This window comes from Nuphar pumila, chromosome 2 (genome assembly GCF_984573655.1).
Source record: "Nuphar pumila chromosome 2, dmNupPumi1.hap1.1, whole genome shotgun sequence".
Classification (NCBI taxonomy): Eukaryota; Viridiplantae; Streptophyta; class Magnoliopsida; order Nymphaeales; family Nymphaeaceae; genus Nuphar; species Nuphar pumila.
In genome coordinates this window covers 108957212-109029300 of record NC_143250.1, presented here as the reverse complement: position 1 = coordinate 109029300, position 72089 = coordinate 108957212, and the positions used below count along the sequence as shown (strand labels likewise).

General features: G+C 40.9%; 1 protein-coding gene and 1 pseudogene across 1 annotated transcript; both read left to right on the top strand.

The window, feature by feature from the left end:
• The first annotated feature begins 46240 nt into the window (after positions 1-46240).
• LOC149846667 (sugar carrier protein C-like) lies at positions 46241-55103 on the top strand. The gene is made up of 4 exons (XM_089992067.1): positions 46241-46376; positions 50523-50845; positions 54088-54717; positions 55050-55103. The coding sequence occupies exons 1-4, from the start codon at positions 46241-46243 to the stop codon at positions 55101-55103; spliced, it is 1143 nt and encodes a 380-aa protein (XP_089848193.1).
• A 3507-nt stretch (positions 55104-58610) lies between these two features.
• Positions 58611-59042, top strand: LOC149846666 (sugar transport protein 5 pseudogene; annotated as a pseudogene).
• Positions 59043-72089: the final 13047 nt, after the last annotated feature.

Genomic DNA, 72089 nt, shown 5'->3' with positions numbered 1-72089 from the left:
TTCCCTGATCCATCCTTACTCGCAATGGAACCTGCTGCTTTGACTTTACAATAAAGCGAACCCGCACATGTACACACACTACACGTATCAAATTTATGACATTCATCAACTTGAATGTTTTGAGCTGGCTCACTTAGTCAGGTGTGCAGAACCCATAAGGGTGATGAGTTGTGGAGGCTGATTCAATATTTTTACCCTTGCAGAAAATGGGTCTGGGGTCTCCCCTAGGCGCAGGTCCCAGAAGAGCAATAAAGTTTTTTTCTCTGGGCGGACGTGGTTTTTTACTCTTTCTCGAATTTGAGAGGAGGGTTTTCCACGTAAATCTCTGTGTCTTTGTTGTGTTTGGTTTGATCATTCTTGTTTATTATTTCTTGCTTGCAGTTTTCCTAACAACTGGTATCAGAGCGAGGATTTCATCGAAGCAAAAATGGAAGAGGGAAAGATAAAGATTCATCGGTTCGACGACAAGGATTTCGATTTCTGGAAGATGCAGATCAAGGATTCTGCTGTATCAACCCCTATATGGAAAGAAATAAAAAACGATGGGAGAAGGTGAATGGGAGTTGTTGGATCAGCAAGCCTCAGGTGTGATTTGCCTCACACGGTCTCATAATGTTGCATTTAACATTGCAAATTAGAGAACGGCGACAGATTTGATGGCAGCCCTATCAAACATTGGTGTAAGTTTTATGAAACCCTTTTCAAATTATATTTTTAATTAAAATTCAGTGAAAGCCAGACACCAAAAATATAAAACCGGCTCGCACTAGTGGTGGAGTCCGGGTCGATCTCAGGGAACGGAAAATACCTTGTATTCAAACACACAATCTAACTACTCTTTATTGCCAAAATGAAAAGAATTAATTAAATGATTAACTAAGAGAGTACGGCCCTACGCAGAGGGCTTAAACAAAATAAATAAATGGTTTTATTACAGACCCAATTAATAAAACAAAATAAAACCCTAATCTAAAAAAAGAAAAGAAAAGGCTTCAATGCTTCGAGTCTTCTTGTCCCTTCTTGAGGTAATGTATGTTTTCTTGAACTTTTGCTTTTCTGAGGGCTCCCTGAGGACCTCTATGAGAGGACCTCAGAAGGTACTTTTTAGGGCACGAAAAGGGCTTTACTGCACGTTCCACCGCTTCCCTGCAAAACACAAAAACAAAGCAGTACGACGAAACTAAACAAGAAATTAATACTAATGACTAAAAATATTCAGCACATACACGATTTGAATTAAGCAACTAAACTAAACATGAACAACTAATCTATCCTAACACTCAAAGACAAAATTTTAAAACTACCTAAACAACCAACTGCATAACAAACTATGATATTTTTTCAACAAATCCACTAATCAAATAAATTAGATCAGACTAACTAAACTCGAATCCAACTAAAATAACAATTTGATGGATGAATTAGAAAATGAACACAATCAATCAACAATCTAACTAAGACATGGCTATACAATTGACTAAAGCTTTAACGTAAATGACTAAAAACGTGAGATAAAACACAACAATATGATAGACTAATTAATTATAGCAACCTGAATTAAAATGGCTAAATTACCTAGCTAACAACTAAGCAAAACGTGAATTGACATAACTAAGATATATGTAATTAAGCTATTCAAATCAAACAAATAAACTAAAATTTTAAACAATATAACTAATAACAACTAATGACCTATTGAACCAAGTAGTCAACTATCATATTGACATTAATTAATCTAACCTATTGAAATTGGCTAACGTCACACACAAAGACAAATTACAAACTGACCTATTCACTAACAATTAAATTATTTTGCCTATGTAAACAAAGCAACATAAACAGCTAACTATCTTATTGTTAATGAATTAAAATTACTAATAGCATAAACAACTAATGAGTAAAGAGCATATGCAATGAAATACTTAATAAACAACTAAGGAAATTAACTAACGTATGTAATAAACAAGTGCTGAATAAAAACTATGACAGAATCATGACTGAAAAAAAAACTAACACAAATGTTGAACCTAACTATTACACAACGCTGAAATTAAATGACACCAAACAACTAATCCTAACCATATAAAAAATTTGTTGACTGAAGAACCGACTGATCCTAATTGCTGTAAGCTATTCCAAGTACACGGCTGCAATATAAAACATTCAAAATGCATGGCTGCAACTGGAGTATGCCCAACAACGTCATTTTTTTCTTTACAGCGTGAAACGCTGTGTAATTTTTTTCTTTTTATTATAAAGAGCAACTCAAGACTGTGTACATTAAGCTACCGAACATGCATACTACTTACTCAGTAAGATTAACTACCTAACACCACACAACGAAAATTGCAACACACGCAGATTAGTGGACGACCACTATTTGCTGGACATGACTACGATGAAAACGTGAATACGCCAGCCAACACGACAGACCTATCTATCACATACACGTTAACCCTACATAACACAATGCAAGAACACAATCTAACACAGAATTCAGGATACATTTTTTTTCTTTATTCTTTTTCAGCAAAAAATAAGAAACTAATCTGAAACACGTAAAAAGAAAAGGGGAGAAGAAGGATAAAACATTACCGAATATTTGGCTGGACTGGTTGCAAAAAGAGTGGTTGATCCCGGGCTGCAACTGCACTTCTCCGATGAAGATGAAGATATAACCGGCGATGAAGTGGTTAACAGTAGGAAGAAGAAGAAACAAGGGAGGGAAAAGAGAGGAAGAGAGGAGAGAAGAGAAACCGGTTTTTGAGAGAGGAAAGGAAAGAGAGAAAGGGGTGAGGCGTGAGTTGCTGGGAAAAAAATGTGTTCTCCTCTTCTCACCTCCTTTTTATAATATTATAATTAGGTTAAACCAATTTTTCAAAACCAGTCCAAGAATTTTCAATAATTTTCAACAAAGGCCTAGTTTTAGAAAACAGGTTTGTCAAAATTCAATCTTCCTCAACTAATTACATTAGCCAATTAAAACCTAATATGCTTAAAATATAACTAAGAAAACTCTTAACTAATCAAAACACTAAAGCAAATGCAGAGAAAGCTTCAAAATACATGATTTTTCAATAAATTCAATTTCGATGCGGTTTTTCTAACTAACGATAAAAATGAGTTTTTAAAGCGATTTTATCATGGATCATGCATAAAATAAAATGAATAAAAGTGCAAAATGTATGCATGATCAAATACCCCCATGCTTATCGTTTGCTAATCCTCGAGCAAACTAAAGCAAAACAAAAATAATAACTAATCAAAACAAAAACCTAACTCACTTTCGTAGGAATCACGGTTGCATTTAGCGTATGCAACAAGCCCTTTAAACCCCTAGGTTACTCCAGTGGACGAGTAAGGTCTCGTGAGGGTTTGCAGTGATGCTACCCACAAACATTTGTGTCAAGTATGCATAAAAATTTTAAAACACAAAGCAATATGCAGTTAAGGAGTTTGTTTTCACAAATATGACATTGCATCATCAAAACATGATTAGAGTCTTCTACTTGCCACCACAGAATAAAATATTTTCTTTCACTTTTCTAAATAGCATAATCATTTATGTTTCATCCTCAGAAATTCAAATACATACATATTATTATTTACTTCTCCTTACTCATATGTGTTCTGCACAGGTTTTCTCAATATTTGCTTTTAAGCAATGAACTTTTCTATTTTACGCTCTTTTCTTTTTCTTGATTTTCAATTTTCCTCATTTTTCAATTTTTTTTTCTGAGCACTATAGCCAATTTCCAGTTTTCGTGACCCGTTTAACGAGCTTTGGGTCAATGACTCCCAGGCCAGACGACCTTAGGGCACTAGATACAAAGTATCCCTCAGACTTAATTGCTCGAGTCACTAGACCTTCAATTTTTTTATAGTTTACGTATAGTCTACTTCTCTGTCATGTGCAATGTCAATATCTATTAGGCTCTCTATAAAGTCCATGTAACGGGCTTTCGGACCGATGGCTCCCAAACCAGATGGCTTTAGGGCACCAGGTGTAAACACCCCTCAGGCTCTACTTGCTCGAACAAAATAGGCCACAGATATCAACGTTGACAAAGAATTGACTTCCTTCGTTATCCTTTTCAACATGGAACTCAAACACTTCAACTTGTATCTAAACCCAGCTACTAGGGAGTACGAAGATATCAAACAACTAAACGTATGCTCGTTTTACTTTTTGAGCTCTTAAATGCAATATTGTTCATTTGCTTAGTTTTTCAAAATAAAATAAAATAAAATTGTGCATATCCATACTTGTGATTCAAAATAAACTCTAACATGCATCTATAATTATTTCTTTGAAATCCACATAAATAACCATGGTTTTCTAGATTCGTGTTAGAAAATTTTTTTTCGTGGGGCTTAAAAATTCTCTAACAACATTAGATGTTGAAAAGCAGTCATATAAGTTCAAACTCGTTCCCTAAAAGCCTAATTTTTATGGGTTGACATAAAAATGCAGGTACAAAGACATGAAAAAAAAAATGTGTGCAAACTACACCCTCCCCCATGCTTGAATGACACTGTCCTCAGTGGCACTCCCCCATGCTTGCATGAAACTAAGGGAATGCATATGAAAACAAAAATAAATGAGAGAAAAAGAAGTAGAAGTCACCTGATCCACACTATGAAACCTTACCTGATACGACATGCGAATGGCTCTGCATAGGTTCCACCTGTCTCACAGTTACAACCCATAGAGATATGCAAAAGAATGCAATGCATACATGATCTAGGCTTGACACTCATGAAGAAAAACTACCTAAAAACAAAAAATATTAAAGCTACTAATGGTACATAAAAAATATGGGTTGCCTCCCATAAAGCACTAAGTTTCACGTCCCCAGCCAGACGGATCCCTGAAAAAATCCTTCATCGTCCATGAGATCAATGGACATGAAGTATCGCTCAATGAGGCTCTATAAAGAAAAGAGTGTCATCTGTGACACTACGCACTGTGTTTCCATCCCGTCTACCTCTAAATGTGGGATCATGACTCTCTTGACATGAAGAACAGAGATTAGTCTCATCTGAGAGACTGGTCAAGAATCGAGAGTCTAGGACCGACCGAGTATCAATGAATGCAACTTCAGACAAGTGGTGAATATGACCAGGCTTGACTTGGTCAAGCACCTTCTGCATCTGCACTTCTTGCTTACTAAAAATAATCGGTGATCCTAAAGGCTGAGACAATGGGGCTTTATATGATGATAATGCATGCTGTGGGCCTAGCCCCTTCTGCTGAGGTATAACGGAAATCGACTCGTCAGTAGAAATGATATGGGGCTCATGAGTCGATTCCCGAGTGAAATGGCACGCCTTCCCATACTAAAGGGATGTAATATATTTGACTTGCTCATGATGTGAAGTAGTAGGTTGCAAGTCAAATGACATGGAATCCTCCCCCTTTGATGTGACAACAGACTGACTATGAAGATTCCTCTGACTTTGTCTACTCAAGGTCTGAGCTAACTGTCCCATTTGAGTCTCTAGCTTGGCTATTGACTGCGTATGGGAGCAAAGAGTGGCCTTGATATCAGAAAAAGCTTCTAACATCTTCTCCAGAAATGATAAACTTGGAATGGGCTCCTGAAGAGAAGGTATACTAGATTGGGGATGAACCTGTGAAAAAATGGGATGCGAGTAACCTTGTGAAGGGTTACTGGGTCTATACTGTGTCTGGGAGGGCTGATGGGATGGGGAATAGTTTCGCCAACCTGGGTTATATGATGGTGTAAATGAATCAAGCATGGGTCTAGCGAAACCTTGGGCAGCATTCACCTGCTCCTTAACGAATTCAGGATATAGTGGTGCTGCCAGACAAGCCGAAACACAGTGTGCAGGGCTAGCACATAGCTCACACACTCTTCCTATTGGACTTCTTGAAGAATTGGCTAGGAATTGATCTAACTTCCTAGTCAACTGGTCAACCTTGGTACGCAATTCTAACTCAGACCCAACTTCGGAAATCCCAACTTTTCTAGGACCACTAGACAGAGATGTAGTCCTATCGAGCCGTGAAGACAAGGTATGATGCATCGTGTTTTCACTCAAAGTCTCGAATAGAGACCATGCTTCGTCCTCACTCTTGAGCATAAAAGTGCCCCCACAAGACGAATCAACCATTTGACGATGCTTCTCAGTAAGCTCGTCATAGAAATACTGCACCAACTGCCAACGAGGCACCTGGTGATGGGGACACTTGCGGAGATCTTTCAATCTCTCCCAAGACTCGTGAAACTGTTCTCCCTCAATTTGAGAAAAACTGGTTATAGCTTTACGAAACTGATTCGTTTTACCAATTGGGAAGTACTTTTTGAGGAATTCGCGTTGCATTCCTTCCCAAGTAGTAATATGAACCGTCTCAAGAGATTTTAGCCAGTGCTTGGCTTTATCTTTGAGAGAGAACGAAAACAAAGTCAACCTCATAGCGTCGTCTCCAAAATTATTGATTCGCACAGTCGAGAAAATCTCAAGGAATTCGTCGAGATGACGATATGGGTCTTCATTGCTAAGGCCATAAAACGAGGGTAACATTTGAATCACACTGGCCTTAATCTCAAAATGGCTCGCTCCTACATCAGGTCTTGTGATGCAGGATGCAGGAGTATACGTATTTGGCATGAAGTACTCCCTCAAAGGACGGATCAAATGATGATCGTCAGCCATTGCGTACACCTTAGAGTAGACCGGTGTAGCACATGTCCTAACTTTGAGTTTTCTACCTAACTAACGCACTAAGCGGCCAAACCACGCAAACCACAAAGCGAGTAAACTAAAAACAACAAAAACTAAACAAACACCACGCAATTACACAACAGAGATTATGCAAAAGAAATATGAAATCTATGTGTACGGTACCAATCATACACAGTCACCTCTAAGAGAATCCTAGTGGGTGGGTTGTGCAGGAAAAGTAAGCTCGTCTCTACAATATGCACACACGTGGTTCTAAACCTAAATGCAAAACAAACACTAGGCAATAAAGTGAATACTCGTATTTCGCCGTTCCCCGGCAATGGCGCCAAAATTTGGTGTAAGTTTTATGAAACCCTTTTCAAATTATATTTTTAATTAAAATTCAGTGAAAGTCAGACACCAAAAATATAAAACCGGCTCTCACTAGTGGTGGAGTCCGGGTCGATCTCAGGGAACGGAAAATACCTTGTATTCAAACACACAATCTAACTACTCTTTATTGCCAAAATGAAAAGAATTAATTAAATGATTAACTAAGAGAGTACGGCCCTACGCAGAGGGCTTAAACAAAATAAATAAATGGTTTTATTACAGACCCAATTAATAAAACAAAATAAAACCCTAATCTAAAAAAAGAAAAGAAAATGCTTCAGTGCTTCGAGTCTTCTTGTCCCTTCTTGAGGTAATGTATGTTTTCTTGAACTTTTGCTTTTTTGAGGGCTCCCTGAGGACCTCTATGAGGGGACCTCAGAAGGTACTTTTTAGGGCACGAAAAGGGCTTTACTGCACGTTCCACCGCTTCCCTGCAAAACACAAAAACAAAGCAGTACAACAAAACTAAACAAGAAATTAATACTAATGACTAAAAATATTCAGCACATACACGATTTGAATTAAGCAACTAAACTAAACATGAACAGCTAATCTATCCTAACACTCAAAGACAAAATTTTAAAACTACCTAAACAACCAACTGCATAACAAACTATGATATTTTTTCAACAAATCCACTAATCAAATAAATTAGATCAGACTAACTAAACTCGAATCCAACTAAAATAACAATTTGATGGATGAATTAGAAAATGAACACAATCAATCAACAATCTTACTAAGACATGGCTATACAATTGACTAAAGCTTTAACGTAAATGACTAAAAACGTGAGATAAAACACAACAATATGATAGACTAATTAATTATAGCAACCTGAATTAAAATGGCTAAATTACCTAGCTAACAACTAAGCAAAACGTGAATTGACATAACTAAGATATATGTAATTAAGCTATTCAAATCAAACAAATAAACTAAAATTTTAAACAATATAACTAATAACAACTAATGACCTATTGAACCAAGTAGTCAACTATCATATTGACATTAATTAATCTAACCTATTGAAATTGGCTAACGTCACACACAAAGACAAATTACAAACTGACCTATTCACTAACAATTAAATTATTTTTCCTATGTAAACAAAGCAACATAAACAGCTAACTATCTTATTGTTAATGAATTAAAATTACTAATAGCATAAACCACTAATGAGTAAAGAGCATATGCAATGAAATACTTAATAAACAACTAAGGAAATTAACTAACGTATGTAATAAACAAGTGCTGAATAAAAACTATGACAGAATCATGACTGAAAAAAAAAACTAACACAAATGTTGAACCTAACTATTACACACCGCTGAAATTAAATGACACCAAACAACTAATCCTAACCATATAAAAAATTTGTTGACTGAAGAACCGACTGATCCTAATTGCTGTAAGCTATTCCAAGTACACGGCTGCAATATAAAACATTCAAAATGCATGGCTGCAACTGGAGTATGCCCAACAACGTCATTTTTTTCTTTACAGCGTGAAACACTGTGTATTTTTTTTCTTTTTATTATAAAGAGCAACTCAAGACTGTGTACATTAAGCTACCGAACATGCATACTACTTACTCAGTAAGATTAACTACCTAACACCGCACAACGAAAACTGCAACACACGCAGATTAGTGGACGACCACTATTTGCTGGACATGACTACGATGAAAACGTGAATACGCCAGCCAACACGACAGACCTATCTATCACATACACGTTAACCCTACATAACACAATGCAAGAACACAATCTAACACAGAATTCATGATACATTTTTTTTTCTTTATTCTTTTTCAGCAAAAAATAAGAAACTAATCTGAAACACGTAAAAAGAAAAGGGGAGAAGAAGGATAAAATGTTACCGAATATTTGGCTGGACTGGTTGCGAAAAGAGTGGTTGATCCCGGGCTGCAACTGCACTTCTCCGATGAAGATGAAGATATAACCGGCGATGAAGTGGTTAACAGTAGGAAGAAGAAGAAACAAGGGAGGGAAAGGAGAGGAAGAGAGGAGAGAAGAGAAACCGGTTTTTGAGAGAGGAAAGGAAAGAGAGAAAGGGGTGAGGCGTGAGCTGCTGGGAAAAAAACGTGTTCTCCTCTTCTCATCTTCTTTTTATAATATTATAATTAGGTCAAACCAATTTTTCAAAACCAGTCCAAGAATTTTCAATAATTTTCAACAAAGGCCTAGTTTTAGAAAACAGGTTTGTCAAAATTCAATCTTCCTCAACTAATTACATTAGCCAATTAAAACCTAATATGCTTAAAATATAACTAAGAAAACTCTTAACTAATAAAAACACTAAAGCAAATGCAGAGAAAGCTTCAAAATACATGATTTTTCAATAAATTCAATTTCGATGCGGTTTTTCTAACTAACGATAAAAATGAGTTTTTAAAGCGATTTTATCATGAATCATGCATAAAATAAAATGAATAAAAGTGCAAAATGTATGCATGATCAAACATGTACGAGAAGCCATCCGCCTCTAACAAAGTGTATCTGATGCGACGACTGTTCAATCTAAAGATGGTTGAGGGTGCTTCTATGACCGATCATATCAATGAGTTCAACACCATCATGAGCCAGTTGAATTCAGTGATCATCGATTTTGATGATGAAGTAAAATCCCTCATTCTACTCTCCCCTTTACCCGAGAGTTAGGGTGCAACGGTAACTGCGTTGAGCAGTTCGTCTAACCAGAAGAAGTTAAAACTTTTGAAAATCTAAGATATAATTCTCATTGAGGATATTCGAAGAAAGGAGTCAGGAGAATCCTCAGGCGCTGCTTTGAGTTTCGAAGGCATGGGGAGGAACTTTCAACGGGGCCAAAGTTCAAACTGTGGCAAGCCAAGGTCGAAGGGAAGGAGTAAGTCGAGACTTCATGGTGACCTTGTGTGTTGGAACTGCGATAAGAGAGTCATCTAAAGCGGGATTGCAAAGCTCCTAAGAAGAAGAGGAACTAGGACAATGATAAGTCCGTGAATGCGACAGTTAAAGAAACTACATGTTTTGAGGATGCTCTGATCTTGAGCGTGGACAGTCCGATTGAGTCACGGATTCTAGACTCCGACACCTCTTTCCACTCCACTCTGTACAAAGAGCTTATGCACAATTTTATGGTCAAAAAGCTTAGTAAGGTTTATCTAGCCGATGATGAGCAGTTAAATATCAAGGGGGGGGGGGGGGGAGGTGACTTGCATATTAGAACTGCTAGTGGGTCCAAATGGACGTTGCATAATGTTCATTATATACCTAGCCTAAAGAGAAATCTGATTTCAATAGGTCAGTTAGATAGTGTTGGGTATAAAATGGTATTTGGACATGATTTATAAAAAATTGTGAAAGGAATCTTGGTTGTTGCACAGGGAAGAAAATTGGGGACCCTGTACATGACTGATAACAACCAAAATATTGTTATTTCGGTGAGTTCAAAAGCAGATGCTAAGTTATGGCATTATAGACTCGAGCACATGAGATAGAAAGGGATGAAGGTGCTAGCATCAAAGAAACTATTGCCAGATTTGAAGTTTGTACACACTGGTTTTTATGAGGATTGCGTGTTAGGCAAACAAAAACAGGACAGTTTCTCAAAGATCGGAAGAGAACCGAGGGCAGAGAAATTAGAGTTGGTGCACACTGATGTTTGGGGACCAACCTCTGTTTGTTATCTTGGAGGCTCACGATACTATGTGACCTTCATTGATGATTCTGAAATTCCACTAGAGGGGGGTGAATAGTGAAATACAAAATAGATCGATAAAATAAAACAGAATGCAATAAGGCCCAACACATAAAACACAAAATTTATATTGGTTCGGTCAAAACCCTGACCTACATCCAGTCCCCAAGCAAACCACTTGAGCTTTTCACTATAACATCCGAGTTACCAGATAAATAGTACAACACCCTCTTTTTCAGAGGCCTTCTTCTCTCAATAGAGAAGGGGAACACCTTCTTTCACAGAGGTCTTCTTCTCTCAACAGAGAAGGGGAACACTCTCTTTCACAGAGGTCTTCTTCTCTCAACAGAGAAGGACAACACCCTCTTTCTCAGAGGTCTACTTCTTTCAACAAAGAAGGAATATAGTGAATAACAGAAAGTTACAATACTTCCTATAGAACCTTCAGAATGATATGAATGCACGAATGAAGGATTCTCAGAATGTTTTGTTCTTTTCACTCAGAAGATACTATTTGTCAAAGAGCTATTCTTGACTTTTTCTCTTTCTCTTTCTTTTTCTAGGCTCTCTTTCAAATATCGAATAGGAATTTTTCTCGTTGTAAGCTCACATGTCCATACTAGAATAAGTTATTTGATTGTGTTTATATAGCCTTAAAAAAATAGTCGTTGCCTTTTTGAAATGATAGTCTTTTTGGGATGTGAGATGTCAAGTCATTTCAAAAAACATCTTTATGGATTTTCGAAAAAGTCTTCTTTCCATAAAAGTAGTATTTGGGGTACACTAGTCGTTGTAATATTTTAGGTATGATATATTTTATGTAAAAAGTCTATTTCTTACAATAGTACATTGAACGTTGGATTGTAGACTATCATGTAGTTTTGTCTTCATTCTAATTAATGATTTGTAGTACTTAAGTAGTTCTTTACTTAAATGAGTGTAAGTACAATAAATGCGTTGAGATCTTTATTTGTAAATAGTCATATCAAGAATTGCTTTATGATGTGCTTTTCAATGTCTACAGAGAGGATGAAGACTTTAAGCAAGTCGACATTCTTGAGTGAGATTAAACTAGTTATTTGTAAAAAGATTTTTAGAGGAGGTATTTAATGTTTTACAAAGAGAATGATGACTTCAAGTAAGTCGACATTCTTGAGTTGTAAAAAAGGTAACTAAAGTGTTTTCAAAACATATTATATTTGTTTTTCTTTGTCTAGCCGATTTCTATGTTTTGTCTTTTTCTTACACATTTGAAATCATTTCTTTTATTTCTTTTTAAGTTGTCTTATACATGATAGAAGGTACAATTATTGCTTTTTGAAATCATGAGCTAATATATTATGTCAAAATACCTTTTTCATAAAGGTTTGTAAGAAGGTACAATTATTGGTTTTCAAAAAGGTGCTTTTTGAAACTATCGTATACTTTTATAAAATATAACTTTTATGAATGAGTATGTAATATGCAATATGCATGCTTCTGAAGGTTCTGTTACATATGACTCTAAAGAAAAAAGTCTTCATCTTGAGGTAGCCGATCTATTTAGATGATCTGTAGGAATGCATGGCTCATCAAGCTTTTTCTTCAAGGAGTATGATTGCACCACAGTTGTACTTGAACAGGAGGTCTCCATCCTTTTTGGGTGAGATATCCTTGCATCAAATACTCGTTAGATACATGGCAAAGCATATCCAGTCATAATATAACATTTTTCAAGAAGACATATTATCATATCATATAAAATCAAATATGACAATGGATCATATTATGTGTCATCAAAAGATAGTTTCTCAACAGATTCCACCAGAAAGGTATGGGTTTATTTTTAAAAAAATAAATCTGATATTTTTGCCACTTTTAAGAAGTGGAAAATAGAGATGGAAAATGAGACCGGGCTAAAAGTGAAGGGCCTACGGTTTGACAATGAAGGAGAGTATGACAGTGCAGAGTTTAAAGCATTTTGTGGGGAGAACGAAATTAAAATGAGTCAGACTATTCCAAACCAACCACAGCAAAATAGAGTTGCTGAGAGGATGAATAGAACTCTCAATAAGCGCGTGAAGAGCAAGAGACTGCATGTGGGTTTGCCCAAGGCATTATCGGCAGATGTTATCAACACTGCAACATATCTGATCAACCAAGGTCCCTCAGTCCCGTTGGATCTAAAACTGCGAGAAGAAGAATAGGCGGGAAAGAAGGTAAATGTATCTCATTTAAGAATTTTTGGTTGTGTTTCTTATGTACACATTGATTATGAAAATAGGGATAAGCTAGATGCTAAGGCCCATAACTGTTATTTCATTGGATATGGTTACTTTGCTTATCTTTTCTAGGATGAACAAAACCAGAAAGTAATAAGAACTAATGATGTAACATTTAATGAGAATGTGTTTTACAAAGATAGCTCCAGTGTAGAATCAGAAGAGACATGAAAACATAGAGATATGATGACAGAGATTGACTTGAAAGAAATCTCAATAAATACTCCTGTTGAGAATTTTGAGACAGTTGAGGTAGACACTAACACAGAGCCAGCCACTCCTCCACCTAAGCTGAGGAGATCGGTTAGAGTACATAAACCTTTGATTCAGTATTCTCCATCTTTACACTATTTGTTGTTGACTGACTCTGGGGAGCGAGAATATTTCTTTGAGGCAATGCAGGTGAAAGATTCAGTTAAGTGGGAGTTAGGAATGCAAGATGAAATCAAGTCTTTGCAAAAGAATGAGACTTGGGTGCCAACCAAATTACCGAAAGGGAAGAAAGCATTGTTGAACAAATGAGTGTACAAAGTGAAAGATGAGCCTGATGGCTGCAAGAGGTATAAGGAAAGATTGATAGTCAAGGGATTCTTGCAAAATGAGAGGATTGACTACACTGAGATATTCTCCTATGTGGTGAAGTTGACTACCATTAGGACAATTCTTGGTATTGTGGTTGCAAAAAACTTGTACCTAGAGCAGTTGAATGTGTAAGCTGCTTTTCTCCATAAGGACTTGGAAGAAGAAATATATATGGTGCAACCCGAAGGGTTCAAGGCTCCGAAGAAAGAAGACTTGGTGTGCAAACTAAAGAAAAATTTATATGGCCTAAAACAAGCCCCTAAGCAATGGTCTAAGAAGTTTGACACCTTCATGTGTAATTGTGGGTTCACCCGATCCGAGTTGGACCATTGTTGTTACTATAAGAACTTTGGTGAGTCTTACATTATTTTGCTTTTGTATGTAGATGACATGCTTGTTGTAGGTTCTAGCATGCAGGAAATAAACATACTTAAGCGGCAATTGTCAAAAGAGTTTAAGATGAAGTTCTTAGGCCTAGCAAACCAGATTCTTGGTATACGAATCACTCAGAATAGAGAGAATGAAACTCTAAACCTATGACAGAAAAAATACATTGAAAAGTTATTGGAAATGTTTAGAGTTCAAGATGCAAAGCCTAGAAGCACCCCGCTGAGAAGTCACTTCAAACTCTCGAAGGAGCAGTCACCAAAGACCGATGAGGAGCGAGAGAAAATGGCTAAGGTCCCATATACCTTAGTCGTTGGCAGTCTCATGTATGCCATGGTGTGCACCATACTGGACATTGCTCATGCAGTGGGAGTTGTGAGCCGTTTTATGATGGATCTCAGACCAGAGCATTGGGAAGTTGTGAAGTGGCTATTGAGATATCTGAAGGGAACATCAGGTATGTCATTTTGTTTCAGTGGGAAAAGTGCAAAATTGTAAGGTTTTGTAGATGCAGACCTTGGTGGAGATGTGAACAGACGAAAAAGCACTTTCAGACATGTGTTTACACTTGGTAACACAACGATCAACTGGATGTCAAGACTTCAGAAATGTGTTGCCCTCTCAATCACAGAAGCTGAATATATTGCTATTTTCGAGGCCGGAAAGGAGATGGTATGGTTGAAGAATTTTCTGAAGGAGATTGGCAAGGAACATGATAGAAGTATTCTTTTCAGTGATAGTCAAAGTGCTTTGTGCCTTGCAAAGAATCTAGTATTTCATTCAAGGATAAAACACATTTAATTGAGGTATCATTACATTCGAGAGATGATAAAAGAATCCAGCAGACATATTGACAAAGGGTGTGACCACTGAGAAACTAAGGTTGTGCATTGCCTCAGTTGGACTCCTTCATTGAGCATGAGGGAGGGCTGCCATTCCAGAGATACAGAGAAGAGATTGGAAAGACAAGATAGATGGAGGTCTTTTTTGTATCAGTCTCCAAGTGGGAGATTGATGAGTTGTGGAGCTTGATTCAGTGTTTTTGCTCTTGTAGGAAGGGGTTTTCCCCCGGCATGGGTCCCGGGGGCAGCGCCCCCGAAAGATTTTCTTTTTTGGCTTATGTTTAGACCCGGTTTCTTATGGATCAGACCCGACTTGTCTAGGTTTAGGGTTATCGTCCTTGCCTTATAAATTCTTTATTTTTTTTCTCTCTTGTAGTAGTCTGAAGAGCAATAAAGTTTTTTCTCTGGGCGGCCGTAGTTTTTTACTCTCTCTCGGATTTGAGGAAAGGTTTTTTCACGTAAATCTTTGTGTCTTTGTTGCTTTTAGTTTGATCGTTTTTGTTCATTGTTTCCTTCAGTTGTTTCTTGCTTAAGGTTTTTCTAACAAAGGGCTCTGAGCCTAATCACTCACCATTTTCTTCTTCAATTTCTCTCTTTGAGAATATCATTGAATCTATGAATGTGAATGGGCCGGCTCGGTTTGGATCTAGGCATTAGTGAACCAACCTAATATGATCAAAGCTTAATTGGTTCAGATTTGGGACTGGAGTCAGAGTGACTGAAAGTAATACAAATATCCAGCAGGTTGAGATTCCACTTTTGATGCAAAAATTAATATCAAATCTGAATCCAATTATTATCTGATCCAAACCCGATCAATTGACATCCCTAACTGAAGCCTCGGACTTTCTCTATGATTAATCCACCAAATTCTTTTGAAATATATTGAATGGACTTATTTACTTCTGCTAATCTTGACGATAATTGGTGCGATTTTGATTTTCCTGTAAATATAAAGAGCCAAAATGTAAAGTAAATGTCTATCAAGTGTATTTTGGTGATGGATCTATACAGCCCATATGGCATATTGGCAACCGTGTGAAGCACGGATACCATACCAATGAATGACTATTTTTTTTTTATTTTTAGTCGAAGAAACTGCCCCAGGCGCAGAGACCTAACCATGCTGACTCAGCCTTTCATACTTATGGTCGCAGTTCTGTCAGCGTAAAACTCCGACGGCTTACCCTTCGACTTCAGGGAGTCGCCAAGCTTCAGCTTACGCAGGGGGTGACACCCATGAGATTTGAACATAGATTGATCGTCAAACTGCTTAGGCCCCACCCCACTAAGCCAAACCCCTTGGGTATACCAATGAATGGCTTTATCATGTCACTTTGAATAAAAACTGTTGAATATTTTTTGCTTAAAATTTAGTTGATGTTGGGTGTTGATAGTTTAGCGCAAGTGAAATTCCTTACCAGTGTTATCATCAATAAGTCGGGTCCATTTGCGGTGAAGAGATCAGGTGCAATATGATTGCACACCTGATCACCCTCCATCTTGGGGACAGGGCCTGTCAGGTGTGGGACCAAAGACCTAATGGAGGGCGATCGAGTGCTTAATGCACAATTTTTTGTGCAATCCTATTGCATCTCTACCCAAATTTTTAAAATGGCAGGTAACCTTTTGGTAGAATTTAACAATGTGCCCAATGTTTTGAAAATTTTCAAAAGGCAACAAAGTTTTGTTGATCTAAGATTCTAAATTAAGAAAAACTGTTTTCAAAGTAATGAACTTACGAGTGAACAAGAATCTTGGGTTGGTACAAAGATGCTTTTTTACCCTCCAACATTAAGTCTTACATGCCAACCTGGCTTTAGGAAGCTGATGGATTTAGGTGATTTTTTCTTTTCTTTTTTGATATTTAGACCGAAGAAACCACCGGGATCAGAGACCTAACCAGGCTGGCTTTGCCTGCCGGTGGCAGCCTAGAACTCCGCGGGCTTACCCCTTGCCCGAAGGATATTGATCTCTCCTTCTCTATTTTTTTTATTTTATTGTTTTTTTAATTTTTCTTAAAATGTATTTTATCTTTAAATCATCATCATTCCCATGCCTTAAGAAAATGGTTCAACTTATAGTAAAAGAGATCAATCTTCAGAGAAGAGAGAAAAAGTACCTAGTAAAATCTTGGATATCATATTTGATATTTTCTACAAATTTGATGTCAACACTAAGTTTTTTTTTTTTTTATCAATCATAAAAAAGTTTAGGTTTATTCTTGAAAATTTTCAGAATATAGGTGCATTTTTAATTATGTTAAAAGCCCAGTGCCAGCTTGAAATTACCCTGTAATGTATGTTGGAAGCTATACCTTGGATCTGATTAAATCCAAACTTGTGTCCAAGTAAGTCAAGAAGTATTTGCATATAAAAAAAATTCAATTTTGGCATCTAACCCAACCTAAAATTGAAATCTGTTGATTGTATATGAACCTAACATTCTTGGGCACTCAGAGTGCTTGGATCCAGGCTCAAACCCACAGTGCCTCAATCTTAATTACTCATAGCCTTAGAATTGAAAATGTCTCTTCTGGCCATAAAAGGAAAGAAGTTGACACGTGGGTAGTAGGGATGCAAATGGGTTGGATCTCTGACCTGGTTCTAAACAATTCATATCCAAATCTGTGTTGGATTTGGTACAAATGTGATCATCTAGTTGGACTTGGATTGAGACTAGGTACATAAAATTAATGCTTGGGATTCGGTCAATATATTCTTGTTTCCAATGAATCTAGGACCACAAGGTGTTAGATCATATCCGGATATATAGGAATATTATGACAACGTACTCGGATCCAAATCCAAAACCGGACTCATTAATTGAGACTCGGGTTTAATATTGATTAAAGATCGATCTGACCCATTTTTATCCCCACGTGGGTAGCTCAAAAATAGTCAGAAAAAAGTGTGGGCTTTGTAGACATTTACTGTAATCCAAGCATAATAAGAAATTGAAAATTGCCAACCTGCTTATTGCTTGCAGAAAAGATCAGGTGCAATATGATTTCCCACATATTTGTGCATTAAGCACCTGATCACCCTCCATCTTGGGGACAGGGCCTGTACTTGGGGCCCAAGGCTTGATGGAGAGCAATCAGGTGTGCTTAATGCACAAATTTTGTGACATGTGATTGCACTTGATCCGGAATCATTGCTTACCCATACACTTTCAACCGCTTGTTTTGTGCTACATTATGTGATGTAAAATATATCTAAAATATATTTATTACTATTTAACGAGTTGATAAGAGCCGAGCCGAACACTTCTTTATACTTGATTTGTTGAGTCTATTTACGAGTTCGAACAAGCTCTTTACAAGTGGAGCGTCATTCCTTCTCTGACCAATAGCAATACGCAAAGAATAGTGAATAACCCAGGTGACAGTGGCAATCTTGGAATCAAAGAAATTTACAGAAATAACACTCACATATAACGAAAAAGACCCTTTGAGGTAGAAACACAACGCTCCGTTTTTAATGGCATACTTGTCGACCAGCGACAGGAGAGGAGAGGCCTACTATTCTAATGATCAAAATTAATTATGAGGGAGAAAGCACCAAAGGAGGCTCCGCGTGTATGGTAGGACCAGTTAGTGCAAGTCACCTTGTGTAAGGGACTTTGCAAGTTCAAAACCCAATGGTACAATTTTATAACGGGTGCGGGGTCTGCCTGCCTAACCCTCAGCTTTCCTATAAAAAAATTTATGAGGGAGAAAGAAAGGCAACAATGAACGGTGAAGGGTGAAAGACTTTCTTCTTCCTGAGATCTTTTTTTCTTTTATTGAAAGGTAAACTGGGATTAGGCAGACCCCTACCAGTTATACAATTATACTCTTGGGTTTTGAACCTGCAACGTCCCAACACAAGGTGACGTGCACTAGATGCACTTACCAGACAAGCGGAGCCCACTTGGTCTTCCTGAGATCTTTTGGAAAGACGAAATGGCATTAAAAGTTTTGGGGATGACCAAACCAAACAGGCCTTGATTTTAGAAACTGGTGGAAAATGCCAATCAATCGAGATCATCACCACCTATCCATTGCACAGGTGAGTTATTTCCTTTCTGCTGAAGAAGCCCAACATTAATCTCTTCTGCTTGATGTTAGCACCCTACAACTCCTGAAAATGACATCCATACGCCTTGTAGTAGTAGCCTGAGTAGTAGGTGGGTGCCAACATCTAGGACCATCAATGAGGTTGGATTTGGGTTGGACATGAGAGGTCATAGGACCAATTCATGATTAACCAACCAAAGAATTTGGATATGAATTTGGATCGCCACTATGGTTCGGACCAATGTTGTCAGTATCGGTATCAGTCTGGCCACCGATTCAACTGTATCGGCCGATATCAAGACTCAACTGGATCATTTTGTATACTCAATCATACTCTAAGACATGTTAAATTTAAAACGTATTTTTTTATTTTTTTTATAATGATTAAAAAAATAGCTGATTCAAGCTTGCAGCGTATCAAATTTAGGCCGATAGCCACGGATACTGATCATTGGTTTGGACATCCCTTACGACCTGAGAGGAAGAAGAGATTAGTTTATCTGCCAAATCACTTTGGAAAACCCACGGTTCCCTATGCAAAGTTGTGAGGCCCACCAAAAAGTTTTTTATGATATCATGGTTGGCAGTAGTAATGGTGTGCATTGATCACCATAATGGACGGTGGGGATCTAAGATCACTTTTAGAAAGTACTTTGACAAATAACCTCATCTGTTTTGGCTGAGAGGTGTCACATTAACCGTGAACTTGAGTTAGTTTTTGCAATGTAAAACTGTATCGACAAGATAGTTTCCTTTCAGCTTTGGCCTTTTGGCAAACAAGACCCATCTTGAGAATGTATCTCTTGACCTCCTTCAACTTGAAAGCCTTAAGCCAAATGTGTAGAGCCCTTGGGACCGTCTGCGTTTGATGAGAAACAATTTTGGTGATATGGTTAATGCGAAAATATGCAGTTTTCATATAGAAAACAACTATTTTCTTATGTGTGCAACAAACATAAGAAAATGCGCTGCAGGTCAATGAGGAGTCTTTTTTCTCAATGACCACTGTTTTGATGTGAAATGTTTTCATGGCTCTCCCCCAATACCACATTTCTCGCCAGTCATGATTGTGGAGTTTAAAAGAGAACCACTTCGCCATGTTCTATTAAAAACAGAAACCAGGTCTGATCCAATACTGTACATGGATCTGACATAAATATGGATCCCTTAGCTGGTGCTTTGATTAAAAAAAGACCAATTGGGTCTGATTTTGATAATGGATATAGTTTTGACCTGTAACTGGATTTTAGTTTTAACTTTTAAATTTGGGTTAAAACCAGTTTCATATTTAGGCAAAATTTGAAGGTCTAAGTTGACCGCGCTGTGTTTTCAACTCAAATCAGGTTCCATAAGAGGCTCAGAGGGGCTTATATATCCAAACATAAAGAAATCTTAAAGTTTTCTTATGTCCTTTTCTCATTGAGACTAACAAAGAAATGTTTTCCCATCACCTGAAACAAACATGAAAAAAATTGTCATATGAGAATTTTTTTTCATATGCATATGAAGCTACTTCCCATGAGAAAAAAGGAAGCGTGAAGCAAATGCACCCTTAGGAAGACGATTACATAAGAAACATGGAGTGGATCTCCGGATTAGGCTGCTCCAAATTCGGATCTTACTAGTTTATACTTGTCATAGATGAGAATGAATCAGGTCACATGTGAAATCATATTTCATTTGTGTTTGGCATCCCAACCATCCATGACATCCATCACTGCCATTCATTGTGCAAAACACGGGGCCACCATTACACACTCATGATGTCATGAATGGCTGTTGCTGTTGTTTGAGAGATGAGCACCAATCAATCAATATCTGATTTGTACTGAGATCCAGCCTTAAAACAACAATTAAATCTTACCCAATACAAGATGATAAAGCTCACCTACCTTTCAAAATATAGCAAGATAACCTCAATAGAGCAGCCTACCTAATGTATCCTTTGATTATATATTGGAGATTTGAAGGATGATGGAATCCCCTCCTTTTTGTTCATTCTTCCTTTTGTATCTATTCTTATAGTGGAAACTCACACAGAACAACCTAATCGTGAATGTAGGTGGTAATCACCAAACTAGGTTAATTCCATCCCGTATCCGAAATTGATAAATATCTTTATTTTACATTTGTTCCTAGAGCCTTGATGCTACGCTTTGTGAGTGCTTTGTAGAGATCATTAATTAGATATGTTCTTGTCCAGGATTGGATTTGGGTGGCATCTCTCTCCTGCTAAACTGCAGGTGGTCTAACAATCCTTTTTCTTACCAATTCAAGCACTTATTGAGTACGAATAGTTAAATAGCAAAGTAAAAGGTCCACCTAAATTATGAAGATCAAGATAAAAATACAAAGGAATAATTAGTGACTCCTTGTTTGGTTGATAAATCTTGTATGTTACAGAGAGGCAGCTAGCTTGGACATAATAGATGATGGAAAGATAAGCCGCCAGATTGGTATGTATTTTTCAATAATTTTTGGATTAATAAACCGGAAAGGGTCTGTCTAACCCTAGCTCGCCAATCCAAAAAAAGAAAAGAAAAACTGTATGTGATGCTATTAATAGTTTCATAGCTATTTGCCACTGTGCCACTGTATTTTTTTATCTATTCATGGTATAAGTAGGTCTGCAACTAGCTAGTAGAAAACAAAGATCTAAATGTTTTAGGTTATCAAGCATGGTCCCAATACCTTGGCAGGACTTTCCAGCAGTATGTGTCCTGACTCCATGTGAGTTAGCCATCTAGTGAACAAAAAAACTTTATAAAACTTCTTTCCCACTGTAGTTAAAAGATTGATGTAAGAGGATCTGAGTCTTAAAACAACTGTATCCTTATTACTAACTTTTCAGAACCAACGGGGGCTCAGCTTGGTAGGAGTAGTTAGTGCATGACATTGCAAGTTCAAATCCCAATGGTAGGATTGTATAACTGGTGGGGGTCTACCAAACCCCAGCGTGCCTGTCAAATATTTTTTTTTAAAACAAAGTATAGATTCAACCATCATCACTAATTAAACTAAGGCCATCAACGAATTTGTTGGATGTAGGAAGAGATGAGGAGGTAATTCAAATAAAGAAAATAAATGGGGATCACTCCTATATGGAGTTCTTTTGAACTTTGATGATGTGGAATAGTCCCATATTGAAGAATCTCAAAAAGGTTGTGGGCTTTATAACCTACATGAAAATTCTAACACTTGTTTCAAAGAACAAGGAAATGGGATGTCTACCACACACACACGCTCGCTCGTCGCGCCATGCCGAGTTAGACTGGGCTCGGCTGGGCCAGGCTGGTTTAGATTAGGGTTCGGGTAATTGGACCTTTAGAGCCATATCCATTTTAAGTTCAATGTTCTTTTTGTCCCGAATTATTGTTTTTATTTGTATTAAATAATAGGATAAGAGAAATGGATAACGGATAGTTCTGTTATCAGGTCGCATTACTTCGTAATGTGTAACAAGTCTCTTCCATGTTTCGTAACCGTTCAGAGGTTATAAAACGTGGTTAGAGGGTTAGGGTTTCACATACGGAGACACAAGTGACTCTCGCATTTTTGGTTTTCTCTCTCCCTGCTATATCTCTTTCTCTCTCAATTTTTCCTGTGGGTGTTCCCCTGAAAGAGAAGTTCTGCATAATCTGTTCGCTGAGGTTGTCTACGAAGGACGATCTACCATCAGAGTGCACCGATCCAGATCATCGAGGCTATTGTATCATGGAGGAAAGACGTCAGACATTTTTGCACCATATATTGGAGTGAATCTTCTCTAAGAGAAGTATTTTTATATGCCTTAGCCTTTTGCGGAATAATAACATGATTTCTTTGTTATTTTTATTCTGTTCAATGCATATGTTTGATCTGTTGATCTTGTCTGAATTTTGGTTTAAAACCGTATATGACATGCTTGAACCCTGTTATAATTTGAATCAAATATTTTATTTCTATATCATGTTATATGAAAATCTGATTTACAACATGATACTATTTTTTATTCTAATAGTCTTAGAGAAGATTCCAAGCATGTCGATTGCATCGGGTTTTATACTGAAAGTAGACATGTCTGGTATGCCTAAAAAATTTGCCGGTTAGAATTTCAAGAGCTGGCAACAACTCATGAAAATCTGGTTCACGACTATAGGCTTGTTATCTGTTCTAGAACTTGAATGTCGTTCGGTTTCTGAGACTGATTCTGACCCTGCCGTTGTTAATGCGATTGTAGAGTGAAAAGAGAAGGATGATATATGTTGTGGTTGCATTCTGTTGGCTCTATCCAACACTTTGTTCGATGTATACTATTCCTCATCTACCACTGCTAAAGCTTTATGGGATCAACTTGATAAAAAGTATAATACCGAAAACCAAGGTCTTGAGAAGTACTCGGTTGCCAAGTTTCTAAAATATCAGATGGTTGAGGGCAAGTCGGTCAGTGAACAGGCACACGAGTTTCTGTTGTTGCTTCATAGTTTGGTAGAGGCTGATATGAAACTTCCTAAGAAGTTTCAAGTCATGACTATCGTGAAAAAATTTCTTAAGTCTTGGGTAGACTTTGGTATGTCTCTCAAGCACCGTAGAGGAAAGATCTCCTTAGATGATCTTATGGTAGCCATAGTCATTGAGAAAGAGCATAAGAGTCAGAAACAGGTTGTGATGCCAACTAGACAGCCTAAAGTGAATATGATCATCGAATCTTTTAAAGGCATGGGACAAAAAGTGAAACCTGCAATGAAAAACCAATTTAAACCTAAGGCCAAAATCCAGAAGAAGGCAAAGAACAAACCGTGCTGAAACTATGAACATGTTGAGCACTAGGCTAAGGAATGTTCTTCCAAGAAGGCCAAGGCTCACGGGACCTCAGATAGAACGCCTTAAGTCAATATGGTGACTGAGATCATTGGGACCGGTACTGGGTATGTTTCTGTTAATCCGCAAACCTATCATGTTTATAAACCAACTGAGTGGCTGGTTGACACATAAGCTAATGTGCACGTTTGTGCTGATAAGTCTGTCTTTGTCTCTTACCAGGTTGTTACAGGCAGATCCGTGACTATGGGCAACTCCACGACTGCAAAGGTGTTGGGGATTGGACGCGTGAACCTGAAGTTTCCTTCAGAATGAGTTCTATCTTTACACAGAGTGCACCATGTGCCTGTAGTTAGAAGAAATATTTTAAGTGGTTCATGTCTAGTTAGAGAGGGTTATGAATTTAATTTTAAATGTAATAAAGTTATTATTTTACATTATGAAACATTTACTGGCAAGACGTATTTAGATGATGGTTTGTTTAAACTTCGTGTTGAACATGTTTGTAGTAATAAATTAGAAAATGATATTTCTTTTAATTCATTGTCTAATATAGCTTATAATATAAAATCATCTGATTTATGGCATAATAGTTTGGTTCATGTGAATTTTAATCTGTAAAATGCATGATGAACTTAAAAATGATTTTTGAACATTCCATAAATAAAACTAAAAAATATAAAATTTATGTGAAGCAAAATAATATAGGAACCCATTTCATACAATTGTTAGAGATTCTGAAATATTGGATCTAGTGCACACAGATATCTGTGAGTTTAATGGAGTGTTGTAAACACCCCAAATTTTTCAAAATCTTTTAAATATTCCCTTATTTCCCCTAAATTCATTTTTTTGGAGCAAATGAGTCATTTTTAAATCTAAATTCCAGTTCATTTCTCAAGATTTATTGAAATTAGATTCATTTTATATGTTTAAATTGATTTCGGATTTGGATCCATTGTCCAGATCCAAATATAAGTCTCATTGTCCAAATTTTTAAATAAAACTATAGAAAATACCAAAAATAGTTTTAAATAGCTCAGACAGTCCATCCGACATCCGTTTGGATCCATTGCGTTGTATTTCTCAATTCGAGTATCAAAACTCGAACATTTTCTCAAAACCTGGGTCAAGAATCCCTTTTTCTGAAGAAATTCTCTCGAAATGGACTAAAATTCTCAGAAAAATACTTTTGTAAATATTTCTCAGAAAAATAAAAAAATTTAGTATTTAAAACTTTGTTTTCTTTTAAAATCTTAGTTTTCTACTACAAAAAATACAAAAAAATGGAAAAGCAATATAAAAATAAAAAATCGAGGAAAAGCAAATAGTTTTTAAAACTTGAAAAATGAAAATTTTGCCAAAAACCTCATTTTGAGCCATTTTACAAAAAAAAATCTTTCAAGAGGGCCTTCTTTTGGAAATTTGAAAAATCTCCAACAGCCATCTCCCGCGCATCCTCCCTCTCGCCAGTCCGACCCTTCATCTTCAAACAAACTCCTTCTCCCTCAACCCCTCATCTTCAACCACCGATTCTCCTTCATGCCTCCATCAGCCGCAGGCTCCCTCTCTCGAAGGCTCCTCTTCCCCTTTAAGAGGAGAGCACGCAGAAGGATCCAGGATCCGCCATTCACCCCACCATCTTCTTCTTCTCTTGCACCTCTCCCCTTTCTTGTATTCTTCTTTTTCTCCTTTTTTTTTTCCTATCAATTGATGGCAGAGTGTGGTCGATCTCATCCTATAGCGGTAGACAAGAAGACAAATCTTATTTCTCCCAATTGAAGCAGATTCACGGTAAGAAAACCCCTGTCTCTTCTTCCTCTATTCCCTTTTCTGTAAATTTACATTTCTTTCTTTCTTTTTCCTAGATTTTGATTCTCTGTTTATTGAAGCAATGTATGCAACATTGATCTACCTATGGCAGTATCGACTTGCATTTTGCGATAGAAATCCAACCCTCTTCAGGGTTACAATCCTTTCCCTGTTGATTTATATGCTCTTGATTTATTGTATTCTCATTATGTATCCTCATTTTATTACGTATTAGTTGCAATTGAATTTTTGCATTTCATCCTACATATTTACCCGTTCCATCACCCTCCTATGTATCGTAGGTTATTTCTATTTTTCTGATTTTGCATTTAATTTACATTTTTAATCCCAATTTGTGTTTGATTTCTGATTTTGATGGCGTTTGGTCGTCTTTTTTACTGCATCTTTGTTCATATAATTCCCTGGGTTTTATTCATTTTAAGTTACATTTTGTTTCATTGCATCTGATTGTTTTCGTAGCATGTATTTTCTATTACATTCACGATGGTGCCTATCTATACATCTTGGCAATGGCATCCAATTTTATTCATCATCCTGATGTCTGAATTTCAAATATCCTCTTTATTCATGTCGCCCGCTACTCTGAAACCCATATTAGAGTTTTAGTAAAAGTCCAGCACTTGATTTGGATTTGCTGAGAAGATATTTTGCTCTGATCTATAACTGAGCTTGTCTCTCAGCCATTCGTGAAAGCTCTCCTGGTGGGGGATCTGAGGTCAGATCTGGATCTGCTGTAAAAATGCCTGCTGTGAAATTCACCCCTCCGTTACCTTCCAGATTTTTCTTCTATGAGGGAAGATTTGAGGCGTAGCCTAAATCCTAATCTCCATGATGATTAAGTCATTAAATGGATTCCCCTAATTTCTGTAAATAGGACACTCATTGTCATAAGAATAGATCTCTGATAGATTGTTGTGGCCTTTGGAATGTATGTAGCAAGGAATGACGATAATCTTTGTTGATTTTATATAGGTCGTCTAGATGGGGAACCAAGTTGGGATTGTAGGATTTGTTTGTCAGTTTAGTTGAAATGTAAGGTAGATATAATTGTTGTGCAGGTTTAGTTAATATCAACCTCAGATTTAATAGGTTTTAATCCTCCAATTTTATGTTCTTACTAAATTTTACTGAGTTTTCTTTTTTTTTCTTTTTACTGTATATTAGCTTTGTTGTCTAGTAGATAACTGAAATTTCTGCACCTCTTAGATTCTCTGGTTTCGTTTGGTTCTTATACTTGTTATGTTGAATTTTCCTCGCTTCCCATCCATGAATTTTCTGTGCTCTGTAATCCTCAAATTCCTTACAATGCATCCCACACATCCATATTTGAATCATCCTAGATTATATCTTTTGCAGGGGAGTCCTGGATTTTGCAAAAGGGTACCCAATAGGGAAGTTAGGATTATATTGGTTAAAAATACATGTGGCAGGTTTATATGCTGGTGATATTGACAAGCCATTATATGATGGCCAATTTTTTTTTTTCATCTGTAATGTTGAAATATTTGCACCTGTTGTTTACTGATGGATCAATTGTGCACATTCTGTGTCAATCCTTTGACTATAAGGTTTAAATAAGGTAGGGCAACTGGTTGGCAGTGAGTAAATTTCTTCTGGTAGTGGGAAGGCCAGCTGTTGTAAGCACGTGCATGCTTAAACATGACTCAAAGCGTAAGTAGTGAAGTCCTACCATGCTTCCACCTGTGCTTTCACACTCACCTCTCTGAACTCCATTTGATGGTGATAACTTTTCTGCCCAAAGCAACAACCAAGAGAATTATAGTCCTACTGAGAATTTCTCTGTGATTAGCCCCCTTCCTATAATTCATCGCTGGAGATAAATAGTTTTCACAAGTCACCAACAAGTATCCAAGGAAATTTGCAGGTTCATTTTGGGGAAATTTCATCTTCGCATGATGCTGATGCGGCTTATGGTTCAAGCATTGGGGACAAGCTGAAGGAGTTGAAAATTGTGTTGATGGGTCCTGATGCTGATGAAGTGGGCAAACATAGGATGCTCATGAAGGGAACAAGGCCCCTGAAAGTTCGAAGTGGGTAAGGGAATCCTTAACTGGAGAAGTTACATATAACCCACAAAAGCTTGTGCCAGGGGTATACACCTGTCATAAGTACAGGAGATCAGATCAAGTGACTCAGCTAGTTTCGATTGAGTAGACTAACTTGCTCATGACTGATGTGTATTTTCTGATTAGCATGGATTCAGATAATCTTTTCAAATATAATATGCTTGTTGCTGACATAAAATATGCATTGACTTCTTCCAGCTCTTCTGCTCTCCCAAGCTGGATATTTGGGTCTATGAAAGTTCACTTCGGGAATTCACTTGTCACATCATCATAACCCCTATCATCTACCTACACCTATCATTCACATTTTCCCTCACTACCTAGACACCAACTGCATTTCACCACACTTGCTGTCACCATCTACATTTACTGCTATGCCTTCATTTTCCCCTGTCGTGCACTCACTAGCAGCACAACCCCTTACACTCACCTATATACCTTTCAGTCCACCATTGGCACCTTTCATGAAACCCATATATGTGGCCTCTCAATTTGCTACAATCCATTTTTTTTTCATCACACATTATTCTCATCTTCACTTTCCACATCACCGCACTCACTGTATACTTCTACCTTGTCACTACCTCCTTCCCACATTCACTGTTGTCACAGGCGCAACACATTCTGTTGCACCTGTGTGCATCCCCTGTCACCTATCACCTCACTAACTGCCACTGTGCACGCCACCTGCTAACAACACTTTTTGCATTTGTTGTTCAGCCACCCCTTCACTGCCACCTTAATGTTATCATTTACACAGCACATGCTATCCACCACCACCTACCCTTGCATCTTTCACTGTAGCATCCACCATCCAGCTTCTTCTCTGCATGTACCTTGTGTAAAAGGCTGATCCCTTTTATAAATTTCCTGCACCTGTTGTCATTCCTTCCTCTTCAACCTGTCTATTTATTGACTTCCATCTATATATGTGTGTGTGTGTGTATTCTCTCAGGTAGATTTTCATTAGCTTAGGGTTAGCATGTATATATTTTCAATAGTAAAGCATATTTTCCATTTAGTTTAGCATATTACATATGATCCCACTCGGTTCTTAGATGTATGCATGTTGGCTTTCAATGTGATATTCCTTTCCTATATTATTTGTACTAACTCTATCTTTTGCAGGAAACATATGGAAAATGTTATCTCCTCTCTTAGCTTAGAAGTTGTAATTCTAAATTCCATTTCAATAATGTAATAGATAGATTATAAATAAGAATTTACATTTCAGCAATAGAATAAAATGAGCATGCATATTTTCTAGAACTACTTGTTTTCACATCATTTTCTCTTTTTATTTCAAGATTTCATGAATGGTGGAACACGAATGGCACGTGCACCATTTCGTAAGAGGTAATGGATACTAAGTTGATGATCCACATCAATGGCCATAGTCAGGGTGTGGACAAAACTTAGTATTTTTATCTTTTACAAAATAACATTGGATCCACACTGGACCCGTTTTCAAAATTCATCATATTTTCATTAAATATTTTCTTCTTTTATCAGAATTTAACTTAAAATTAATTCAAAATATATACCAATGGCCATAGTCAAGGTATATTGAGAGTTAATTTCATTTTAAATCCTATAAAAGCACCAAATGTGTTTCATTCTTCACCTGAATTTAAATATAGATTATTATATAATGCATTCAATGACCATAGTTAAGAATGTATTATATCTTCAATCTTGTTTTAATTCATTTAAAAGAATGAAATAGCTTTTCAAAATCCAATTTCAAAGATTCATTAAATCCATTCATCATATAGGATAGAATTGCATCATATTTTCAAAATTTCCTTTTCAAAATTCCAAGTGATTCTTCTTCTTCATTTCTCAGATCAAATCTTATTCAAATCCAATTTCATCTCATTTCAAGATTCAAAATGTCAATTTCAAAGTCCAATTTGACTTTGAAATTCTAAAATCATTTTTTCAAACTTCAAATTTCCAAATTCAAAACAGATTTTAAAGTTCAAATTGACTTTGAAATTTCAAATTCATTTTTATATTCAAAACTCCAATCAAAGTTCAATTTAACTTTGAGATTCTTGATTCATTTTTTCTAAATTTCAAATTTAAACTTCAAATCCAAGGTCTAATTTGACTTTGGGATTCATTTGTATATTCAAGATTCAATTTCTAAATTTCATTTTCCAAATTCAATTCAAACTTGGAAATTCTTGATTCATCTTCTAAATTCCAGATTCAAGCTTCAAATTCAAAGTCCAATTTGACTTTGAAGTTCATTTTGTATAGTCCAAATTCAATTCCCAAATCAATTTTGGAAATTCCAAATCCAAAATCAGATCAATTTGGATCCAGTTTTCTAAAATACAATTCTACCTTTGGATCTTAGACTCCAGATCCAAATTACATATTGGATTCCAGACCTTGGATCCAAAATCTATTAGGATCCGGAGTCCAACTCTACATTGGATCTCAGACTTCAGATCCAAATCCATCTTAGGATCCAGAATCCAATTTCACACTGGATCTCAGACTTCAGATCCAAATCCATCTTAGGATCTAGAGTCCAACTCTACATTTGGATCTCAGACTTCAGATCCATTCCAGAATCCAGAATTCAATTCCATTTCCAATTTTTAGAATCCAAATTCCACCTATAGATCACCTCTGAATTCCTTAAATTCATCTCTATTTTAAATACCATTTCTCAAATCCATTCTAAATTTCAAACTTCAAAATCTAAATTCAATTCCATCTCAAATATTCATTTCCTTTCTTAAATTCAAAATTCAAAATTCAAAATTCAAAATTCAAAATTCAAAATTCAAAATTCAAAATTCAAAGTCCATTTCTGACTTTGAAACTTCATTTCCTTTCATTTCAAAGCTTCAAATCATTCTTTCCCAAAATCAAGATTTATTCTTCCAACTCTGATTACTTCAAAGACTTAGAATTTCTCTGATCTATCTCAAATTCTAAGTTAGATTCAATCATTTCTTCACTCCCTTATCAAATTCATCTCAGAATACTTGGAAATTTTCAAAACATCTTTCAAAAGGAGCATACATTCTTGCATTGCACAAGCATGATTCTTTGTGCATTTAGAGTTAGAATAAATTCTTAGATTATATTTAGGCAAAGCAAAAGGCATAGATTTGATCCTTGGTTCGATTACCCCTGGTAAAGGCGCTAGGAACGGTCGAACCTCGTACCGACGAGCGAATCCCGTCTCTCCATCTTCTCGCAATATTTTCAAAACGGAGGCAAGTTAAATTTCTAAATATTTTTCAAATCAAGGTCAAGTGAGACCGCGCAAAATAGTTCCTCTTCTCTCTCTCTTTCTTTCTTTTTCTTCTTTTCTCTCTTTTCTTTCTTTTATTCTTCTCCCTTCAAAAAGGGGGAAAATAGAGGTTAGAAAAGGAAAAGAGAAGGAAGAGAGAGAAACAACGAAAGAGGAAAATTTTTGCGAAGATCACAAGTGTTAACTAGAAATCATAAAAAATACTTTATCACTTTTATAGATGATGACACTAAATACTGTTATGTGTATCTGCTAAAATCAAAAGATGAAGCTTTTGATAAGTTTCTTATTTTTAAGAATGAAGCAAAAACACAAACTGGTAGAAAACTTAAAAGATTCAGGTCTGATAGAGGGGGAGAATATATGTCTAACAAACTTGATGAATATTGCAAATCTGTTGGCATAGTTCATGAGTTTACCGTTCCATATTCTTCTCAATCTAATGAGATTGTAGAAAGAAAGAATAGAACCCTAATTGACATGATAAATGCTCTACTTAGGAGTTTCAGATTATCTACCTATATGTCAGAAGATGCTCTGAATACGACTTACCATATTCTGAATAGAGTTTCCCAAAAGCATAAGGATAATAGCTCATCTGAACTCTGGAGAAATAGGAAATCTAGCTTAAAATACCTCAAAGTGTGAGGGTGCCTTACAAAGGTATTTGTCCCAAAGCACAACAGGAAGAATCTGGGTCCTAAAATTGTAGATGTTGTCTTTTTGGGTTATGTAGAGAACAACTATGCCTATAAATTCTTAGTAATTAAATCTGAGATATCTGACATATATGTAAACTCTATTGTTGAGCTTCGAGAAGCTACATTCTTTGAGGATGTATTTCCCATGAAAGTTGGCGTACCTCAGAATCTTTCTTCTTCAGATATACCTTCAACTTCTAGTTCTATTTTCGAACATGTAGAAATGATGACAGATGTGGGGGTTGAGTCATCTTATTTCCACTCTAGACCAATTGAGTTCGAAGAAGTGGTTGAACTAAGAAAGAGCAAGAGATCACAGATTGCCAAGGATTTGGAAAGTAATTATATCACTTACCTTATTGAGGATGACCCTTCCACTTCCCTAGATGTAATGGCTTCACCTGAAGCAAGGCATTGGAAAGAAGCCATAAAGAGTGAAATGGACTCTATTGTCTCTAATGGCACTTGAGAACTGGTTGACCTCTCTCGTGGTAGCTCTACTATTGGGTGCAAATGGATCTTTAAGAAGAAGTTAAAACCAGATGGATCCATTGATAAGTACAAGGCTAGACTAGTTGCCAAGGGGTTCAAACAAAATGAAGGAATAAATTATTTTAACACCTATTCTCTGGTTACTCGGATAACCACAATTAGGGTGCTTATTGCATTGGTCTCCATCTATGATCTCGCAGTCTATCAAATAGACATGAAGACTATCTTTTTACATTATGATCTTGAAGAAGATGTCCATATGGATCAACCTGAGGGTTTTGTGGCTCCTGGTAATGGAAATAAAGTTTTTAGACTTATTAAGTCATTATATGGACTAAAACAATCCTCTAAACAATGGCATGAGAAGTTTGATAAAGTTATTTTATTATTTGGCTTTGTTGTCAATGAATCTGATAAATGTATTTATTGAAAGTTAAAAGTAATGCATGTATCATTTTATGCTCGTATGTAGATGATATTCTTATGTTTGGTTCCAATACGAGAATTGTGAATGAGACGAACTCCTTTCTTAGTAGTAAATTTGATGTGAAGAATATGAGAATTGCAAATGTGATCTTAGGCTTAAAGCTGACTCATTCAGCTGATGAAATAGTTATTTCTCAATCTTACTTTGTTGAGAAAGTATTTGAAAATTTTGTCTATAACCAAGAAAGATCTATAGCAACTCCATATGACCCTTCTACTCCTTTTTATAAGAATACGACTGGTATCTCTGTGTCTCAATTAAGGTATTCCCAAATTATTGAAAGTTTGATATATCTTGCAAATTACACGAGACCAAATATTTCGTTCTCGGTGACAAAATTAAGTAGATACACAAGTTGTCCAAATCGCACTCATTGGAAGGCATTAAACATGGTACTTAGGTACCTGAAATGAACTATTTCCTTGAGTTTGCATTACAAGAGATTTCTTGTCGTTCTTGAGGGATATAATGATACGAGCTGGATAGCCATGGACTCTGGGAGTTATGGTGTAACAGAGTATATATTTACCTTGAGTGGCGGTGCAGTCGCCTGGAGATCAGTAAAGCAGATCATCTTGTCACGGTCTACTTTTGAGGTTGAGCTCTGTGCTTTAGATATCACAAAAATGGAAGTTGAATAGTTAAAGGAACTTCTTGAGGAACTTTCTCTAATGAGCAAACCAATTCCTGTAATATTTGTACATTGTGACAATATGACCACAATTGCAAAGATCAAAAGCACAAAATATAATAAAAAATAGAGAAGACATATCCAAGTCAGAATAAAATCTGTAAGGGAACTGGTGTCTCAGTTAATGGTTGTTATATACTATGTTAGATCCAAAGAAAATACAACTGATCTATTAACAAAAGGACTAGATAAGTCATTAGTCTTGAAATTTAGAGAGGGGATGAAACTGAAACCCATCAGTAGTTCATCTACAGTGGCAACCCAACCTATCTGAGTGAGGATCCCATAAAGTAGGTTCAATGAGGTATTAACAAACTGTAAGGTGAACTGGATAGCATCTTCTTAATGTGATACTATGTATCTGTGTCTTTTCCCCTGATTACTCTAGAAAGGTGTTATAGCTGCAAGTAAAGAAAGAGTTAAAACTCTGAATGAGTTCAAAGCCTTTTAGGCGAGATGTTAGCAGTGCATCTCTAGAGAAGCCCACCTATGTGAGTGTGGTTGTGTGGCCACAGTTTAAGAAATTAGGTTATTCCTAAAGTCACTCATGAAACATGATTAAGGCGCATGGCCTTTAACGCGCCGCCCCTAAAGATTACAACCAGAACCTTTATCATGTTATTGTTAATGGACACTCCTACATCAAAGGTTCAAGTTTAAGACTTTAGTTTACTTTGTTCATGTTGGGGTAAAGTTAGTCAACTAAGGTAGTTGTTCAAACCGGAAGGTATCATTACTGAAAGCATGATATGTCCAGCTGCAGATTACTCAATCTTGCATCTTTGTTTCCTCTTGTTTTCATTCTTTAAATTTGTGAAAAAATATTAGATGTAGAAAGAGATGAGGAGATAATTCAAATAAAGAAAACAAATGGGGACCACTCCTTTATGGAGTGCTTTTGGACTTTGATGATGTGCAATAGTCTCATATTGAAGAATCTCAAAAAGGTTGTGGGCTTTATAACCTACATGGAGATTCTAACACTTGTTTCAAAGAACAAGGGGATGGGATGGCTACCACACACACACGTGCACGCGTGCCCGCTCACCACGTCGTGCCGAGCCGATCCGAGTTCGGGTTCGTGTTTGGGTAATTGGCCCTTTAGAGGCATATCTATTCTAAGTCCAATGTTTTGTTTGTCCCGCATTATTATTTTTATTTAGATTAAATAATGGTATATGAGAAATGGATAACAGATAGTTTTGTTATCGGGTCACATTACTTCGTAATGTGTAATGGGTCTCTTCTACGATTCGTAACCGTTTAGGGGTTATAAAATGTAGTTAGAGGGTTGGGGTTTCACGTACGAAGACGCAAGTGACTCACATTTTTTGTTTTCTCTTTCCTCGCTATATCTCTTTCTCTCTCGATTTTCCTTGTGGGTGTTCTCCTAAAAGAGAAATTCTGCATAATCTGTTCACTGAGGTTGTCTTCAAAGGATGATCTACCATCGGAGTATACCGATCTAGATTGTCGAGGCTACTGTATCCTGAGGAAAGGACGCCAAACCTTTTTGCATCATATGTGGGGGCAAATCTTCTCTAAGAAAAGTATTTTTATCCGTCTTAGCGTTTTGCAGAATAATAACATGATTTCTTTGTTGTTTTTATTTTGTTCAATGCATATGTTTGATCTGTTGATCTTGTCTGAATTTTTATTTAAAACCGTATATGACATGCTTGAACCCTGTTATAATTTGAATCAAATATTTTATTTTTACATCATGTTATATGAAAATCCGATTTATTCTAACAGATGTTTCATAAGGACTCCATATCAAAGTCAAGTTGATAAGGATCTCTTATGAGATTGGCTAGGACATACTATTTTGGTTGTAGTATGGAGTAGGACTGGAAAAATGGGAGGACAGGAGCCTTTCTTAATTTAGCTCAGCTAGTCAAAAGCTCATTCAGGCCCATAAATTGGGTCATCATGATCTCAAGCCCAAGCTTGAAATAGGTAATTCTGCCATTAGAGCCAGCTTTGAATATGTCAAACTCAATCCCTTCAATTTTTTTTTATATTCACACGGATAAACCACCACAGGATCAGGGACCTAGTTGTGCTGGCTCTGTCTGCCATACTTACAACCACTGTCATGACAGTTTAAACTCCGTGGGCTTGTAGCATCTTACCCCTTCAGTTTGTTTAACAGTCCTAAGACAACTGCTGGGCTTGCAGTAGAAATATATGGAGTCAGATTGTACATGTCATGCATATGTGTAGAATCATACAAGTATATGGTAAGTTTTCTTCAATCACAAGTGAGAAACAATCACAGCTGAGAAAGTTTAAGTTGCGATTGTCTGTCACAAGGTCAAGCCTGTGGCTGTGACCAACTTTCACAATTCAGGCAGGATCATGCAACCACAGTGGAAAATCACAATGTAGTTGTTCACATCTACCCTTAAGAAGTATTGTGGTTGTGAATTACAATCGCAGATCTTGAAAAAATCTAAGATTAACAGGACATTTCAAACATGCCATCATTGATTAAGCAAACTAACGAGAGCATATCAAGTGATCGGTCGAATCACTTTAATAAAGTGATTTGACATCTTCACCATCCATTATTTCATCCTACGGTCTTTATGCAATTTGTGTATGGTGAGGATGCCAAATCACTTTCGTGATGAGGCAGATCACCTGATCAGATCTCCAAACTAACCCTGGTTCCTTGCACTCTGATTACAAGCTTCCACGATCGGCAAGCGAGCTGACGAGTAGGCTTGCAGCGATGAGGAAGGATCGTCACGCCGCGCTGGCCCATTGAAGGAAATAGGCCCGTGACAAGTGGTACCAGAGCCCGTTCTCGTGCTGGGGAAGGGACTCTGGAGTCGGTGTCGACAGACACGCCGACAGACTGCGATTTTTGAGTAAGACATCGTGGTGCCTTATCAAAACTTGCGCAACACCAAAGGCAAGGAAGTTGTTGAAGCTGAGGAGATGGGTTCACCTCGGGGCCAAGAAGAGTTGGCTGCAACTGTTAACAAGCTGGTGGAAGAGGTGACTTCGCATGATAAAGCGATTTCACGCGCATGTGAATCATTCAATGGACTGAATGATGTGGTGGCGAGCCTGCAAGAGCAGGTAACCTTATTAATAGGGCAGGTCACTTCGTTGACGATTACAGTAGCCGACTTGCAGACTGAAGTAGGGGAGCTTCTGTTGAAGAACCGTACGTTGCAGCGGACGGTGACCCTAAATGGCGGAAATGGTGAGAGATCATCAATGATTGATGTACCAAGACCCGCAAAATTCAATGGTTCTCGCGACAGCAAGGCCATTGAGAACTTCTTGTTCCAAGTAGAAGACTACTTGGATATCCAGAATGTGACCCTCGAAGATCTGAGGATCAAGGTTGCAGCGGCCTTACTTGATGGGGATGCTATCGCTTGGTGGAGGCGGAAGCACAATGACATGGAGAGGGTTCAATGTGTGCTAGACACTTTTGATGACTTCAAAACGGAGTTGCGCAACTACTTCATGCCAAGAAATGCGCAGAGGCAGGCTTATCAGATGGTTCGTGAGCTCAAACATACTGGTTCATTGCAAGACTATGTCAGAACGTTCCAGAAGCTTATGTTGGAGATACCTAACATGCCAGAAGACGACATGCTCAACTAGTTCATTGTGGGACTTCAACCATGGGCACAGTCTGAAGTGGAAAGGAGCAACCCCCGTATTTTGGAAGATGCATATGTGGCGGCTGAGCGCTTAGTTGACACTCAGCGCAAGCCTTTCACCCCATCAACCAAAGTTGGGAAGAAGCCTGACCATGGAGGCAAGAAGGATGAGCAGCGCAATGATAAAGGTGAGGCATCGACACGTCATCAATCCGAAAAGAAACAGAACTTCACAAAGCATAACAACAACAACAAAGGTGCGGTTGTGACATGTTGGTTCTGCAGCGATAGACATATCGCTAGGTAGTGCCCAAAGCGCCTTGTAAAGGACGACGGGCAAGTCAATGCTGCACGAAAAGAATGCAGTGATACTGAATGCAGTGACACTGAGACCATGCAACCAAGGATGGGGGTCATGCGATCGATTAACGCAGCTAGAAGTTGCGCAGCTAAGAACATGCAAGTCAGTAAGGAACTTATGTACATAGAAGTCATTATGAATGGAAAGTCTACTTCAGCAATGGTAGACTCGGGGGCCGCACACAACTTTGTCTTGTGGGAAGAGGCAGAGCGGTTGGGCTTGAAAACTGGTCCAAAGCAAAGGACTATCAAAACAGTAAACTCTGAGGCCAAGCTCATCCTTGGTGAAGCAAGAGATGTGGCTACTCAAGTGGGGAGTTGGGTCGGCAAAGCTAACTTCTCTATGGTGCCCCTGGACGATTTCAAGGTGATTCTGGGTATGGAGTTTCTGCGAAGCCAGAATATTATGATGCTGCCAAAGTTTAACACGCTGACGATCATGGGGTCAGACCTGTCACACACAGTGTAATGCCTTACGCAGAAAGGCAAATCTTCCATGTTATCGGCAATGCAACTGAAGAAGGGTGTCAAGCATGGGGAGCAGACATTCTTAGTTGCAGTGCATGCAGATGAAGAGAAGGTAGAAGCAGCAGCGCCGCCGACCCTAGCCCCACTATTGGAGGAGTTTCGGGGGTGATGCCCCCAGAATTGCCAAAGCGTCTTCCGCCAAGACGCGAGGTCGACCACAAGATTGAGTTGACCCCGGGAGCGAAGCCTCCTGCAATGGTTTCATACCGTATGGGGCCAGCTGAGCTGAAGGAGCTGCGCAGGCAGTTAGACGAGATGTTGAACACATGCATTGTTTGTCCATCAAAAGCCCCATTCGGTGCCCCAGTCCTTTTCCAGATGAAACATGATGGCTCTAAACGGTTATGTGTGGATTACCGTGCCTTGAACAAGGTCACGGTGAAGAACAAATACCCATTGCCATTGATAGCGGACTTGTTCGATCAGCTAGGCAGTGCCCATATCTTTTTCAAGCTAGATCTGCGATCGGGTTACTGGCAAGTGAGGATTGCTGAAGGTGATGAGCCGAAAACAACTTGCGTCACCCGCTATGGTGCTTACGAATTTCTAGTAATGCCATTCGGGTTGACAAATGCTCCAGCCACGTTCATGACTTTAATGAACCAGATCTTCTACCCTTAGACAATTTTGTGGTAGTCTACCTGGCTGATATCATGATCTACAGCAGCAACATGGAGGAACATGTCGAGCACTTGCGAACAGTGTTTCAGGTGCTGAAGGAGAATGACCTCTGTGTCAAACGAGAGAAGTGTCTCTTTGGGCAGAAGGAGATCAGCTTACTTGGCCACGTTGTGGGGCGTGGTGTGCTGCGTATGAATGGGCAGAAGATAAAAGTCATCTAGGAATGAGTTCCGCCAAGCAAAGTGCCAGAATTGCGGTCATTCCTCGGTTTGACAAACTATTATCGGCGTTTTATCGAAGGTTATTCCCTCATTATTGCGCCCCTCACAGATTTGTTAAAGAAAAATCGGGTATGGCTCTGCACAGGAGCGTGCCAAGATGCCTTCGATGGCTTGAAGAAAGCCTTAGTGAGGGAGCCAGTGTTGCGACTGCCTGATCATTCGAGACCCTTTGAAGTCCACATTGATGCCTCAGACTTTGCCATTGGCGAAGTTATTATGCAAGATGGTCATTCGATCACATATGAGAGTCGCAAGCTGAAGGATGCAGAGAGGCGTTACACAGTGCACGAACGTGAGATGACCGCCATTGTGTATTGCCTCAGGACCTGGCGGCACTACCTTTTGGGTGCCGAGTTCGTCGTCAAGACGGACAATGTGGCCACGAGCTATTTTCAAACACAAAAGAAGTTGACGCCTAAACAAGCTCGATGGCAGATGTTTTTGGCTGAGTTCGACTTTGCCTTGGAGTACAAGGTTGGAAAGACCAATGTTGTGGCGGATGCCCTGAGTCGTAGGGCTGAACTGGCAGCTGTGCGCGCGGAGTCTTCTGAAGTGCATTTGGAGGGTGCATTGTTGAGTCGCATCCGCGAGGGTACGCAGCAGGATCCGACCGCACAACACCTTGTTTCTCTGGCGCAGGCAGGGAAGACTCGGCGATTTTGGCTACAGGATGGCTTTCTCGTAATAAAAAGGGGACGCATCTTTGTACCACGGTGGGGAAGCCTTCGCCGAGAGCTACTCAAGGAGTGCCATGATACACTATGGGCTGGTCATCCTGGTCAGGAGCAAACCTTAGCACTCTTTAAGTGCGGCTACTATTGGCCGTAGATGAGAGACGACGTTAAGGGGTATGTGCGGACATGCCTTATCTGCCAGCAAGATAAGGAGACAAACCAGAAGGTTGTCGGTCTCCTTGAGCCTCTACCAATTCCAGAACGTCCTTGGGATAGCATCTCCATTTACTTTATTGTTAGTTTGTCGAAGGTAGAGGGCCTCAGTTCTATTTTGGTTGTGGTGGATCGTTTCTCAAAGTATGCCACCTTCATCCTAGCTTCCAAGGAGTGCCCTGCAGAGAAGACTGCAGAGTTGTTCGTAAAGCATGTGGTGAAGCATTGGGGCATACCAAAGAGCATTGTGAGTGATCGCGATGCTCGCTTCACGGGCAAGTTCTGGCGTAAAGTATTTCGGCTACTTGGCTCTGAGTTGCTGTTTTCAACAAGCTTCCATCCGCAGACAGATGGGCAGACAGAGCGTATCAACGAAATACTGGAGCAGTACCTTAGGCACTTTGTTAGTGCCAATCGGAAAAATTGGGTAAAGCTCCTTGATGTGGCACAATTTTGTTATAATCTGCAGAAGAGCGAGTCTTCAGACCACAGTCCGTTCGAGATAGCCATGGGGCAGCAGCCACTGACCCCGTACACTCTTGCCACACAAGAAAAGGGAAGGCCATCATTTGCCTATCAGTTTGTTCGCGATTGGCACGAGCAAAATGAGTTGGCGAAGACATTCTTACACAAAGCGGCAAAGAGAATGAAGAAGTGGGGCGAACAAACACTGTCGGCCCGCTGGGTTCCAAGTTGGGGACCAAGTGTTGGTCAAGTTATATCCTGGTCGCACAGACATCTTCCGCGGGCGACACCGCAGACTATTCAGAAAGTATGAGGGACCCTTCACCATCACAAAGAAGGTAGGCAAGCTGGCATACAAGCTGGAGTTGCCCCCAGACTTCAAGGTGCACCCGGTGTTCCACGTGTGCAACCTCAAGCAGTTCCATTCAGATGATGGAGACCCGGAACGCAGTGTGCCACAACGCGCTCCCATTATGCAGCACAACGGGCCGAGAAGCACCTCAGTCAGATCCTTCGCCACAAGGTCAGCTACTTGGGACAAGCGAATAAATACTTGGTGCAGTGGGAGGAAACAGCGGAACCAACATGGGAGCCTGCATTTCGAATGAACAACCACTACCCGACTGAAGTCAGGGCTTACCACGAAACAGATGGCGTCGAGGACGGCGCATGATTTGAAGGGGGGAGCATGTTCCTTTGCGACTTAAAGTGTACAGTTGCACTTAGAGTCTGTTTTGCTTTTGTTGAGTCTGATGTAAGCTGCCCGGTTCAGGTGAATCAATACCCCGAAGGGGCAGCCCGTATACTTGAACTGTAATAGCGTGCGAGCAAAAATTGTGAATGAAGTAAATGCATTGAGCTTTCTTTTGTTCACCCTCGTTGTGATTGCAATTTCTCTCCCTTTATTCTCTCTTGCTCTCTTGCACTCTGATTACAAGCTTCCGCGATCGGCAAGCGAGCTAACGAGTAGGTTTGTGGCGGTGAGGAAGGACCGTCGCGCCGCGCTGGCCCATTGAAGGAAATAGGCCCGTGACACTGACATTGGTTCAACAAAATGTGTGCCTATTGCCTAAGCTATGTAACAGTGATACGGGTACAAGTACCTGACACGTGAGTTTGGTTTGACTCACAAGTTCAAAACTCTTTTTTAGAAGCAGGACACGAGGACACGAATTTGAAAAATATATAAAAATAATAGTCATTAACGTGCGTCAGCATGTCCAATTGTATCACCAAGATGCAGAGCTGAAATGACATGACCCTGTGACATAATGCCTAACTGATCAGTGTCGTTGTGGACAGGCCTTCACTGAATAGGGATGGCAGTGGACTTGGGGAAACAAGCTTGCCCCACCTCGCCCTGTTTGGACTGGGGATTGAGGACAAGAAACTAGGATGGAGACTAAAATCAAAACCCGTGGGGGAATGGACTTACGCTTTTCCCCACTCAGCCCCATCCCTGTCCCCACGTCCCAATCCTTCTTTAGGGATGGCAATGGACCGAGAAAAAATGGGGCCCCACCCCGCCTTGCCCCGTTTGGGCCGAAGATGAAGGACATAAAATGAGAATGAAGGCGGGGGATGGAGGTTAAAATCAATACCCGTGTGGGGATGGAGGGCAGGATTTTGAGACCGGGTGGAGACCTTGTCTCCCGCCCCTGCCCCGGTCCACTTCCATCTCTATCCCTGAACAACCAATTGTTGGCCCAAGGAACAGGGTTTTGGGTCAGGTGATATTAAAATTCACCATTGACTGCGATTTTCAAGTGTCTAGTACGGGACACCAAATCTCCCAAAATTCTTTTGAATTGAGGATTTGGCATCTGGCCCTTGATCCACTAGGATGGCCGGTGGATATTGAAAATCATCATCAATAGCGATTATCACTATCACCTGAATCAGGTAGTAAATCATCATTAATGGTGTGCCAGGTGATATTTCACTTAAAATGCTTGGGCCACAATGGGAAGCACAGCAATTTATATCCCCACCTGTTTTGGCAAGAGTGAAACGTCTTGGCCAAGTCAACCCCAAAATTTAGCACCCCCAACAATCATCATATGCCCTTTGTGGCGACCAACCAAGGAGATCAAATCTCAAATTTAGGGAGAGAACAAGGAGGAAGCTGGTCTCAACCACCAACCCTGACCCCTCCTCATTACCACTAATCTAATCGTTCTTTAGTGCATTAATGAGAGAGAGAGAGAGAGAGAGAGAGAGAGAGAGAGAGAGAGAGAGAGAGAGAGAGAATGGGTGTGGGTGGGGGAGCTCCGATGCCCAGCGGACCCGCAAGAGAGTTCGATGGGAAGCTGACGCTCTCCCTCTGCATCACATGCATTGTTGCAGCCACTGGCGGCCTCATCTTCGACTATGACATTGGCATCTTCGGTACTAGCCTCTCTCTCTCTGGTGATCCCACTAGCGAGAAAAACAAGGTTTCCTTCAGCGATCAAACCCAGACCTCCTCAGTCGTTGGTGGGCAAACGGAGACAGAAAACCCTAAAAACAGATGTCCACGGAGACAAACCTGGAAGCGGCACCTCGGTTCCAGTGCAGACAGGTCGTGAACCATCTGAAGCATCAGCGGCCTTCGGGTTCCTATCTCCACCTCCTGGACGTTGAATTTGTTCCCCAGAAGTGCTTCAAGAAGGGAACTCTTCCCATCGGATTGATCGCCTAGGGCGACGATCTCCGGGATTGGAAGTTTCTCGCCGAACGCCACGGCGGCAGCCTGCAACCGATTGTAGGCCCCGAATCTGTTCCTGAAGGAATCGATGGTGGATGGTGGCTCCATTGGCTTGGCTTGGGAGTCTTGGTTCGAGGGTTGTAGCCTTCTAGATTTCTGGTTTAGGGTCTTGGTGGGTGTGATCAGAGGGCTGTTGATTGCCATGAACCTCTCTCTCTAACAAGAGAGGGAGAGGAAAGACGCAAGATGGAATGGGTGGTGAGGACCAAATGAAGCTCTCTGACCATTTCTCCAACCAAAACTCAGTGGAATCTATTGCAGACTACAGCCCCCTTGCTACCTCTTTCTTCGGCTTGGCTAGTCCAGAGGCCTCCCCAACCCTTTCTGTTCACGATCGCTTGCTGCTGGTTGCCGGTATCCCTCCCCACCCCTAAATTGATTTGAGGTGCTCTCTCTCAGAAGTCGGGGGACCACCATCGGGGGTGTTTCGGAGGAGGCAGAGGAAGCAGAGGAGAAGGAGGGCTCGAGGTCGAGGGTGCGCTAGAGGGAAGGGTCGCAGGAGGCAGCCAACCACCACCTGCACACCAGCGGGGCATACCTCCACCGGTCCTCAAGGGGCTATCTCCCCATTATGGACACCAGTTGGGCGTTTTGGGGGTTTCCTCCTCTGTCTTCTGCCCTCTCTGTCCCTCCGTTAGAGGGCTGATTCAGAACACTCCAGAGCCACAAAGGAGGAGGAGACCGCGTGTATCCCCTCCAACTCTCTCCCATCCGTATAGACCTTCGTGATCTACGACACCAGGGTCGTCGTCTTGAACGAGAGGCCACAGCTAGGCCCGCAAGGCCGTCAACCACTCCTGCAGTATCTGCTCCTTGCCTCCTCCCATTTCTGCTCTCTTGGGTGCAAGGTGAGTCTCTCTCTCTCTCTCTCTCTGGCTTCTCTTGGCATTTTTGGAGGCTATCTCCTCAGAGGGAAGAGACTCGTAGTGGATAGGAGAGTCAGAGTGTTGGCCCATGCCTCCATCATCCCTCTTCTTCTGGGGCTTAGGAGCCTCCAACTCCCTGCAGATCAATCAACATGCTCTATCCTCTATCCTTGTGGCTTTGAACGATTGGGGGCTCACCTTCGCCCTTTGTCGCCAAGGGGCTTCTGTTGCCCTCCCTTTCCGCTTATCTTTCCGTGTGTTCTTCTCTCTATCGGAGGCCTTCACGTCCTGCCTCGCCACCGGATCACTGCTTGCTCGTGATGTCGGGCGATTCCTTAGAGCTGTTAGGGTGGAATCCCTTCAGGCTTGCTCGGTTGGCGCCACTCTACGGGCTCCGTTCTTCTATCGTAGGCCGCCCAGCTTGATCGACGGTCGGGCCTGGCAGGAGGTGAAAGCTACCTGGCAGCGGTCTTTCTCCAATAAGCTTTCTCGTTCTTGTCTTTCAAAGGCGAAGCCGGGTGACTGGTGGTGCGCGGGTTGCCATTCGCTCAACTTTCGCAGGCGTCGTGCTTGCCTCCATTGCGCCTCGTTGTTCAGGTCTCGGCGGCACCCAGTGTTCAGGCAATCGTGGGCGGTAGTCCATCCTCCCTCCCTCGGACGAGCCTCTTTGCGAGGTATGCACCGCCCTCGCAAAGCTTCATTCGCGCCTTGAGTCCAGATCGGTATCTTTGAAGATCCTTCATCGTCATTTTTGGGATTCAAGATCGGCTCTGTTTGGGTGCCGATGCGACCATCTACGGTTGCACCAATGTCTTTCGCAGGGAAGCGTTTCAATCACAACCATCTTTGTCGTGACCGGACTTGTGGCTCGCCGGCCATCTTGGGTCGGGACAGTTACTGCTCTGTTGTGTCGGGTCCGCCTGTCTATTGTGCTGCCATCGTCTCTGAGGGTTCCTCGTCCGGTGACTTCTGCTACCAGGGAGTGCTTGCGACATGCTCGGGGGTGCAAGCGGCATGCTCTGGGGTGCCTGCGATATATCCGTCCTTTTCTCCTCGGCGTAGATCGGGGATGCAGGTCGCGTGGTCTGCGGTGCCTTCGATTTATTCTCCGTTTTCTGTTCGACGAAGGTACTATTTCTCCTCTTTCGCTCTTTTTGATGTGCGAGGAGCTGTTAAGGCCAGAGGTGAGGCAAGCAGGCTCTCCCCGATGCATTTATCGAGATCTCGCCTCTCCTTGTCTTGGTGGTCGTGCTGGCCACTCGGCTTTCAAGCCGTATAGAGATCAGTGGATAACATGGGGCCCTTTATCGACGTTGCGCGGTCTTCTTGGGTGAGCAGGGATGTTCTTCGTCCGTTGTCGTCATCTTGCTCTCCTTTGGGGGCATTGGGGTTCAGGCCACCGCGGCTCCGTGGTGGTGTTTGTGTATCTGTGTCGGCAGGGGACTGTTTGCAGCCTCGGGGTGCGAGTCTGCTGGCATCATCATCATCATCTGTAGTATCTTCCTTTCTGGGCTCGTTGTTTGAAGTGGGGCAGGCTTTCAGGTGGAATGGCGGGGGTGACGAGGCATCTTGGCCTCGATCAGGAAGATGTTGGCTGTCGTGGCTTCCCAGGTGGTCTGAGTCTTGGGCTAGGTTGTTGCAGAACCTTTTGGTGGATCCTTTCTGCGAGCTTGATGGGGGTCGGGGTCCGTCAGGTGTCGCCTTGGCGCCTAAGGATTCTCTCTTTCCCTCGGCAGTTACAACATCCTCTATTTTGTTTGCTTCGACCTTTGGGGCATCTGAGTTTGGGCCTTTCTCGCGGAAGAGGTCTCATCTCTCGGAGGACTCTCTCCTTGCTCGGGCCCACAGGTCGCCTATTTCCGGAGTCCCGATCCGACAGTGTTTCTTCTTCAAGCTGGTTGATGGCCTTTCAGTCTTGGTTTCATCTATCTCAACCAAGTGCATCGTCTGTCCGATTCGCCTGGTCTCCATCAGTTTGGTAAGTGCCCCTATGTTAGCCGTGTATTGCAGGGCTCCGGTGGCATTGAACACCTACTCTTTCATCCTGGAGGGCGACTTCGCAGGCCTGGAGGGCTCCCCAAACTTGGTCTATCCGTCTATTGCGGGTTCGTCATCTATGAGTGGTCAACTCTCATCCTTTTTGGGTCTGTCTGTGGACGATGCAGCTCGGCGGCTCAAGCTCGCGCTTTCCGAAGCCCAGCTTCTCAGTGTTGATTCTGTTATGCGTGAGTCCTTTGCCGCGATCGCATATCGTTTACCATCCTTGATCGTGGATGATGGGCGTATCCCGTCCATCAACACACCATCTCCTTCGGTCGAGGGGTTATCTCATCCTGGGTGGGGTGGTCTCCCAATTAGGAGACGTCCTCAACCTTCGCTATCTCCTTCCGACGAGTCTGGGGTCTCTCCTAGGCGGTCTGTGAGGATCCGCACTCCTCAGGTATTTCCGGACTTTCAGTTATGAAGATCTTGTGTTGGAATATTCGGGGACTGAATTGCCCCACCAAACGTTTTTTTCCTGGCGAGTTGGATCCGTCAAGAAAAGCCCGATCTAATCGCACTTTGTGAAACGAAGATGACAGATATCTCGAGCTCCGTCGTCTCTGAAATCTGGCGTGGTGCAGATTTCTGCTTCAAGCCTGCGACTCAATATGCGGGAGGCATCCTCATCCTCGGGAAGCATTCTCTAGCCTTTCAACGGGTGGACGAAGGTACGTTTTCCATATCCATCACTCTTCCCTTACCTCCTAAGACTATTCCAGCAGTGGTCACTATGGTGTATGGTCCCCACCGTCAAAGCCATCGGGAGGAGTTTTGGTTGGACTTAAATAGGGTAATTGCTTTATTCGGGGACCAACATATTATCATGGGAGATTTCAACTGCCTTATGTCTCCTATCGATTCTAGTATTCCGGTTAATTATTCGGCTTCAATGAGGGGCTTCCAAAACTTTATTCAGATGAACCAGTTGTACCATGTTCCCCATGTTGGTGAAGCTTTTTCGTGGTCCAATCGACGATCTACTCCGTGCTTCCGTCTGCTAGACAGGGTGCTCGTTTCGTCAGAGCTGCTGAGTTCTATTAATGACATCTCTTGTTGCCTTCTTCCACCATCTGTCTCAGACCATAGTAAGATTGTTATTCGATGGGGTCAAGGCTTCACCGGCGATAGATCCTTTAGATTTGAGCAATGGTGGCTTAAGGAGGCGGGCTTCGAGTCGTTAGTCTATCAATCTTGGAATAGACCTTGCTTTGCAGTCTGAGCGGTCACAAGATGCATGGTTAAGCTTTTTCGTCTATCCCGCGATATCAAATCTTGGCTTATCTCCAATAGAATAAGCAAATTCCAAAATCTGGGGGATTGGGAGCGAGAGCTGGCTTCTATCAATCAGTCTCTCTTGGATACGTCCTATATGAATGCATCAGATATTGAATGTCTCAATGCTAGATCGGTCGAGCTGACTCTTCTAGTGCAATCGTGGCGTCTTAAGGATGAGATTCGTTGGAAGCAGCGGTCAAGGGTGAATTGGCTTAAAGCGGGTGACGGGAATACAAGATTCTTTCATTCTTTGGCGTCTCACAGGCATCGAAGACATGCGATTCACACTCTGTATATCAATGGTGTCTCCTTTTCGGGCGATCAGGTAATCAATGTTGTCTCCAACTATTTTTCTAACCTGTATTCCTGCAACCAAGCTGTAGGTGGCAATATGGGTGCAACTTTATTTTTGTCCATGGATCGAGCGCTATCCAACTCGATTCAGGGGTTGTTCATCGAAGAAGAAATCGTCTCGGCGGTGCGGGAGTCGACTGGGTGGAAAGCTCCAGGTTTTGATGGGTATCCTGTGGATTTCTTTCGCATATTCTGGAAATGCGTTAAGAGTGACATTCTTAGTGTCTTCGTCGAGTTTCATCGTAATGGCCGATTGCCGGTTCATTCTCTCCTAGCAATTGTGTCGCTTATTCCTAAGGAGGAAGCCGCATCGGATATCTCGCGGTTTAGACCTATATCAGTGTTAGGGAGTTTATATCGCATTATCGCAAAGGTCTTAGCCAACAGAATGCAGTCAATTGCTCCAAGGATTTTTTCGGAGGAACAGTTCGCCTTCATTCCTAACAGAAGACTTCAACATTCCTTCATTTTGGCCACATAAGTGTTGCACTCCCTAAAGATCAGCGGACGTGCCTTTTTCACCCTGAAGCTTGACTTTCATAAAGCCTACGACTCGGTTCATTGGTCGTTCCTCTTCAACATGTTGGCAAACTTGGGCTTTGGTAGGCGTTTCTCTAGCTGGGTGCATGAGCTGGTAACCAATGCCCAATCTCAGTTTCAGATCAATGGGGTCAAAGGAAAACAGTTCAAACTTGGTCGTGGTCTTCGACAAGGATGTCCTCTGTCTTCGTTACTCTTTAATGTCGTCTCTGAAGGCCTGGTGGTTTTGGTTAAGAGAGCAGTGGAGGGTGATCTAATTGAATCTCTCGGTATTCAAGAGTGTCGTAGTCAGATCCTGACCTACGCTGATGACATAATTATCTTCGGAAGGGCCTCCATCCAACAAATGTTAAGATTCAAGCTTGTCCTTCTTTTCTTTCAATCGATGTCAGGTCTATCCTTGAACTACGAGAAGTGTTGTCTATCCATGGTCAACGCCCCTCCATCAATGTTGGACATGGGCCAACGGATATTCGGATGCTCGGTTTCGGATAACTCTTTTTCTTATCTGGGTCTGCCGCTTCAAATCAGTCGTGTATCAACGACAGCCTGGAGTACCACTATCCAAAGGGTTCAGAAAAAAATATCGGGCTGACAAGCATCATACCTTTCTATCGCGGGTAGACTAACTCTCATCAAGCACGTTCTTTCTGCTATGCCAGAATTTTTTATGTTTATGTTCCTGATGCCTATGGGGGTTAGTAAGAAGATAGCTCAGGTAGTGACGCACTTCCTGTGGTCTGGGCGAGGTCCCAAAAACAAGCGCCACCTAATAGGGTGGGACACTCTTCGACTACCCCCAAATAGGGGGGGTTTGGGAATCAAGGATCCCGGGCTGAGGAGTATGATTTTTGTCGTGAAGCAGAGCTGACTTGCACACCAACCTGGGTCTCCGTGTGCAAGCGTGCTCCTAGCTAAATGCGGTGGTGTGGAATCTTTGGTGGGGGCCACAAGTGTGCGTCAGCGAACTATGTCAAAGCTTCGGCGATCATGGATCCAAGCATGGTCTGCAGTTCTGTCTCATAATGACAATGTTGACTCGCAGTCTCAGTTCTTTGGTCGTAACCTTGCTCTGAACGGATCTTTTCGCTCAAAAGAAGTCTACCTCGCTCTCCTTCCGTCGGGGGTGGACCGGTTCCCGACGAACCTGATCTGGGGCAAGGGTCCCACTCCGAGATCATGTTTTCTGGCTTGGCTAATCTTACACGATCGGGTGCAGACTGACAACTTCCTCAAATCCATCGGATTTCATCTGCCGAGTAAATGTGTGTTGTGTGAGGCGGCTGAAGAATCTGCCTTCCACCTTTTTTGGGAGTGTTCTGTTTTTCAAAACATCTTTAAGGTGACTTGGAATAAGCCGGGGGTCAGCGTGCGCCAGGAATCGTTCGCCAACGATTTGTTGTGGGGTCCTCAACAAGTTCGTCATTGCAACAAATGGCGTATTATTTGGCGCACCTGACTGCTCTCGTCATGGTGGGTCATATGGATGACTCGCAACAACGCTATTTTTCGGCATATTCCGACAGTGTTCAACAAAATGGTGAACCTTATTTTGGCGGACGTATACGCCATTCTCCGCATCAACATCCCTGATCTGCAACACCATCTGCCTCCAGGGACCATTCATGATCCAGGATGATGCTCGTCGCCTAATTGTATTTGTTTCTTGTTTATTTCTTCATTTTCTCCTTGCTTCGCTACTTTTCTTTTTTCCTTTTTGGGCTCCTTGGCATGTCTTGGGCCCGTGTTTGGTTACCCGGTAGGTTCAATGTTGGTTGAACCTGTTTTTTCGTTTCTTAATGTTGATGGTTGATAGTTCGGCTCTCTCTCTGGAGGATCAGGTGCAATCACATTGCATACTTTGAGTTCGGTGCTTTACCTGACTGCAGTTTGGGAGTTTGGGGGTACAGCCCGTCATCTGTAGGTCCCAACAGAAAATGGAGAGCAGATTAGGTGCAATGGAAGTGCACGCCCACACATGAACTGAGATCAGGTGCAATGTAATTGCACACTTTAAGTGTGCTGCTGTACCTTGTCACCACCATCTGTTCAGCCCCATAGCTGACAGACTGTATCCCAAAAATGGTGGATAATCATATGCTGCATTACATCAAAAGTGTGCAATCACGTTGCACCTGATCTGGTGATGGTGTTTCTCCCAACATTTCAAATATTTTTTAAATATAAAATTAAAATATTACATAAATGCCATCATTATTTTTAAAATTAAAAAATAACAAAGATTCTATTTTATATTTATAAAATGTATGACATCTTATTATGTTACATTATATATAAAAGAATTTATTATATATTTATCGAGACGAGCCAAACAGCTCGTAAATGGCCCATTAAGACGACGAGTCCAGCCGAGACAAATATGTTTTTTTCGTACGTGTCTTGGTAAGGTATGCCGAGCCAGCTCGTGGTGGGCTCATTAGCTAAATGAGCTGAACACAAACGAGCTTTGGACGAGTCAAACGATGAGCCTATCGGTTCGTTTACCAGCCCTAATCAGACCTGTTGGGCACAACACATTTGTTTGTGCAATTGCATTAATTGCTAAAAAAAAAAACTATAAATAAAATTACATTGCATTAACATGGAAGGTCGAGCTCTCACTTGGTGGATCAATCATGGAACAGGGGGAGTGACAACTATGGAGGCATTCCTAAAGAAGTTCTTCCCTGGGGTGCTGAGGAAGATGAGTGCCGCAAAGCAGCAAAACGCATACTGCATGTTCGACAGCCAGCTCCTCACGCTCTTTACCTCCTCCCTCCACATCGCCGGCCTCGTGGCATCTCTTGCGGCGGGCAGCATCACGCGGAACTTCGGACGCCGGGCCAGCATGCTCCTTGGAGGCATCGCCTTTCTGCTTGGATCTGCCACGAGTGCCGCTGCAGACGATGTGACCGTCCTCTTACTAGGCCGCATGCTGCTAGGTTTCGGGATTGGATTCAGCAACCAGGTAAAAACAAAACTGAATGACTAGGAGATGCATTAATCGATCCTTGCAAGGTACTCAGCCAAATTCCTTGATGCCACACATTAGAGGTGGGAACCAGCCCAATAGGCCCACAGGCTAGGGCTGGCCCTTTTAGATCCAACCTATGTCTGAAGCGGGTTTAAATAGGCCTGCTTGGCCTAGCGAAAATTTTATATATATATATATATATATATATATATATATATATATATATATATATATATATATATATATATATATATATATATATATATATATATATATATATATATATATATATATATATATCAAAAAATGATTGCATGTGTTTCTCGAAAAAACCCTATAATTTTAAAATTTTGGCAGTGCCCTAAACCATAACTTTTGGGCTGCTGTAAAAGGATCAGTTCACCTTTGGCACCGGAATTTTCTCTAATATGCGAACTTCTCATTCAAATATGCTAATTTCTTTTTGTATTTGTGATTTTTTTTTTAATATATGATTTTTCTTCCACACATTCGCAAATGTCCACACACATTTGCCAACGTCTTCCTGCCTATACCTCTTATGAGATTTTTAAGAAAAAGAATTTATTGAAAAAAAACAACACTTCGAAAGAATGATATATGGCAGTGAGATGGGCATTTAGCGACACTTAAAAAACACCACTAAAGGCTTTAGTGATGTTTCAAAAGTGTGATGGGGCTTTAGCGACACTTCAAAAGTGCTGCTAAAGCCTTTACTACTACTTCTAATGCATGAATTTTAGAGAAAAAATCATAAAATACAGTACAATATTCACATATTTTGTGAGAAAATGGCATATTCTCATGTTTTGAGAGAAAATTTGCAAATGTATAGGAGGAAATTCACGTATTTGAATACTTGAGAGATAAGTTCACATACCTAGGGAAATTCGAAAAGTGAAAAGGTCCTTTAACAATTGAAAAGTTGCAGTTTTGAACATGGGCAGTTTTTTTAAAATTATAGGGTTTTTCAAAAAATGCATCATTTTTTTTGTATATTACGATCATTTTTCATATATATATATATATATATATATATATATATATATATATATATATATATATATATATATATATATATATATATCGTCATTAAGGAACCATCCAATGAAAAATGTAATATTTTCATTGTTTTATATGTCTGACCCTCCATATGTGTTCAAAATATTAAGTTTAGCAGAAACTGATCTTTGGATCATGTTTTTCTGACATATATGTCAGATTTTACAAGGGTTTAAAAATATGCTGCTTACAACATACTAAATTTTCAAACCTCATAAAAACATATTTTCATGTTCAATATCTATGATTCAAGAGTTGATTTCTACTATTTTGACCATGTTGAACAATGATGTTAGATTTATCAAAACAAACCTTAGACTATGAGTTCTAGCTAAGGAGGTTCCTTACCCACTAGGTTAACAAATAAGGTTGTCAACCGTCGGTTTGGTTCGGACCTAGGTAGAATCAAACACAGACTTGATTTGAGATTATGATACTAGGTCAAGACTGACACCTAATGGGACTTACCATAAGAGAAACCATACCCATATCTTGTAAGGATTCCATGAACCATATCCAATAAAATAATATTTTTATCTTTTTTACATTAAAAATTTGGAGATCTTAGTGAGAACTTGGGTCCGGCCTGAGTCTGGTCTGAAATTTTATAAATCATACCCGGCTTCATATATTAATTGGACTCTTCAGGTTCGGCCCAGATTCTAATCGGACCTTCTGGTTTCACACCAAAACCTGTCTTTATAGGGTATGGTATGGGTTGGAGCCGGTTTAAACTCGACCCATTGACTCTTTCCTGATTTTGACTTCCTAATCGGACTCTAAGGGGGTCTGATTATGTGGACAGGACTGTGTAGAACAGTTTTGGACACTGCTAGCCAGCACAGACTTTTCCTGGACAAGCTGAGTTACGGTAAACCTTCATTTCTTTATTTTTTTGCCCCTAGTGTTTCGAATGCCACTCCTTCAGGACAGAGCGGTGCACCAAAAATGTGTCCTGCTGGATGCACCGGACGCTGTGTTCCAGGCATCCCGGACACCAGCCGTCTGCATCAAGTGCATGGGGTGCAGACAGCAGCACCTCTGAACGATGCTGTCCACGCAATCAAATGCACTATTTTTTTGTTTTTGATAGTCCAAGGGAAAAGCCCGTCCCATCACCGATCACACATTGGCTGTCCTTCTATTTATAAAACCTTTGAGGTTCTCCCTGCCGACCAAGGAGTACACCCAGCTTCTACCTTGCAGTAAGGGACGCCACCCGTGGGTTTCGAACTTGTGATGTCCTGTCAACTTGGTGACATTCACAAGTTGCCCCTATCAGCCAAGCCCTTGTGGGCAATCAAATGCCCCATTTGTTACACCTGTGTCCAAAGAGTTTCACCAGAAAGGCACCTCCTAGGGGAGATGGTGCAACACGGTTTTCTTATGAAAGCCATCCTTTTGTTTGGAAGGGCATGGGCTCGACTGCCATTTTCTTAGGAAGTGGCTGTTTCACACTTTTGAGAAACATATCCTCTTTCATATGAAAAACGAATTGCTCACCCATTTTGTGGCAAAAATCTTCTTTTTCATAATTCAAACAAGGAAAATGAACGAAAGAAAATGACTCCACGCTTAATTTTCCATTCCTTCAATTTCTTTTTGCCAAATAGCGTTGGATGACTTTGGGAATCCCTAACCCAAACAGTTTTGATTCGGGTTGGATATCCAACGGAACCCAAATCCATTTAGTCAGATTCAATAGCCAATGTAGGATCCAATTAATAATCTGATGTTGACTCAGCATCAAGTTTTGCATCCAAATATGATTTTGAATCCAAATAAAATCTAAATCCTACTACGTGTAAATGTTGGATCTTAAGGTAATGGGATTCAGATTTTTAGATTCTGACCCATTTACATTTTTTTTATTTTTACTCAAAGAAACTGCCCCAGGCACATAGACCTAGCCGTGTTGGCTCAGCCTGCAGTACTTACGGTCTCTGTCCGTGTCGACATAAAACTCCGAGGGCTTACACCTCAACCCCAACCAGTCGTCAAGCTTCAGCTTACACAAAGGAGTGACGCCCAAGAGATTTGAACCTAGACTGCCTGTCAAACGGTGTAGCCCTAATTTGGATTCTCTCCAATTCTTTCTAATGTTCCCTTCCCAAACAAGGCCTTGTTAACTTTTTGTGTATTTTTTTACTGAGCAGGCTACACCATTATACATTTCGGAGATGGCGCCATCCAAATGGCGCGGCTCGTTCATCATGGGCTTCCAGCTATGCGCATCCATGGGCGTGATATCTGCGAATCTCATTAACTACTTCACGGCTCAGCTCCAAGGCTGGGGCTGGCGGCTCTCACTCGGCTTAGGTGCAGTCCCAGCCCTGATCCTAACCATCAGCTCGCTGCTCATAACCGACACAGCTAGCAGCCTGATACAACGAGGAAAGTTGGAAGATGCTCGGTTCGCACTGCGGCGTGTTCGCGGGCCTGACATTGACATTGAACCCGAGCTCCGGTCCCTAGCCGAGGAGAGCGAGAGGTCCCAAGCCGTGGAGAAGCCGTTTAGGAACATGCTCAAGTGCCGATACCGGCCTCAATTCGTGATGTCGATCGTGATCCCACTCTTCCAGCAGCTCACTGGGATGACCGTGGTTGCTTTCTATGCTCCAGTTCTGCTCCGAACCGTCGGCTTGGGAAGCGACTCGGCACTGTTGAGATCCGTGGTGCTCAGCTTGGTCATGTCCGGTGCCATAGCCATTGCATCTTATGCCGTTGACCGATGTGGCAGGCGAGTTTTACTCATGGAGGGTGGGATCCAGATGACCCTGGCTTATGTAACTGTCAACCCAACTTTTTTTTTTTTTATTTATATCCCCAAGAAACCGCACCTGGCACGAAGACCTGATCGTGCTAGCTCAGCCTGTCATACCTACGGTTGTGGTGCCAACAGCATAAAACTCTGAAGTTAAGACCCCTGCCCCCCCCCCCCCCCCGGGCCTATGCTACACATTGGCTTGCACATAGTGGCGATGCCCATGAGAATAGAACCTTGACTGCCCATCTAGCAGCCAAGGCCCCCACCTGACTACCCCAACCCAACTTGGGGCAACTGTCAACCCAACTTCCTCCCCTTTTCTTACTGTTCTTGTCCTTCTTGATCATGTAGATGTTTGCGTGGAGGGGCATATTAGAGATCCAAGGTATGGGTGGCAAAATCTGACACGACCCGCCAACCCACTTCTTAGCCAGGTTTGGGTTTGGCTTAAACGAGTTTGTGTCGTAAACGGGTCGACCCGCCTAACCCGTTTATTAAATGGGTCGGGTTCGTGTTAGGGGTATGCCAACCCGCCAACCCGTCTGACCCGTTTAATAAATGGGTTAGGCGAGCGGGTCAACCCGTTTACCCGAACCCGACCTGCCTGCCAACCCGTTTACCCGAACCCGACCTGCCTGCCAACCCGTTTACCCGAACCCGACCCACCCGCCAACCCGTTTACCCATTTACCCGTTTACCCGTTTACCTAAACCCGACCCGCCAACCCGTTTACCCAACCCGTTTATTAAACGAGTTAACTGTGTCGTGTCGGGTTACCCGTTTAATAAATGGGTCGGGTCGTGTTTGCCACAGCCGACCCATTTAATAAATGGGTCGGGTTCATGTTGAGGTATGCTGACCCGCTGACATGACCCGCCAACCCGACCGGATTGCCACCCCTAATCTAAGGTACCTTGAACTGAAAACTGTCTGATAAACCTGGGATACCATGCATAACCTTTAAGTAGGGGTGTCAATGGGTAGAGTTTGACCTGAACCCGACCTTTACCAAACCTTATAAGGTCAGGGTTTGGTGATAAATTAGAAAGCTTGAATAAAATCCTGGTTGGACCCAAAGTGTCCAATTAATATATGGATCGGGGTATGGTTTGTGAACTTTCATACCAGACCCAGGGCCTGAAGATCCACAAATTTTCAATGTAAAAAGGATAAAAAATAAAAATTTACCGGGTATGGTTCCCGTATGGTTCATGTAATCCTTATAGGATTCAGGTATGGTTTCTCTTAGGTAGGTTCCATTGGACCTGGTACCAGCATCTCAAATAAGATCTGGATCTGGTTTCACCTGGCTCCGAACCCCCTTTGAGTGTGCATGATGTCAGAGTGACCTTTGAGGGATTATGTGAGAGGTCATCTTGATGTCATTGATCCATGAGATGAGTGGCATCCAAAACACCATGGTTGGACCCAGTGGTAGCGCAAGAAATCTAAATTAGGGTGGGCACAGGTGTGTGTGTGTGACGGGGGGGAGGGTGTTTAATGGACGGGCTGGCAGAGAGAGAGAGAGAGAGAGGGGTAGGTTTTAGGGGCATAGCATTTGGGTTAGACCCAAACCCCCCTTATTGGGAATTTTTGGGTCATGGTGGGCACTTGCTCACCGTGACCCATATGTAGCTCTATCACTATTTAGACCCTATATGTCCCAAATGGGGACCATGTTTTTTTTTCTTTTAATTTAATTTGGGGTAGTCATTGATGCCCTAGGTGAACTGCATTTAGCGTTTGCAAAATGAATAGCTCAAAACATAGGTTCAACCATGGTATGTGGGGAAGGGTGTCAACGGGTTGGGTTTGGTTTGGACCCATGTAAAACCTGACCTGGATCCGAATTTGGGTATGATATTGGGTCTGTATATGGGTTTAATTGAGTCCACTATATGAGAATCCATACCCGGACCCGATAAGAACTATATATATGAATCAGACCCGGACCATACCCAGTAAAATAAATTTTTTTATCATTTTACATTTAAAAATAGCAGGTCATAATCGGAACTTGGGTCGGGCCTGGGTCTGGTATAAAATTTCACAAACTATACCCAGATTTATGTATTAATCGATCCTTTGGGTCCAGACCCAGCTCTTAATCGGGTCTTCTTATTTATCACCATACCCGGACCCTATAGGGTTTGGTCCGGGTAAAGCCGACCAATTGACACCCCTAGTCTAACCCTAGCTTGCCAGTTTAACCTCATCAGGGACCTCTAATGGCTTATAGTCAAAACAGGATCAGGTGCAATGTGATTGTATACTTTTAATGTGCACTACAAGAAACCTGTGGATTAGCGACAACCTAAATCCGTCGCTAAACTGTTTAGCGACGGATTAGCGTCGGATTAGGGACGGATAACTTTCATCGCGAATTTTTCGACGCTAAGTAGTGCCACAACTTATCCGTCGCTAATTTGCGACGGATATGATCCATCGCTAGTCCTTCGCTATTTTAAATTAGCGATGGATAATATCCGTCGCTAATCCGTCGTTAAATTTAAAAAAAAAATTAAAAAAAATGCTCGCTGTCGGCGCGTTCTCCGGCAGGGAGCAAATTTTTTTGTACAGAACCGGCGTCGGGACGCTCTTCCGCAGCGAGCCAGTCACGGCTGGAGACGGGATCCGGCGAGGGAGACGGAATCCGGCGAGGGTCGTAGTGGAGATGGGATCCGGCGAGGGAGAGGTGGAACAGGCGGTGGAGATTGCCGAGGGGCACCGCCGGGAGGAGCAGTCAAGGCAGGCGGCGTAGCCAGGGTTCATGGGGGAGAACTTGCAGGAGGCGTCGGGCTGGACGACGACGCGGAGGATGGAGGTGCCATTGGTGCCCGAGCAGTCTCCACCGAGAGGTGCCTGAGAATGGAGGATGGAGGTGCCGTCGGGCTGGACGACGAGACAGAGACAAAGGAATCGCTGCAGAGCGACTGCAGAAGTTGCGCGTGGTGCGAGAGGTGCCGTCGGGCTGGACGATGAGACGGGGACGGAGGGATCGGTGCAGAGCGACTGCAGAAGTTGCGCGTGGTGCGAGAGGTGCATGAGAAGGACGACCTCCGTGGTGTGAGAGGTTGTTGCGCATCGTCAGAGGAAGGTGGGGATGGTTTAAATCGAACGGGAGGAGGGAAAAACAGAGGGAAGAAAATTTTTGAACGGGGGGAGGGAAAATTTCGCGCCTCAGGCGAGACGGATTTAAATCGAAAATTAGCGACGGATTAGGGACGGAAAAATTCCCTCGCTAATTCCATCACTAATTACCATTTTTTTGTAGTGTTTTGGCGACAAAAAAATATTGTCGCTAATCCGTCGCTAATTAGCGACAGATATATTTCCGTCGCTAATTTTGCAAAAAATTCAAATGTTAGCGACAAATAGTTTTCGCTCGCTGATCCGTCGCAAATTTACGATGGAAAAAATCCATCGCTAATTAGCATTTTTCTTGTAGTGGTGCTGCTGCACCTGATCACCCTCCATCTTTGAGAGACATGCAGCCTGTAAGCTGTAGAGCCCAAGCAGATGGTGACAGGTGCAGTAGCACACTAAAGTGTGCAATTACATTGCACCTGACCCTCCCATCTTATCGTCAGAGGTACAATTGACCTGATCCTACTGGATTAAAATTGGATGGTTACCGGATCAATTGACAGATTAGGTCAGATTGCACTCAATTATGACCCAGATCTGATCAATTTTAGTTACCTGACTCGGATCCGATTGGAATAGACCACCTCTATTGTTGAATCCGATCCGTAACAAATATACTACCCATATTCGATTCTATTTGATAAATCTCAAGATAAAGTGACAGAAATGCCCCTCCCTTTCTAGTCAATGCCATAATGCTCACGTTTCACTCTTTGGGTCGGACCTGGATCAAAGGCGGCCATTGCATGTGTACTTGGTTCATCGATGGGAAGCTCAGGCACATCCGCATTGGCCAAGAGCAGCGCGGAGCTGGTGATGATGCTCATGTGCATGTATGCGACAACGTTTTCATGGTCATGGGGCCCGTTGAGCTGGGTGATTCCGAGTGAGATCTTCCCCCTAGAGATCCGACTCGCTGGCCAGAGCATAGCTGTAGCAGTCAACTTTGCCTCCAGCTTCATAGTGGCCCAGCTCTTTCTCTCGATGCTCTGTGCATTCAAGTTTTGGATCTTCATCTTCTATGTTGCATGTATCATGATCATGACCATTTTCATGGCGGCATTGATGCCGAAAACCAGAGGGGTGCCATTGGAGGACATGGAGAAGGTTTGGGAGAAACATTGGTACTGGAAACGGTTCGTCGTCGCAGAGAATCCATACCCAGAAAAAGGACATGGCAGGAAGCTTAGTGCTTGAAGCCAGGCTCTCTCTGGTCTAGTTCACTACTTAGTAACTATTGTGTCTTGGCCCCTTGATTTTGCAAAGAGCAGTTGCATACCTTGACTGAGAATGTATGGTATCGGTCAAGGCAAGGCGCTGTTCTTAGGACATGTGTCAGGGATAGTCAGGAAATTGCAAAGAAGTTGAGGGTAACCTTGAAGGTTAGGTTAAATGTAACTGCAGGTGGCAACATAATATTGAACCGCTTCTTTCTAGCCTGATTTGTAGTCAAGAAATCTTTTCTCTCTTGTGAACGGTGAAATTTCTCTGTCAACATTTTCATTCAACTTGCAAAAGAGCTCTCTCTTTTTCTTTGAAAGACAAACTGGGGTTAGGCAGACCCCTATCAGTTATACAACGATACCATTGGGATTTGAACTTGTAACATTCCAACACAAGGTGACTTGCACTAGCTGCTCCTACCAGACAAGTGGTGCCCCCGTTGGTGGAAAAGAAAAGAGCTAACTCTATTAACTCCATCCTTTGATACCCAATGCATTGAAACACATCTGGCTAGGTGGGTCGGCTTCAGACATTCAAGAATGTCACAATTTCGATACTCAGGGTGTGTATCCCTTGCCTTATGGCCAAAGCAGCAGGCTTCATGGTGGGCAAGGGGGTGCTCTAGGAGTTTTAACTGCTTGGGGGTGAACCATACAACAAAGCGTCTATCTCTCCTAGACCTTACCGCCTGATCCCAAAGCAGGTTATATGTTCCCCCCCCCCGAACAGGGCAGTTAGCTACATCTCATGATCGGGGGTCCCAAAGAGCACCACGTATGTAAGCATGTGTGTCTCGTATCCCCATGTTTGTCAGCATTAATTAGCGTTGGAGTTTGATGCGATTGCAAAGACTTAAGTACCCTCTCCTCCAATGGTGCAAAAAAAAATGACGGTTCTTGAAAAGGAGTGGTTGTAAAGACTTAAGTGCCCCGAAGATGATTATTTAAGACCTAGTCTCTGCACTGGAGGATTATCCATTAGAAGATCATACATTGCTCCATCAAGCACCGACTGACCTGCACATTGACTGTTGTGGAGCCTGATTCAAAGTTTTTACCCTTACAGGAGGAGGGTTTGGGGGCTCATCCCAGCGTGGGTAGCATCATTCAACTCTCACTCTCTCTCTCTCCCTTCTATTTCTGCTTTTGTGCACATCCATTAGAAGATCATACATTGCTCCATCAAGCACCGACTGACCTGCACATTTACTGTTGTGGAGCCTGATTCAGAGTTTTTACCCTTACAGGAGGAGGGTTTGGGGGCTCCTCTCAGCGTGGGTAGCATCATTCAACTTGAAGAGTTGTGGAGTCTGGTTTAGAGTTTTTACCCTTACAGAAAGGGGGGTCTGAGAGCTCCTCCCAGTGTGGGTAGCATCATTCAACTTGAAGAGTTATGGAGTCTGATTCAGAGCTTTTACCCTTACAGAAGGGGGGTCTGAGGGTTCCTCCCAGCGTGTTCATGGCCTTTTGCCCTTACAGGAGGGAGGTCCGGGGGCTCATCAACCCTCTCTCGCTCTCTCTCCCTTCTATTTCTGCTTCTGTGCACATCCATCAGAAGATCCTACATTGTTCTATCAAGCATCGACTGACCTGCACATTGACTGTTGTGGGTCCTTACTGATGAGCTGCCTCTAAATTTATTCGACTCTGGGTCCTTACTGCACTTGAAGTTGAGTCGTTGTATTTTTTGTTATTCGGTGGGTGGTGAGGCCCTCCTCTACTCTCTCAAGACTCTTAGCTTAGGCAATCTTTCTTTTGATGATTGTGGTTGTAATGTATCGTTGAAGTTAAAATGGGGAATGAAATGACAATAGAAATCGCTGAAAATTTACAAAAATAAACTAGACTCAATAACGAAGACACCACTTTTTACGGATTTGGAATATGACCTCCGGTTAGGTACAGCGATTTGCTTACTGAATAACACTACAAATCGCTATAGCGTTGGAGTTTGATGCGATTGCAAAGACTTAAGTACCCTCTCCTCCATTGGTGCAAAAAAAAATGACGGTTCTTGAAAAGGAGTGGTTGTAAAGACTTAAGTGCCCCGAAGATGATTATTTAAGACCCAGTCTCTGCACTACAGGATTATCCGAGAAAGATATCTCCCCTGGACATCAACCCTTTCACACTCTCTCTCCCTTCTATTTCTGCTTCTATGCACATCCAACAGAAGATCTTACATTGCTCCATCAAGCACCGACTGACCTGCACATTTACTGTTGTGGAGCCTGATTCAGAGTTTTTACCCTTACAGGAGGAGGGTCTGGGGGCTCCTCTCAGTGTGTGTAGCATCATTCAACTTGAAGAGTTATGGAGTCTGATTCAGAGCTTTTACCCTTACAGAAGGGGGGTCTGAGGGCTCCTCCCAGCATGTTCATGGCCCTTTGCCCTCACAGGATGATACCCGTTCGGGCTCATCAACCATCTCTTTCTTGCTTTGATTGTTTGTGTTTGTTGCTTGCTGCTTAAGTGCTTCTCAGTAAGCAGAATCTGGCCCTCATGCTCATCTCGATTGGATTACTGAGATTCCACCAGTAAGATCCATAGTCCTTCTTGCTGCTAACTCTTTACATTTGCAGGTTGTTTCTTCAAATGATTATAATATTGACAAATATGCGAAGGAGTTCAGTATCAGTGTTTCTAATGCGCTTGCTACTTGTCCTGCTCGGGTTTTGCCAACTCCTCGTGTGAGTTGATCAGAATAATGAACAAAACAATACCGCCATTCGCCATCATATTGCATCGTAATTTGGTGCCGCAGCAAAGACTTAAGTAACCTTTACCGCCATTCGCTTCCTCTTCCTCGGACGGACATAAATGCCCTCCTTCTAGAAAACTGAATCGTCGGTTCGTGAAAATGACAAAACTGCCCTCCATCGATATCGCGGGAAAACGTTCCGTAGGTGGTTGTAATGTATCGTTGAAGTTAAAATGGGGAATGAAATGACAATAGATATCGCTGAAAATTTACAGAAATAAATGCCCTCCTTCTAAAAAACTGAATCGTCGGTTCCTCTTCCTCGGACGGACATAAATGCCCTCCTTCTAGAAAACTGAATCGTCGGTTCGTGAAAATAACAAAACTGCCCTCCATCGATATCGCGGGAAAACGTTCCGCAGGTGGTTGTAATGTATCGTTGAAGTTAAAATGGGGAATGAAATGACAATAGATATCGCTGAAAATTTACAGAAATAAATGCCCTCCTTCTAGAAAACTGAATCGTCGGTTCCTCTTCCTCGGACGGACATAAATGCCCTCCTTCTAGAAAACTGAATCGTCGGTTCGTGAAAATGACAAAACTGCCCTCCATCGATATCGCGGGAAAACGTTCTGCAGGTGGTTGCGTATGTAGCAAGCGTTATGTTCTATGATACAAATAGTTCAAAAAAATCCTTTCTCGCTCTAAGCACTCTACCAGAGATTCTTTGCTTTCATCTCGAGTTGTCGGAGCATCCTTTCCTTTTTACCAGAGCATCTGTTTCCGTCTTACGCGCAGTCGCAGCATCGTTGCCACCTTCTGTTGCGTATTAGTTGTTACTGTTGCTTACTCTACAGTTGGAATATCCAAATTCTCATCGTTTCGGTGAGTTTCGTGTAAGTTTTCTTTCTTTAATCTGAAGATTGGTTCTTATACAAGGATTTGTATTATGAACCCAAATATTCCGACGATTTCTACTGATGATGATCGTGTATTGTGTTGTGCAAGTTAGCAATGTCTGCGCCTCATCAGATTAGAGATACCCCGTCGTTCTATGGGTTGTCTATTAGAGAAGTGATCCGCCAGTCCCATTTATCTAAAGTTTTTGAAAGATACCAAAATATACTTAAGATTGAGAACGATGAAGACAGAGAAAAAGCCTTGGAATCATATTTTGCGGAGGATTATCCATCAGATATCGAGGCTGCGGACCAAAGGAAGAACTCTGAAGAACGAAAGATGCAGAACAAGGATGACGAAGAGAAGGCAAAGGCCAGAAATATTGAAGAGAATATAAATAGAAGGTGGAGGATTAACGCACAGCAGATGGAAAAGAGGAAGAAGAAGGCGGAGGAGTGGGAAAGGGATTTTAGCAATATGATGGCGGAGGCTCGTAGGAGAAACTTGGAGAGTAGAGCAATGCGACACAAGGCAAGTCTACTGAAGGAGGCGGAGGAGAGGCGAAGGCAAATGAATAAGGAGGAGGAAGAGAAGGAACAGAATATTCCTTAGTTTGAGGAAGAAAAGGAAAGGCGAAGGAAGGAGTTGGAGTTCGAGGAAGCTAAGGAAATGCAAAGGCAGCAGAAGGAGAATGAGGAAAAGAAGGAAAGGCAACAGAAGAAGAAGGAGGAGGAGGTAGAGAAGGAAAGAGAAAGGAAGAAGGAGGAGGAAGAATTGCAGGAAAGAAGGAAACAACAACTGCAAGAGAAAGAAAGGCGGCGGAAGGAGGAGGAAGAAAAGGAAAGGGAAAGGAAAAAGCAGGTGGAAGAACTGCGGCAAAGAAGGAAACAAGAAATCGAAGAGAAAGAAAGGCGGCTGAAGGAGAAGGAGGAGGAAGAAAAGGAAAGGGAAAGGGAAAGGAAGAAGCAGGAGGAAGAGGCAAAAAAGGAGAGACAAAGGAAGCAGAAGGAGGAGGAGATAAAGGAGAGAGAAATGAAGGAGAAGGAGGAGGATGCGAAAAAGAAGAGAGAAAGGATGCAGGAGGAGAAAAGGGAGAGAGAAAGGAAGGAGAAGGAGGAGGAGAAAAGGCAGAGAGAAAGGAAGCAGAAGGAGGAGGAGGAGAAAAGGGAGAGAGAAAGGAAGGAGAAGGAGGAGGAGAAAAGGCAGAGAGAAAGAAAGCAGAAGGAGGAGGAGAAAAGGGAGAGAGAAAGGAAGGAGAAGGAGGAGGAGGAGAAAAGGGAGAGAGAAAGGAAGGAGAAGGAGGAGGCGGAAAAGGAGAGAGAAAGGAAGCAGAAGGAGGAGAAGGAGAATATGGACAGAGAAAGGAAGCAGAAGAAGGATGAGAAAAGGAAGGCGAGAGAAAGGAAGGCGACGGTGGAGCCAGTAGAGATGGAGATTGAAAGGCAGTTCGAGGCAGTGGACCCACCAGAAAGTCCCAGGTTGGAGCGAGAACAACAGAAAATAGCGACCAAGGTAAATATATTTGTCCTGTCTGTGAAGATTTAATAATATGTTTAGCGATTTTGGTATAGCGATTACTGTGTTAGGTATTGATATTTATAGCGATTACTGCGATAGTATGTCTGCAACCGATATTATTTATAGCAGTTAGTAGAATAGTATTTATAAGTACAAATGGAAGTAATTTATAATTTGTAGGAATAATATGTTATTTTGTGTTACAGGGAGGTCACAGGAGAAGTAGAGCACCAGGTGAAAAGCTCGGAGGCCGCTGTCAATGGCCTGTAGTTCTGTCTTGGTATGGTCAACTGAGTGCATATCAAAAGGACCGACTACGAAATATGCACTTCGGTGGCCTTTTGGACCAGCAATATTTTGAAACTTGCTGGAATACCATGACTCACCTGGTAAATAAGTGGAATGATAAGACTAACACATTCCAGTTTGATTCTTTGAGATCACCATGACTCTAGAAGATGTGGCGAGGATCACTGGCCTTAAGTGCGATGGCAGTGCTGTCCTATTACGGCATTCAAACTATAACGCAAGGGAAAACTGCACTGCCCTTCTAAGAATGTCGATGGACGAATGGAGTCAATGTATTTTTGGTGGAAGCAATTCCACATCAATGAAGGTCTCATTTTTTCGTAATAAATGGGAAGGCCACTCCGCTACTTGTGCATCTGAAACAGCTGACCAAGAGTTGCGCGGCTTCCTTCTATATTTTTTTGCTCTTACATTATTTTCCGATTGTTCTGGTTCGATAATAAGTTCCATGTGGCTGCAGTACCTGGCAGACTTAGACGAAGTCGACAACTATGCCTGGGGTGCCGCTATGCTCGCACACCTGTACAGTCAACTCCACCGTGTGAGTAATGGTACGAAAACAGTTGGCGGATTTTGGCCATTTGTTCAGGTATTTGTTGATTACATACTTAGTATTTGTAGACAAATCTCATTGCAGTCTGTGGCGTTGCTAATAATATTTTTTTTGTTAGGCCTGGGCGTTGGAACATATTATCCCATTGCGTCCACGGTGTGGCCCTCCAATTTGTGGTTTTCCAAAGATCGGTCGCTGGGCCAGAATAAACGTCGCAGTTTATAATGCTAAGTCCATTTTAGATGGGCTGCAATGAAACGAGGTAAATGTTCTAAAATTGTTTACAATCGCGTCAGCATTTACCATTGAGTATTATAAGTCGTTGTAATGTTCAGCATTCTTAAGTATACATCGCTGCAGGATTGTCTTCCGTAGTGCATATCGTTGTTGCCATATCATGCGTAAATAAATTTTAATATATTTGTCATTCGTTATTAAAAAGAATTACCAATGTACAGGTTTTGTAGAGACCTTATGGAGATGGGGAGGATGATGATGAAGACGTTGTTGCGGAGGCTGCTAGATTGTCTGGCCGCGATTTGTGGCTATTCTGCAATTTTGAAGCCGAGATGCAGCAAGGTAGTCGAGTTCTCCTACAATCTGGCTTGGGCAGTCTATCCCAAATAAGCCTTTGGAGGTGAGAAGGAAGATGAATAATGGTGGGGGCAGGCACGTGAATTGGAGCGATTGGTACAGGGACAAATTATTTAATTGGAACTCAGGTGGTTTCCCTGCCGTACCGTATGATCATGAAGGACGACAATTTGATCCCTTCTATTTCGAAAGCTATTGGGAACCAATGCGGCAAAATCGGAAGATTGAGAAAATTGTCAACCCATGCCTCCTAATTGTCCCTTCTCATGTTGTAGCCCAGCCTCTACAACCAAAACGTCGCCTCGATCTGGTTAATACGACTAGTCCATCAGTAACAAATCACGAGGAAGACCGAACTCTTGCTCCAAAAGAGAAGACTGTCTCTGCCGCAAGGTTCGAACTTATTGAGAGGGAGAATAAGAAATTAAGGACAGAAGTAAGCACTATGGGGACCCAATTGAATGCAGTGGTGGACATGATGACCAGTCTTCTTAGGCAAGGTTTGGGAACGAGGAGGCCACCCAGGATAGACGGTCCACCAATAAAAAGTGAGAGACAAGTCTATGAAATTTCATCAGATTCGTCCAGTGACTCGGAATAAATCCTAGATTTTCATTTTTTTCACGCTATACATTTGTTGTAATTGTATAATGCGTTGCGGTAACGTGAAATTCTTTTACTGTTTAATTCTTTATTATTACATCTTTTCGACTTTGGGTCTCGGTAATAAATAAACTTTCCTCTATGGGAGGATTAGTAGGTTGATAAGAAGGATGGTTGTCTTCATCTATATTTTCTTTTTTACTAAACTAATTGAGTTCATCATCACTAAAAATATCATCATTTTTAGATAGTAACTTAAACAAGAAAGAGTAATCCATATTCTCTTTATGGGATTCATCCTTCTCAAACCCACTAACGTTTCCTAAGAAAGTCACATTCCTAGAAACATATAGTTTGTCGTTCTTAACATCATAGCATCTAAATCTTTTTTGAGTTTCAGAATATCCAAGAAATGCATCAGGAATGACTTTTGGTGAGAGTTTGTCAGTTTTGTCGGTAAGGACAAAACATTTACATCCAAAGATTTTTAACCTATTTTAGTCGGGTTCCTTTTGGTATAAAATTTTAAAAGCTGAAGTTTTGTTTAGATTTTTTGAAGAAAAGTGATTTATAAGATAAACGGATGTAAGAGCCGCCTTGGCCAAAAAACTTTTTGGAATGTTTTGAGAAATGAGTAAAGTTCTAGTTGTTTCAATAATATACCTATGTTTTCTTTCAGCTAGACTGTTTTGTTGTGGTGTTTTTGGACAAGATCTATGATGAACTATTCTATGGTTTTCAAGATAGTTTTTAAAATCATTTGAAAGATACTCTCCTCCGGAATCAACTCTAAAGATTTTAAAATTATCATTAAATTGATTTTTAATCATCATATGATATGTCTTAAACGATGCAAAGACTTCATGCTTATGTTTAAGGAAGTATATCCAACAAAATCTTGAATAATCATAAAAAAAATAACATAGTAAGCAAGTCCTCCCTCAGATACTACGGGTGTCGGTCCTCAAAAGAATAGCGCACAAAGTATTGGCGAAGACAAATACAGCGATTGTTTGCCATCGTTGATTACAGCTATGCAAATAATCAATAGATAAGTAAAGGATTTGTTGTCATCGCTGGATACTTCGTGCTTTGAGTCGGAGAGCGATCTGTGGCATCGCAGCATAAATCCGAGTGCACAAGTTCAAAAGATTTGTTTGTAAACGTAGATCTTTGTTCAAAAGTCAAGCTTCTCATTTTTCCAAAAATGCAATGATTACAATTGAAATTACTTTTACTGAGATCTTTGTCTTCGCAATCGCTGTATTTGTCTTCTCCTCGAAAGAATAGCGCACAAAGTATTGGCGAAGACAAATACAGCGATTGTTTGCCATCGCTGATTACAGCGATGCAAATAATCAATAGATAAGGAAAGGATTTGTTGTCATCGCTGGATACTTCGTGCTTTGAGTCGGAGAGCGATCTGTGGCATCGCAGCATAAATCCGAGTGCACAAGTTCAAAAGATTTGTTTGTAAACGTAGATCTTTGTTCAAAAGTCAAGCTTCTCATTTTTCCAAAAATGCAATGATTACAATTGAAATTACTTTTACAGAGATCTTTGTCTTCGCAATCGCTGTATTTGTCTTCTCCTCGAAAGAATAGCGCACAAAGTATTGGCGAAGACAAATACAGCGATTGTTTGTCATCGCTGATTACAGCGATGCACTCATTTTTCCAAAAATGCAATGATTACAATTGAAATTACTTTTACAGAGATCTTTGTCTTCGCAATCGTTGTATTTGTCTTCGCCTCGAAAGAATAGCGCACAAAGTATTGGCGAAGACAAATACAGCGATTGTTTGCCATCGCTGATTACAGCGATGCAAATAATCAATAGATAAGGAAAGGATTTGTTGCCATCGCTGGATACTTTGTGCTTTGAGTCGGAGAGCGATCTGTGGCATCGCAGCATAGTGATTTGTGGGTATTGTTCGAATGTCAAATCACACATGGAAAACGTATTTTTGAATATTTAAAACTTAATGAGCGGCATGGAAAGACGTATTTTTGAATACTTCGAACGCAAGCATTTAATTTGGCGGCGGTTATCAAAAAAAGGCGGCATGCGAAAAGCCGTATTTATATTTTTTTTAAACGCAATCAATTAATTAGCTTCGTGCTTTGAGTCGGAGATCGATCTGTGGCATCGCAGCATAGTGATTTTTGGGTATTGTTCGAATGTCTAATCACACGTGGATAGCGATATGTGGCATCACAGCGTAGAACGTTGTTGATTGTTGTTGGACTGTCAATCTTAGCGTGATGCGAAGGATTGTTCAAGTGTGCTGCGATGTGTGGCATCGCAGCGTAGGACTGTCAATCACTATGCTGCGATGCCACAGATCGCTATTCAACGATAACCACAAATCGCCATACACCTCCAGTCAACTTCCTCTCCAGCAAATCTTTCGCGTTCCCGACACCTCCACTTGCCTTTTGAAATCATTAGTTATTTCTCTATTTGAAAGCATTAGAACACATATATGCATGATTGAATCACTATGAAGTTTTTTTGACAAACTTAGAACATATATATGCTTGATTAAATACATATCAACAAGTGTCACACTGAACCACTCTCTAGGGGAGTGACACGCAGAAACATAATGTTGTGTCATGCATTATCATCAAAATGTGATAGGAAGAACAAATGCCTAGTAAACCATGATTTGATCTTTGCATGCAAATTGTAAACACAGTAGCAATGCAGAAATCTAAGAATTTCTTGTTTCTCTGAGCTCCAAGAGTGTGGTCGCAAAGAAAATTGACTGATTTCATCGATTAATTTGGGATATATACATGACTACTATCCATGAATGCAATTGAAATTAGAATTAAAATTGCTATTGTACATATATACATTCAATATTGAAATTCATTGAAATTGACTGATTTTAGTCAAATTAATTTGGATTACAGGATTCTCAACCAATTGATTCAGAATAGCCAACATCTTGTATGCATCGAACTGGAACCAAGCATACCAATGCTTTTAATACTAACAGAGGAAGCGAAGGAGTCGTTGAATCGAATGCATTTTCATAAATTCTCTAAGATTACATCATAGAACATTAATCACCCCCTCTTAGAGTCTGTTGTGCAGTTTTGGAATCCAACAACCAACACATTCCAGTTCAGAGATCTTGAGATGACCAACACGTTGAAGGACGTGGCACGAATCACCTGACTGAAGTGTCATGGTGAGCCAATTAGTGGATATTGATGGAAAAATTTCAAGCACTTGTGTGATATTTATTTATAAGCAAAAGATGATGTGTTCGAAGCTAATAAAATCAAGTTTTCATAAATTAAGAGCTACTATGACCCTAGTAAGGCGAGGAGAATCAAGGCAAAACTACCATATGTTAGAGAAAATGACGATAATAGGGTGGACAAGATGGTGAGAGCATTCTTTCTATACTTCGCTCATGCTTATTCATTAACACTGGTGAGAAGTTGGTATATATATCGTACATCAAACTGTTAGAAGACTTAGATCATGTCAATTAATACGCATGGAGAGAAGCCACACTTACACACCTGTATGCAAGTTTGAGTAGCATGGAGAGCGGAAGAAAAAACCTTACCGAGATGTTGGTGTTGTTGAATGTAATTATTTATATTCCTATATTGTGTTTTGATAAATATTGTGTATTAATCCTTGTTATGTTGGTTTGGATAGCACATATCCATTAAATATTGTGATGCATGGCGTTGCCCATGAATTTTTACGTATCGTAATGTGGAATCTGTCATGCAACAAAGAGGGTCGTGATCGAAGATTAGTGGGTCCTTGCATGTCACGTGCCGAATATGATGCATCGCTTCGCAAGCTTACTAGGACAAACACAAGTATTGTTGTTGATATTTCATATATTTTTTAATAAATGTATGCTTGTAAACCTAACCATAAAGGAAATGTAGGTAAACTGGTGCCCCTGTGAAGGCGCGTTGGAGGAGGAGAATACTGATGTGGTTGTGTGGGAAGGATATTTGGTTGCACATGATAAATGAAGTTGAGCACCAAATGGCCAGCCCAATCATTTGGCAGTTTGGGTTTGTTTAGCAACCAACCAATCACCCTTGTGCAGTTAGCAAATTTCTAACACATGCCATAAAGGATTGAACGAAGCATTATCCCACGATATTCTTCTCTAAACATCAAGATTAATGTGAGGGCAATGAAGACATTGACTTGGCATCCATAAGACATGCCACCCATGACGATTGTGTAGGTACCCAGTAGGTTGCATGTTCTTCAACGACAAATAGGGCCTTTTAGGGAGAGGAGAAAGTTGGAGAGAAGCACAAAAAGACTATAAGTGGATCAGAAGAAGAGTTTACTCTTGTACTTGAAGAAATCTGCATGCTAAAGAATATGATATGTATCCAATAGGATATAAATACTCAAGATAGTCTTTTAAATAACGTAAATAAGGTCATCGAGGTGCTATGATCGTGGCAATCACAACATCCTCAATAATAAAAATTCATTTGATTGTTTTTGGTTTTTGCTTTTATGTATGTATTCGACGATCAACATTGTAATTTATTGATTTATATATAATGTCATTTGAATGTTTATATGAATAAATTTTTATATAAAGTTATTTGAATGTCATTGATTTGTATATAATATCATTGTTTAAATGATTTGAATGTTTAAACTGAAAGTGTAACGACCCCAAACTGACCTTCAAATAATGTAATTTCTTTTTAAATACTACAAAAAATATTCCAAGGACACGAAGCACATTATAGATTTAATATACACAATTCTATAATAACTTTAGACGTAGAATAAAATCAAATCATGAACTGAAATTGAATTTATTTAAATCAAATCATCTTCATTGAGGGTTCACATAGTTCACAAAAAAAAAATTCTCGAACACGTCAGAACCCTGGCTACCATATCATAATCCTCGATCCCTCCAGCAAGTTGGTTCCTCCATCATTGTGCCTCAGTACCTGAAAAGATTTTTAAAAATGAGTAAGAACCAAAGTTCTCGTACAAGACCCTCTCGAAATCCAACAGTAAAAAAAATTAACATAGATTAAATCAAACATCAATTTAAGAGAGCACAATAAACAACATGTATTCAAAACAAACTTGCAAGACAAGTTGTTTAATTCAAACAACCAACAATCTCATGCTAAAATGCATATTTAGGGATGCATGAATCAATGTAATATGCATGAATAACTTTTTTTAAGTTCAATTATCAATATTGCTTATGCATGCATGTCCCTATTTAATGCACACAATTTAATTTTCACTTTCTTAAAACTTATGGATACTAAAAATGTGCAAAATTCTTGAGGTTCAAGGTGGTTCCCAATAGTAGCTTAACACACAATTTATATTTTATTTATTAGATTTTACACATGTTCCTTGACCGATGTCAGGAATCATCACCATCAATCAGAATATTGAGAATCATCACCTAATGTGGGGACGACAAGAAAATCAATATCCATTAATGCCACTTTCTTAGTATATCAATAACTACAACTGGGTCTAACAACACCACCCCGAGGGAAAGTGGTGGAAGTTTCCTACAATCGTGGTCTGAAACATGAACTATACATCGGGTTCAATGAGAAAAATATGCACAACATTTAGTATCCTTACGGTGCTCAATGACAGTTATCCATGGTTTCCACCCTTTCAAAGGGACACCAAAAAAGAAAAGTTATTACATTGTTTGAACTATTTTATCAGTCTTAATTAATTAACAGTAATGCAAATCATCTTGCAATAATAGATTCAGGCCCTTGCCCTATCAAATCAACATTGTAATTAATTTCAAACAAAATCATTTTGCAATGCATCCAC

Excerpts from the sequence above, each read along its gene's own strand:
- LOC149846667 (XM_089992067.1), top strand. The coding sequence starts at position 46,241 with ATGACAGATATCTCGAGCTCCGTCGTCTCTGAAATCTGGCGTGGTGCA. Across the intron at positions 50,846-54,087 it reads GGATTGGATTCAGCAACCAG|GCTACACCATTATACATTTC; the intron begins GTAAAAACAAAA and ends TTTACTGAGCAG. Across the intron at positions 54,718-55,049 it reads TCCAGATGACCCTGGCTTAT|ATGTTTGCGTGGAGGGGCAT; the intron begins GTAACTGTCAAC and ends TTGATCATGTAG.